General features: G+C 29.5%; 1 protein-coding gene across 1 annotated transcript; it reads left to right on the forward strand.

Annotated features, from left to right (window-relative positions):
- Positions 1-9,193: 9,193 nt before the first annotated feature.
- Positions 9,194-44,136, forward strand: LOC129984666 (FMRFamide receptor-like). The gene is made up of 2 exons (XM_056094593.1): positions 9,194-10,902; positions 44,016-44,136. Exon 1 carries the CDS (start codon positions 9,742-9,744, stop codon positions 10,840-10,842), a length of 1,101 nt encoding a protein of 366 aa, XP_055950568.1. The 5' UTR covers positions 9,194-9,741; the 3' UTR covers positions 10,843-10,902; positions 44,016-44,136.
- The last annotated feature ends 27,953 nt before the right edge of the window (positions 44,137-72,089 follow it).

The raw sequence follows: 72,089 nt of genomic DNA on the forward strand, positions 1-72,089 counted from the left end.
CTTTTCTTTCTTATTCCTCTTTCCCGACATTTTAGATACACAGCATGGGATGAAGAGCTATGTGTGTGCGCAATAGAACAAAAAATGCCACTTCCTGAGCGTAAAGTCTCCTTTCTTCACACTTTACTTGCGAATCATCGTTATCTCTCTGAGTAAAGTCTACAAGATAGAAAAAAGTGAGTAAATAAATTGACACAATTTGTTTCTCCGCGACCGTAACAGCCCAGATGGGAGAAGTGCCGTTTATGCGGATGAAGTATTTCTCGGTGCCCGTCTTCGGACGATGGCCCATCGTTAGAGGTGACAGGCCGATGCTAAAAGGAGAACAACATTTGATGGCATCATTCATAAGCGATCCTTTGTAGGGACGTTTCCCACTTTTATTTAGAGCCAATACGCCCATCTATAAAATTTCAACACGGGATCATTCCCAACCTTTTTTACTTATTTGAAAATACCTGGATGGAGCAAAGTTTCTGGAAATGAAATGTTTTTTGATATTCCGTTTTAATGGAGAGATTATTTACTTCCGCTTACTTTCTCAGAGCAAATTACTTTTATAACAGTTCTGAATGGAAGCCTGAATTCAAGTGCCCCATTATATTCCTTCAGTTTGTTTTATTTAACTATATGAATTATTTTTACGTATTCGTATGTTCACAATTTTTTTATCTATAATTATTCTTATAAAGCGTGTCTTGAAAGGAATAATAAATAATCATGCGATGCAATTTATCCAATCCATTTTGAAAACAAATTATTTATTTAACTATACTATGAACTAAAATGCACAACATGATATGAATTCAATAAGGAACTTATGATAAAACCTTAAATCTTAGATTAAACTAAATTAAAATTTAATGTTTGTAAATATTCCTTGCCTAAATTTTATTTCATGTTTCATAAATTTATGTATTTATGAACAATAATACCATTTAAGTCATTTTAAAAAATAATAATTTCTATCAATAATTAAACAATTATTCATTTTTTTTAATTTTTGTATTCCTACAGTAAACCACATGAAGGGATATCAAATGCATCTAGCCTCTCCGTATCCTCATATTTTGTGGCAAATTGGGGGCTTTTCGCGTTGATTTAAAAAACGTGATGTGGTTTGAAGCTTTTAATAAAATTCCGTTGATGAGATATTCTATTTTGATAATTATTCAATATTAAAAGTTTTTTTATGAAATAGAATGAATAAATATTTATTAAAGTAGTAGCATTATGTAGTACAAAGTAAACTAAAATTTATCTGCATATTTCATTCAGAATTCCTTGCCCTTTAAAATTTTTTTAATACATTAGATATACTATCTGACAATTTTAACGTTCAAATAAGTCTGGCATCTATCCTTTATAAAATTTTGAAGCAATTTGAGATGTGTATTATTTTTGAAATCATTACCATGAAAGTGCAAAGAAAACTTATTCATTTTTTTAGTTGCATCATTAGTTTTGTTAAAAGTGACAGATTATTATCAAATAGCAAAATAATTTAAAAGGTGCAATTCTTTATTATTCCTCCTTGGAGTTCTTTTCGCAAACTTCAATTCTATTCCGCAATAACAGATGTTTTCTCCTGTTTTCATTCTCAGAGCTTACAATGAGCCGCGAGGACAAACATTCATGGAAAAATAAAATTACTTTAATATTTATGACTGAGTATTCGAATCCTTGTTTGTTTCAATATCCATACATTTTTAAAATTTCAGAATAGATATCTTTAAAGGGTAGATCTATGAATGTAGCATAATCGTACTTCTTTCTGTCAAATCCAATTCCATTTCAAGCGGCACGGAAGTAAATGTCATTCACAACTTTTTTGTCTAATGTTTTATTTTTTCTTCACTATTTGATTCGAATCAATTTAAGCACAGTGAATGAGAAGGAAAAATCATGGATAAATATCTCTATCGATTGGTGAATCAAAATTTCATATTCTTCTCAAATAAATGATAAAACTTTCATGCCTTTGCGATGAAAAAAAACATGACAGTTTTAAATAAATTTAATTTAAAATGCATTTACATCCACGCACGAAACGTATCGCATCAGAACCTTCGATGCTTCGAATTCAAAGACAAAGATGTAATCAGGCCTCTGTATCTCGATTTTATAATTATGACTCATTCAGAAGAAAAAGAGACTTGATTCTTGAAATTCATATACGGTTTTTCATATTAATTCTTTTTTCGATGAATTTAATCACTATAACTTAAATGGAAATTGACTATATATAATTTTTATCTAAATTAGGAATAAAATTTTGGCAAAAAAGATAACAATAGTCCTCTAAATGGAAAACACGTACAATTAAGAAATATATGGAATGTTTCAATTAAATAATTTACAATCTTACTCGTAAATTTTAATTATATTTTAAATAGCATTTTCAAAAAATGCCAATTTTTAACATCATGAAAGTAACATTATTCTTTGCTACGGAAAACATTTCAATAAAAAATGTTGGTGTTGTCATTTGAAAATGTTACCACTGTAACTGTCATTGTTTAAAATTAACTTTTTTTTTCTTACGATTCTTGAGTGAATACTTCAAAATATTTTGAACCAAAATTTTACTCTTCTCCTGTGAATAATGTGATAGTTACGGTCTCATATATCGTGGTAGTTTTGTTTTTTTGTTTTTTTTATAATCACCCGGTATATATATGTGTAATGATATTTCTTAATCCATTTTAAAACCTAATTAATTTCCTATTTTTATCATTAATTAAGCCTATATTACTATTTTAAAATATTTTCGTATGCCTATATTCTGACATTTTCTATCATTTCCTGATCTAATTCCTACTTTTTTTTATTTATTTCCGACACCGGCTCTCAAAAGGGGATGACTAGTAAAACTCTGAAGATTCAAGAGCAGGTATAAAAATCCCAAACGCCCATAACGTTCCTTCCCAAGACACCTAAGATTATATTTCTCGAATCGACACATGTCAAAGAAATTTCTATAAGTAAAAGGCATTGAGAGAGAAATATCTAACACGATATATATATATATATATATATATATATATATATATATATATATATATATATATATATATATATATATATATATATATATATTAATTGCTTAAATCTAAATTAGCGAAACTTGGATTATCCCTGAAAGAAGATATTGTATCCATAACGACTGATGGAGCAACAGTTATGCAAATCAGCAATTGTGCTATATGAATGGAATTCAATTAGGAGTAATATATGTATTATACCAAAAAATAAAAACCAGAAGAATCCAAATACTGTGGATATAAAAACTGCGGATTCGAACTTTGAAGAGAGTAAGAGTGAGAATGATATTGACAATGAAGATAATGTCAATGTAATGGTTGAAGAAGATATTGCTAATGAGGATGAAATATTAATCCATCAAGAATTGTTTCCTATAAAGTTCGAAAAATTGCTAAGAAATTTAAACGTTCCCCTATAAAAAATGACATATTACTAAGACATATATGCTAACTGAAAATAAAACAGAATATATGCTAATATTAGATTCTAAAACACGTTGGAACAGTTTACTTCTGATGATGGGATGAATTTTGAAACTGAAAAATCCATTCCAAAAAGCAATAATCGACTTAAAGCTATAAATTAATTTTTTCGGATAGTGAATTCGACTTAATATCCAGAACTGTATCGGCTCTATTTCCAATAAAACTGACTATTGAGGCATTATGTCGGAGAGATTCTAATTTATTAACAGCTAATGCAACAATAAATTTCATATTTCAGTCACTGAAAGAACAGCACACATCACTATCTGAAGAATTATATATTACATTGAAAAATCGTACAGAAGAAAGACATACCGAAATAGAAAAAAGTTTTATGGTATTTACATGATTATAATGATTTTAAAAATGAAAATGAAAAAAAATAAAAATAAACAATTCAAATCTGATTAAGTTTATAGCAAATTTTTTTAAAATTATTTACCCACAAACCTATCCAGAAGAATTCGGTTCAGTTATCGAAGATTATGATAACACTAATGTCGATAGTGAAAAGGAATTGTTTCTTGAACAAAGATTAGAATGAGCGATAAATAAAAAAATTTCAACGAACCAAAATACAATACAGAAATCAGCTATATCCAAAACCATCCGACGAGAAATTCATTTATTTGAAGAAAATGAGGGAAACGTATATCGCACATTGCTAACAGTACAACCAACTAGCGTAGATGCCGAAAGAACGTTTTCGACAGCTGGTAATTTTTGCACAAAATTACTTTTCAGGCTTAATGACGGTACAATTGATGCATAATGTTTTTTAAGATCACATTTCAAAAATTTGTAATATTACCACAGACTGAATAGTGATATTTACACTTTTTTGTGATTTAAATAAATAAGATGTTCCTTTACTTTTTTTGATTCTTTATATACTGTTATAATTTATAAGTTACAAAATTATTTTTTGTGATATTTACTCTCTCTTATAAAACTGGCAAATAAAAAAATTAATACCCGTGTTTTCTTTCTTTTTCTAAATTTTCTAATACCGGTATTAAAACTTGTATCTCGGTATTAAGATCTAATTAATACCGAATACCGGTATTGAAATTTGGGTCCGGTATTGCAATCCCTACTTCAGACACATTTATGCTTTTCTTATGCAAATATTAATTACTAATATGATATATTTGTTATTTTAATTAATAATTATAACTTGAATTAGTAAGGTTTAAATTACTGTCGGAAAGAAGTTTTTATTGGTTTGATTTACTTAACAATAGACTTATCGAATATGCATGGATTTTTCTTTCACCCTGATCGAATAAGGACAGTGACTCTTTCATTAAGAGAGCTTTCCCTCTAAATGTGCATTCCCAACATATCAACTGAAAGATATTTGATTCCGATGGATATAAATTGAGAGACTCTTCCTCGTTTATGATTCATTAAATTTCACAATAAATTCAATATCTTACTAAAACTAAGCAGCTTAGTGATTCAGTTAACACTAAGATTATTGCAGATAAGCATAGTTTATGCTGTTTAAGCTATCATCTAAGACCAACGCACTGGAAACATAAAATCTTTATTTGGGATTCCGAAACTGCTGAAGACAGCAACTTCATGTTTAAAACTATTAAGCCACTTAAGCATAAAGAAATTTAAAAGGAGGTGGCACACCTGCATACGCAATCAAATTTTGGTGGAATCAAATTTTTAACTACTGATCCTTTATTGCTAAAACTGCTAATTTGAAATGAGTCAATACAACTTTTTTAAGAAAGTAGGATTTTGTCATTTAGATACTTGTGGAAATGATAGAAAATAAAAACATCAATTCTGATTTTCTTCAAATAAATCTATAACAGAAAACACATAAAATATATGCAATATATAAGATATACGAAAATCGATATCTCTTTGCATTTTGTATGAATATAATCAATTTTGAAAGAATTTTCGTTAAAGCTCTGTTTACAATGCCGGTCATTAAAATTGCAACACCAGGAAAGAATGATCTGACGGACGTCAAAATCACATGAAAGGAAGAAGAGTTTGGGATATGCAAATGATTAATATCTCAGCGCTTTTAGACTACGCAGGAGGAAGAAATGACATCCGAATCCCTGCATAAAAGAAAAATTGTGTAGTGGATTTCTCATTCGCAAAGAGCTTTGTAAAGTTGGAATTTGCTCAGAATATTCTGCTATGCTTCTAATAATAAGAAGAAATTCTTATCAGTAGGTGTCAGAATTCGACAGAGGTAGGATGGTTGCCTGTAGTTAGTGTGGCTTGTCGTGCCATGATATCGCCTATCGCACTGGTCGAAATCCAACCACTGTATACGAATATGGAATCAATGGATTACTGAGGATCGTATTGAACGGTATGCAGGATCTCAACGCCCTCCAATGAGTAACCCCCAAGAGGACAGACATATTGCGCGGTCAGCCCTGCAAAACCCTAAAATCACATCACGGTCATTAGTCAGGAAATGGGCATATTTGCAGCACGCTCAGTATCCGCTTGTACGGTGCGACGACGTTTGCAGCAACTTGGACTGTAAGTAAGGCGACCATTACTTCGGCTTTCCTTGAAAATGCAGCATAGAGGGAGACGGCGATTCGAATGCGCCGAGCGACAAAAGTGATTACATGAAAGCCAAAGTGTAGTCTTTTTAGACGATACCCGGTTCTGGATGCAATATTCTGAGGGCCGTATACGTGTCTGGAGGCTCCGAAGGACCGCACGTCGTCTGCTTGCTTCAATATCAGCATAGGGGTCCTGAGCCTGGTGTGAGATTTTTGGGCAAGAAATTGGGTACGCGACACACGCAAATCTATAGTTCGGATCAAAGGTCATTTGAACGCAGATTGGTACATTTCTGACATCTTACGTCCAATGGTTGTGCTTTATCATCTTGGTCGGCCAAACGCTATCTTCCAACAAGATAATGCAAGATCACATTTGCACGCCGTGTTCAGACCTTCCCCGATCCTTCGATTGCTGCATGGTATTCAGATCTGTCACCCAATGAAAATATATGGTCATGGGTTGCTGAAAGACTGGCCCGCAACCCTTTTCTATCGAATATGGTTAGAGAAATGTGATATAGACTTGAAGCAGCATGGAATGGGTTGCCGGTTTCTGTCATCCAAATCATCTAATCCAATCATTCTATACCTAACCGGGTAAAGGCCGTTTTAGCTGCCAGGAATGGTAGCGTTTTCTACTAATTTCACTCCCCTATAAACCGCCAAACTGCTTGCAAATTCTTCGTGCCATACTATTTACGTACAATAAATATCTTTATTATATTTGCTTTTCTTCATGCTGTTGCAATTTTGATGGCCAGCAGTGTATATTTTCTGCAAAAAAATCTTTTGTTACTGAATAAAATTTAGCATGGTAGAAAGAAAAACTAAATGAAACTAAGAATAATTTAACAAAATGAATACTTTAAAAAAATACTAAAAATACATTATTATAAGTTTTATCAACATTGTTTTTTAGTTCAATGTAATGTTTCTCTTCATAAGCGCAAGTAAAGTTACTTGTCTAATTTTCAAAATAGTGATTGTTGATAACATACATAATATGTTAATTTATTTTTTTATAAAATTGCGAAAACCTATGAAATTTTATTCCTTTAGAATTTATTCATAAAACATGGAGAAAGAAGGATTAATACGATTTAAAAGAAAAACCAACTCAGAAATTTTATCATAACTGAACTGGAAATTCAAAGTAATTTCAGTTGAAGCAAATTTAATTCCAATTAAAACAAAAATATATGCTATGCTTTTACTTTTAATTGTTTAAGAGGGTTTTATACAGATTTTCAAATGTTTCAAAGCATGTTTTTATTATATTGCAAGTGGTATTTGTAAAATTTTATTCAAAATTTGATTAGTTTTGAAAACAAACTCAGTAACTTTGAATATTTGTTTTTTCTTCAGTTTCAGATCCAGCTGACTAGAAAATGTAAATACTTAACAAAATTAGCAAAGGATAAGCATTTTAGCATGAGTAAGTGATTAAGGTTTCAATATAAATAAATGCATTAAATTAGGTGTAATTACTTTCGCATTTAGTCATTGTGAAATAAAGCGTGCATATTAAATATTTACTGTAAATTTAATAAAGAATCGTATTTCAACCAATAAGCATTCAAAAAAATTTGTAAAAAAAAGAATTTAACGTGGTGTTCTCTTTTTATTTAATGAAATAAAATTGTTCTGAATATAGTACCCATTACAAAGGTTGGCTCAGTTTAAAAAACCATTTCCAAATGAGAAATTATGTTGATTTTAAAATTCAATGTTAGGAATTGGAGCGCAGCCAGTTTCTCTTACTCTTGCTTTTTCGAATGTTTGAATTTGCACTTAATACAAAATTATAATTTCCTTAAAACAAAACCAAAATGTAACTTTTTTTTTATGCTTTAACATTTTAAACTCGCATGATAGCAGTGCATCAAACAAATTACCCGAATTAATTTTCTTTTCACTTTTTTTACACACTTGCCTTTACAGTCTTCAGTTCCTGTAATGATGGCTTCTCCGAAAAGTTTGTCCTCAGCAACGCCCTCTATGAGGAGGGTCGATTTTAGCCCCGCTTTTCGTGCGCTTTCACCCGCGAACAGACGAAGCGCCGACACTGAGCAAGCGACCTTCAATTCCTCATTTTCGGTTCCAGGCACTTGTGGAACGCATCCGAACTTTCACCATGGCAAATATTTAAAATCATCAAGCACTTTTAGCTAGAAATGATGAAAAAAATTCTCCACAGCTAAGCTGCTTTGCCTTTGGGTATACCTTTTTGTTTATCTGAAATTTGCGCAAAATGGAAGCGATTCAATTCTTGAAGATTATGCACGAATATAGATTCTCCTTTATGTGACCAAACCGCATCTTGGACTAGTCTGAGCTTCATCTAGTGGTAGGTTTTAATCTTTCGCAAAAGTATTCTCAGAAAAAAATATTAGGATAAGCTTGGCATTTCAAAATCTATTGAAGATACTAATCAATATTTAAACAGTGTTTCAACCAAATTATTACTAAAGCGAAATTTATTTTAAGACAGACACGTGTTCAAGTACATTTCACGCTTTATAATATTGCAATATTGAAAACTTTAGATATTTTTATAAATGGCATATCATTTAAATCATATTATGAAGTTTCAATAATTAAGAGACAGCCTTTTATTATAGTGCATTAACTTTTATTTGCTTATTTAATCTTAAATGTACAGCACAGGTTATATGAGAATTTCAATATTAAGCACAGCTGTTTTATGCATTTTCAATTAAATTTGTAGAATAGGCAATTGAATCTTATAACTGTATTTGCTAAATTAACACTGAGCTCCGTAAAGTACAAAGCACTGTTAGATTCACGATTCATGAATGTTTCTCAATCATGAGCGTGACATTCATGAATGAATGTGCATGAAATATCACAAGGAATTTAAGATGTCTCATGAACTGATGTTTACTTTACTTTCATTTTGAATTTCATTCTTTCAAGCCATATTGCAGATGTTGAATGTAAGTTATTCCGTGTCAGTTTTTCGATTGTACTGATGAAATAGCAGAGTATCTATAATTATTTGATTATACAAACATTTATTAAAAAATAAGTTTCAGTTTTCATAAATTCAAATTAAAGTTATATTTGTATATCATTTTAGAATTTGAACTAATAAAGTAAAAAAAAAAGTATTACTATTAGCTGAAAGCAAAAACTATGTACAATTGTTGCTATTATCTGCTCGCAAATAATGATTCTATGAACCTTTAATGAGACTTGAAACGTGTGATAATTGTGTATTGGCATGACAAAATAATTCTCAAAACAATTGCATTTCAATATTTTGACATATAGTGGCATCTTTCTTCAAATTCTGTGATTCAAACTGAATTATATTGGGAATTATTTCTTGTAAATAATTCACTTATTTATGAAAATAGATGGAACTTTGACTAAGTTTTATTCGTTTCGAACAAATAGAAAATGCTGAATATATTACTTTCTAAGAAAAATAGAGTTATTTTCTGTGGTTACATCTCCAATCAATCGTAATAAAATCTTCACAGTTGCTTCTTTCATTGAGCAAACTTTTATGAACTATTTTCACCTGGTGCTCGATTTTTTCCATGATATTATAAATGTATAGATGTGAAACGTAGCTTCCTTTGCTTTAAAATTTTTTGTATTGTTTTTATTTTATTTAACAAGCAGAAATGATGGAAGACAACAATTCTTACATTTTTGATAATATCACTGTTGCCATTCCGGACATTACAATGTTTGAATTCATAACAGAAGGCGCTGTACTAACATTACTAGGATGTATGGGCATCATTGGCAATGTGATATCCTTAATAATTTTGTCGAAACCAGAGATGAGATCGTCTGTCAACTGCGGACTCCAAGGACTCGCATTCTTCGATACCATCGTTCTCATATCTTCTGTCACAATGTTGGGTCTGCACAAGCTGGGCTACAAGTTAGCTATATTGTACCGCTACACGTTTGAAATATTTCCCTTTGTAGTCATGGTGGCTTATCCTATTGGCCTCATAGCTCAGACAGGGTCTGTGTGGACCACAGTTGGGGTTACAGTCGAGAGGTACGTTGCGGTATGTCATCCCCTCAAGGCAAGATTTCTTTGCACATACAGACGAGCAAGACTTTTCAACCTTCTGATCGTGATATTTGCTGTCTGTTACAACATTCCAAGATTCTGGGAAATCAATGTCACTGAGGTTCTAGACCCTGAAACCAACAGCAGCGTGTACATAGCAAAGCCTAGTGAATTCAGAATGAACAAACTTTACTACAAAGTGTATTACATATGGCTTTATCTCTTTGTTATGTATTTTATTCCCTTTCTCACTTTGGCGGTGCTGAATATTTCTATTTGGAAGGCAGTGCAGCATGCCAATAAGGACAGACAGAGATTGACCCGCAGGGAGGAGAAGGAGATCGGATTGGCCATGATGCTCATCTGTGTGGTGTCCATTTTCTTCGTCTGCAACATACTGGCACTTCTCATCAACATCCTAGAGTTGTTCGACCTATTCGTTCCGGCTTTGGTGCGAGTATCAAACCTCCTGGTGACTTTCAATTCTTCAGTCAATTTCGTTATCTACTGCATCTTCGGTCAAAAGTTCAAGAAGATGTTCTTGTACATGTTTTGTGGCTTTCGACGCACCAAGAACCAGAGTTTTACCAGCACTCTGCAAGTGACACACACAGAGACCTTGCGAAGCGTCAACTCACCTGGCATGAGAATCAGATCCTTGACACCCAACGGCACACCCCAATCCAGCAGTTTGTAGAAACGTTTTTATTTACTTGAAATCTGAGGTAATCCTGAACGCAGATGTTTTCATCTACAGGTAAATTGAAAACTTATATTTTATTATTGTTCTTCGAAAGAAGAATGTCTAAAAGAGTTCAGAATATTTTTACTTTCAATATGCTTTTTGTTGATTACTTATTCTTTAAATTAATTTACGGATTTTTATTTACATAAAATTTTAACTGTTTATTAAAAAAATATGGAAATTTTCGTAAATTTTCTTAAATTAAAAAATATCATTCATTAACAAATAAAAATAATCAAGTATATGTGCTTATAAATTTTTATTTAACATTTCGCAAATATTTTTCTTTTTAAATTTAAATAAAAGCACTTGAATACAAATTCGCTCTTCTTTCTAAAGATTATCTTTGAAAGTTTCACCAAAAAGAAATATAAATTTTCAATTCTCTCTTAAAATTACAAAATATAATTTAATTAGTGACATAAAATAGATAAAAATATGATACTTTTCTATATGTGCACTTTTATTTCCGTTCAATTCCTAAGCAAAAGACACATTTTTGATAAGAATTACCTAAGAATATCGATCATGCTTTACTATTTTTACTCGTCATTCTTTTGGTAATTCATATGTTGCTGCTGATTAATTAAAAATGCCACATTATTTTAAACATATTATAGTAATTAAACAGAATCATTTCTTAATTAATGCATTCATTATTTTTCATTTAATTTGTCAGTATATGTTAACTGCATATATACATACATATATATATACCGAATTAATAGCTTTCAGTAATTAAAGATTTATATTTTGTAAAAATTTCGAATAGTTCTGCTATTTTAATTATTTTGTATACACGAGTTTAAAAAAAACAATTTAATTTCTTAAAATTAAAATATTGAAAGAAATTTTATTTGTTTAAATATGTAAAGGAAAATAAGCACCTTTATTACTTATAGCGTTTAATCATCCGTTATTATTTAAATTCAGTTTCTGATATGTTATTTAAAAGAATTAAAAATTGCAAAATTAGTTTTTTGAACATTTAAACTCTACTATAATGTAATGGTGCAGACAGTTATAAAATTTAAGTGCATTTTTGTTTCAATAAAATAAATATGTCAACATAATTAAATTCATAACGCAAAGTTTTTTTAGATTTTCACAATTTTTTTTCAGATAAAAAAATAATATCTTTCATGAAATAATTGCGGAAATCAAAGAAATGAATGATTCAATTTTATAAAAGCATTTAGCGAATATTTTTACTTTGTGCATATCATTTTTTTATAACTTCTGTTATTTTAAAGGAAATAAATTAAGGACTAAATAATTTCACTTTCATGCATTTATATGAAACATCACATAAAAATAATTATAGAAAAAGCTAGTATAATTATTAAAGGAGAAAAACTATAGAATAATTCCAAGTTCTAGAATTCCAGTTTTCCCTTCTAGTTGATCCTTCAAATTAATACAAAACGCTTATTAATTACAGTATTTCTTACATTTATTTAAACAAACTACATGTATACTGTGGTATCCATTTAAGAGAAATATTCTTTATTTTATTATTCTTTATTATTCTACAAATAAAGAAATATTATTTATTTGTAGTTCTGTGGATTTTGGGATATTTAACTTTTAAAAGGAAGTTTTCAGAAATTTATTCTGAAACAATTGAGAATAAAGATGATAAATCTTCCTCATACTTAGAAACAAAAATTATTAAAGACGACTTGATCACTCATGCACATTTAGGAATATTGTGACTGTAAATGCATTTCTATGTAATAAATTTTCATTTTATCATAATTTTTTTTAAGTAGCGCATTTAAATATATTATATGACTTGATAAATGATTCTTATAATATATTTATAAAAGACAGAAATTAAAAAATATATTAATGAAATACACTAATCAGTAATCAGTAATTGGATACCTGTGATGAAAGAGATAAACACAATTTATTCATATTCAGTAGTGGGTAGAGCCTCCACCTGAGGTAATTACAGTCTTAACCCTCCGAGGCATGCTTTCCACTAGTGTCTGGGGGATGGACAGTTGTATTTTCTTAGACTCGGCTTGGAGAAGGCATGGAAGTTCTTTCACCGATTTTGGACGGTTGCTGTACCCTTTAATTCAGCAATTGAACTCATCCCAGAGATTTTCTGCAGGATTCAATTCTGGATTCTGGGCAGGCCAATTCATTCGATTCACCCCATTGTCATCATACGAACCATGGTGGGCCTCGCAACATGACAAGTGACATTATCATTGTGGAGTAATAATGATCTAACCCGTAGAATTTTCAGCGCAGGAAGCACGTCATTGTCTAGAATAGTGGAGGCGGTGTTGAGCTTACCATGAATTGGATCAAGAGTTCCAATCCAAACCACGAGAAACATCCCCGGACCATGATTCCACCTCCGCCAAACTACTGTAAGCATAAAACATTCTGACAAAAGGCGTTCTCTATGCATACGCCAAACCCAGACTCTGCCATCCGACTCGTAGAGATTGGATCTTAATTCATCCCTCCAGAGAACCTGTTTCTACACAAATATGGTCCAATTTGGACGTTTCTTCCAGCATGGTTGGATTTTGCTTGAAAAATGTTATGGGTGGCAGCATAATTATGGACACCAAGAAAATTTGCTTCCTTGAGCATGGTATTTATCGAAATAACAGTCCTGGATAATTGTTGGAACTCCTGAAGTATCTGACCTCAGATTGGTACGGTTTTTGCCTAATTTCTTTGGACAGCACTCGTCAGTGTCTATATCTTAGTTTCGTGGGTTCGACTCACTGAATCATTCTATTTTAGAGATTTGTTCCAATAGCACAGAATACCGATACGTTTAGCTTGCACAGATTGCAAACAAAAGAGAAAAGATTTTACAATTGAATTATCTAAAATATCTCCTTAATGAAAATTGTTCAAATCGTTTTCTCTGCTTTCAGAATTGAATTATGACAATTTTCAAACGTATTGTAATAAAATTTCAATAACTGGATGTATACTTGATAAGATTTAAATAGTGTTGTAAATAGTGTTAAATAGTGTCTAATAATAGTGTTGATATTCTCATAGAGGAATAGTGAATTTTGTTGGAGATACTCTTAATAAAATATTTCTGAGAAATCAAAGGGATAATGCAGAAATATTTGTTTTTTTCATTTAAAGGATTTCTGTCATTTGTGTCATTCTAAAATCACCGAAGAGATTTTGATAAGTAAAAATAATAATATGGATTTATTTAATTCAAATTTATAATCAATCTGAAAATGCTTCTAATATTTAAAATATTAGAGAAGATTAATTTATTGGAAAATAAAAAGTGCCAAATTATTCTTACAGAATTTAACATGATTTTCACGGAATCCTATCAACACATTCGTATCATAAATTTTATTTTTATTTTTCATTAGTATTCTATAGTAGATTATTTAATATTTACTTCTGTCTTTGATCCCAAAATGCATATGTTAATGATGGTTTAAAACATACAGCTGAAATAAAATTTCTCTGTTTGTTAACAGCTTAGAAAATAAGTTAAATTATTTGAAATCTGATACTAATGCGTCGTTTAAACCAAATTCCTTCAATAATTTGGTGAATAGTTTACTGTTAAAAATCTTTGCATAAAAACAATACGAAAAGTTAAAATATAGTTTCAAGAAATTAAAAGTAAAATATCAAAGTATCAATTCAGGTAACTTTATTTTGTTATTCTGAATAAAAATAGAAGACACTCATTTTTTAATATATGAGATGGCCCAGATTTCATAAGTCTGGGCCATTTTAACAGACGAGATATCTTTTTTTCTAAAAAAAAAGCTATTTTTTTAAATTATTTGACGATATCTCATAGTATTTTTGTGCATGTTTTCTGTATGCATATGAACATTATATTTGAAATTCGAGAAGAGGTAATGAAAGGTGAACTGAAAGGTCTTCCTATCAGAACAGCCACCAATGAAGTGACAATCAGAAAAGTATTTTTCCTGAATATTTTCCATATTTTACTTCACTAAAGTGTGAAACTGCAATAAATGAGATAGTTTATTTAGAACTGTGTGTTCTGCTAATCGTGTTTGCCATTCATTTATTCCATGCATTTTCACCACATTTTTATAAGCACATTTACATTCCAATTATTGAAAATAATAAATATTTCAATCAGTAAATATAAATAAATATTTTTAAAAAAAAATCAGATAAAAGCTACAGCATTGAGATGCAATCGAAATTGAATTCTATAATTATATTAAATCCAGATATCCAGAATTGATTTGTTATTAAATTTGTAACTATAGGTTTGCGTCACTGCAAACATTTGGTATAGAATAATCTCAAGTAGGAAAGAAGCACTCGATAATTTCATGAAATAATTGGATTAATCAATGATACATTTGATTTCATTTCTGACTTTAGCTGCCATTTACTTTCCGCCGCCGAAGCTAAAATATTTTTTCCGAGTACCGCCAGTTCTCAGTTTTCGAAAATATGATTATTCGATTAAAAAGTGGTATTTTTATGTACTGTCAAGATATAAAAGATTAAGATTGCTTCAAAATCCTTTTTTTCGTTGATCTGCTCTGAAATTGTATATAAAATAATTACGTAAAATTGAATTATCTTAAAAAATACGTCATCTAAATGCAATTACATAAGACAAATGGTACTTAAACTATTCAGATATAAATATCAGAATGATTCTTTAATGCCATCATGCTGCCTCAGTAAACGTGCGAGTCCATATTTACGAATAAATTATAAGACAGGATTTACATACTAATCCTTAGTGAGAAGCTTATAACACGTATCTGATAAAACATCAGAAATCTGTTCTTTAATTGATGAATGGGTAAACTATTTAATGCCATTATTAACATTAAAAATCCTAAATTGCCCACTTAGTTATATAAGTAGTTTGTAACAGCTGGTTCTTAACTAAACCAATATAAAGCGCGCATTTTACTCAGCAACCGAATTCCTAAAAGTGTTCTCTTTTCTTCTTTATCAGAAAGATTAGCAAAGCCAGATTTAAAAGAAAAAGTATAAATCCATTTGGTGGAACGAAAACTTCAAGTTTGATTTCTGAAGTAATGTTCCTGGAGCTGGATTAAAGATTTTTAAACTGAAGAAACATTAACTTTGGAAAAATTTCGGTCCAACTTTTCAAATTCTATGCAGTTTAAAAATAAATAGAAAGCTTTTTCAGAAAATTTCCTGATATTTCACTTCCAACTTATTCAGTCTGAAGTATTTGAATCACCAGATAATTCGAAATATCTTGAGATTTTTATCCATATTATAAAAAAACATTCTAAATGTAATATATAAGTCATTGTAGAATTATAAATTGTATAGGATGATTCAGAAAAGTTGTCATGATTTCAAATTCTAAAGAAAAAAAATTCCTTCACGCTTTGAAATGACCTACATCATCTAATTGGCAGTCGCTATTGGCGACACAATGATAAAGTATGTCTCAAACATTCGGCTTAGCCATATGAATTTCTATATTTTGATAGTTTGAAGTTGCTGTTAGGTGTCATTATTTGAAATGTTCCCACTGAAAGAAATTTAATGGGATGAAAAGTCATGAAAATGGGGGCCATCCACTATCATCTGGCAGTGAAACAAAAATTATCCGGAAATATTTCTTGAAGAACTAGTAGGGAACGCTGTGAAATATGCGTAGTGTCATTGTCTTAAGAAGGCGTGAATCTTTCAAATTATTTCCTTTGAGTGACTCTATGACTTGTGGATGGAGAAAGTCTTCAAACAGTTCATAGTGGCGATCAGACATAACAATTATTTTAACCTTTTTTGGGGAGGGGAGAGGAGAGCATCACTTCAAATAATTGGGGAGCGTTCATATAATATTTCAAGTGCAAGTCCTGGCTGGGCAGAGATCGTCATTTCAGAACTCTTACTATATACAGGATAATGGTGGAAAGTCGATGAAATGTGATGTCTGAAATGACGTGATATCACGCATTTCGAGTGTCCAACCCTCTGATCTGTCCAATTAAAGGACGAGAAACCCTTCCACCAAATTTAGCGTAATTATTCGATTGCAGTGTGTAGCAGTTTTTTTAAAGTTGCAAATACCAAGTAGAGATCATATAATAACTTTCAGTTCATTCTGCATTAGTGAAATTTCTGAAACTTTTAATGTTTATTCATTTTTGAAATGTGTAATAATTGTTTCAGATATTCAAAGACTTATATTAAGAACACATATTCACCATAACATTAAATAAAGTATTTCCAAAGTAAAATGATATATTAAAGTGAAAAACTATTTTAAATCTCAAAGGCTAAATTAGTATTCTTTTGTGAAGTGGATTCCAACTATTTGTTTTGGAAGTATTTTTTTCAAGTACCAAAATGCTTTCAAATGGTCTGGAGTTAAAATGCTGCTTGTCTTTTAATTTCACATTTCATATGATATATTGTAAGAGTATTTGGCTTCTCTCGTTAAGTACAATGCAATCGGAGAATCATAAAGCTTTTCTCTTATTAAAAATATTTAAGTCATATAATTATACATTCAATTATAGTTTCTTGTGACTAAACATATATACATTTTCTTTGTTTATGTTTGATTTATTATTTAAAATAATGATTTACCTTTATGTTTAAAATCAAAGAAAGCTTTGAAACTTCTGTTTCAATGATTTCAGCAAAGGGGTTTATTATATATATAAAAAAAATTAACCGATATTTTCCGTAGTGTCAAACGTATTCATTAATACTATACATCAAATTAAATGCATTTTCATTATTTAACAAAATATTGGGTTTTCATCTTAAATTATTGATAGTTAAAGGAAATAAAATTTTGCCTAATATTCTTAAAAATCAAGACAAAGGGTGAAAAAATTTATCAAATATGTATTTTCTCATTTAATCTTTTAAGTTATGAAAATTAATTAATTTAATACTCTGTATCGTTCTAATTTAGTAATAGACTTTAAAATAAAATATTATAAAAATAAATTATGAATGTAATAAAAACATCATAAAAATTTAAAACAAATTTCTATCATTTTTATTTCAATTTCCCTTTAATACGAAAATAAAATTTACATTTCCTTTACTGTTTCCAAAATACCAAGCTAAAATTTCTTGAATGCATTAAAATTTTCTTGAAAGGAAAACTTAGACGTAATAATGATTTCAATCTGGTTATTAAAACTTGATTGATCATTTACATCATCTAATTCATATGATTAAAAACATAGCGTGAGTACAATGAAAGAGACCTAGTTTATATGTGAACATGAGATGACTTTAGTACTTAAAAACGAAGGAATATTATACCCATTGTCGGGCCTTTTATTTCCAGCTTTAATATTGATAAAGGCTTTTCGGAAAGACATATTTTTGTTAAGAAAGGCATATAGAGAAATGAAATTTTGAAGATTTCAACCTTTAGAATTGATTTGTTAGAAATTTCAAATTTAATCAGTAAAATAGACAAGGATGCTTAAAAATTATATTTGAAACCTCTTTGAATGCCTTGCTCTCTGACAACTTTCCGCCCTTCTTTCGAAATTGAACTGTTTTTCAGTTCCACCAATTTAAAACACGTAAATTGTGAGGATCAATTTATTCCATTCGGCATATAATATTTAGAAATAATTCATTAAATAATCATCTAGGTAAAGGTATGAAAGGAAATACATAAATAAAAAATTAAACTTTAATTTTTTAGTTCACACTTTTTATTCAATTGCTCAACCGTGTTACTTTTTTAAAAAATGCTTTTACAATATTTCTTAATTATTCATCATTTTTCCCCCTGTTTCTGCGATAACGAATTTCAAAATCGAGATCTACAAAAACAGTCTGTTTACGGAAATTAGTTTATTATTTACGGAAAATTATAATCGATTTCTGCTTGAGCTTAGAGCTTTCGAACACCATAGAATGGTAGATTAAATCAGTTCATGCAGGAGGGAGGATCTTCACAATATGTGAACTTTGTGTCTGATGTAATTGATACTCTATACATTAAAATGTTCCCATTAATTTCTATTGTTGACATTTTGCTAACGCTTTATAGAGGCTCCTTTTAAGTGAATGAATGCAAAGTTATCGTTTCTCAAGCATGATTCTTTGCAGAATAAGAATCATAGAGACAAGGATCTTTAGAAACTTTTGGTATTCTGTGAATGAGAAACTCCCGCTGTGCTGAGCTTATTCAGTCATTGCAGGTGATTTTGTACATAATAAGCTTTTCACTTTTTTAAAAAAATATGACGGAATCAATGAAAATGACACATTTTTAGTCATGGTTCACTTTGAATTAATTCAGAGTTGATAAACACTTTCCTGCGACACTTTCTTGAATGTAAAAATGTTGCAATGTTTTAATCTTTGAAATATAAAATAATTCGATAATTATAAATTACGGTACCGCATCAATAATTTCTAAAAAACGTACTAGACATGGTATAATATTTAAGTACTTCCTATTAAAGTTGTTTAGTTTAACTGCATTCTATAGATATATTTACAACCAAGATAAAGAAAGGATAAAAAATCCGTTAGATTAATAGCCTCTGAAGACACAAGATTTAGGGGAAATATTGACTGAATAAAAGTTAATTCCATAGTTTATCACATAGGATATATCGTAAGTTTAAAATAAAGAAGTTCTGGCACTGTGACAATTTCAGCTATTTCTCATTTTGTAGTTAAAAAATTCCTACTTGGAGACCCTTTTGAATCAGCTTTTTAAAATTAGAAAATTCCTTATTTGCAGTTTTTTGTTTCACTGGTAGCAGTGGAAATTTGGTATTTATCTTGAAAGCCAAATATGTAGCATAGTATATAAATAATTCCAACTAGTTTTTAAACGATACCTTCCATTTTTTCAATTGTGTATTTAAAAGAAATTTGGAGTTGAAAAAATTAATTCAAAGATCTCTAGACTGTTGGTGTATTGTTATTAATAAAGAAAACTCTAGACGAATGATTTTGTTCGTAAATATATCACAAATTTTAGAATAAATATTAAAGATTCTTTAACAGTTTTGTACCGATTTATTTATAAAGTAAATTCGTAATATTCACTAAATTTCGACTAACAATATATTAATATTTCTTTTGAAGAAGTTAGTTCCAGTTCCTTCCAAAATCGATATTTAATGAAATGGACTTTACTCAACATGGTATTTTAGAGTTTTCTATATTTTAAAACTTCCTTTTATTTCAGTCATTTAGCTATATTCCTTACAGGAAGACCATCTTTTGGGAGGCATATAAAGACATGACTTTAGGAAAACTTCTATTCTTTATATAGAAATTTATATATAATAAATATAGAAACGGGAGAAAATTAAAAAGATAAACGAGGATATTAGTTAATTTCGTGACATTTTGCCAATAGAGAACTCAATTCAAAAATACTAAATTTTCAAAATTTAAGGAAAGAGTTTTAAAAATTAATATTATATTATTATATCATCTACTCGTCTGAAAGCTGAATTTACGTTAACACTATAATTTTTTGTGATAGAAAAAAAATAAAAAGTGATTGATTTCATCAAACAAAATGAAGTAAATATCTAAGATATAAATTTTTAGGACATATTCACAAGTCTTAAAAACTATACTTTTCTACTGCATTGATTTATTCTAAATTTATTTATAATAGCATGTTTCTTCATATGAAAAATACTTCACAAACGTGTTAATCAACTTATTAAAATTAACTTAAGTATAACGCCTCAATCTCCCCGTTACTCGCTGGAGAAATAGAGACCTTTCTGTTTGAAAAATGGACACCCATGCTGACTGACGATTAGGGAAAAAGAAGGTCTGCAAAGAATAGATAACCCAGTCAGCACTCCAGAAACTCATAGGCCCGACTCCACAAGGCAGACAAAACAGAACTCCACCTAGCAGCACAAGGCGGCCAAGGACACTTAGGGCACTATCAGGTGCCTGCTTCTTAATAGTTGGATACCGCGCAATCATCTGGAACCATCATTGGTTCTTTCTACTACTATTTCTAGTATTACTGCTGTTGAAATTCTCACATTTCCTGTCGAGGCAGCTGTGTCTGGTGCTGTAGTTCGTTTTTAAAGTGCTATTAAATCTTATGTAATTTATACACTTTAATTTCTGTAGTTGTTACCCTCGCCCCGAGCATCACTACATCTGTCGCATAGTGGTTTATCCTTATCCACATAGGCTTTGTCAGGATGCCCATACCCCATACAAAACCTTTTCATTGCTTACAAATTCCATGATTTTAAATGTCCCGAACTGGGAGTAAAGAATCGTCCCCCTTCTCCGTTATATCTCTGAATTGTTTAGATTTGATAGACGCCAGAAAACGAAATAAGTTGTGTTTCAGAGATAATAAGAGAGATTCAGAGATATAACGGAATGGAAAACTCTAACGTAAAAATGAGGTCATTGTTAGAATCGGCCAAAATTATATTTTTGGACAAGAGTCTCTTTTGCAGTTCTTATTTTTCAATTGATTTTTTTTTCAATATAATATTTTATGATTTGTTGTTTTCTTTTTCGGGAAATGAAGAACTCAAAATTCCTATCTGTATCGTTGTCATCCTTCAGGGCCTCAATAATTACGCTAAACTCATTTTCATTTGCAGAAATAATTTCTCTCCACTCCGTATAATTTTGGGATTCTTCATATTCTGATGCCGAGGTTCCTTACCCTCAGTGAGGAGACTGTTATCCCCCTATTACGAACGAAATTCTATCTTACAGGATTCTCAAACTTTACAGACAATACTACTACAATGTCCCTGAGGAGCACTGGAGGATCCTTCGGGGGCTTTCTGACCGCCTGAGCGAAAAATTTAACTCTTTAATATCCAAACACCTTTCAAGCGACACTCCCATTGATAACCAGACTCGATCGGCTTGCCGATGTAAGAAAGGATCCTTCCAAGCTGAGGGTCAGATGCTCTCCATCGTTCGAAGTAATCTCGTTTGTTTCGTTTTGTCGTTTCGCACATCGATTTTTGGAAATAATTTCCTTATCACAAAAAATTTAGAATTTATTTTATTAATATAACTTACAAAATATTTTTTGAAGAAAGGATTCATATTATGCTGCTAAAAATTTAAGTTTAAGTTTTAGACCGTTGAAATAAAAATATCCATTTTAAAAACTATCTTTATTTTTTATCTAATTTTCAACAAACTTTCAGAATATTAATAAAAATATTTCTTAAACTAAATGATGCGTCATATGTTACTACGCAAATGATTTTTATTTGTCAAAACAATTCAGTAATATACGCGATAATGATTTAAGTCCTCATTTAATATCGAAATAACAAAAGAGGGGAAAAAAAGAAAAGGCGCTTTTTTGAGACATATTTCGACATTTACCAACGAATTTTACTTTATCTCCAATTTTACAATTTTCAGTACAAACACATTACAAATTGTTTTAAGCTGAAGTTTTGATTATAAAGCCTTATTTGAAATTTTCTAAAGTAATAATAAGAGATTATTCAGAAGTTTAATTAAATTTGTAAAGAAGTTTTTCACATTATGTTTCCAAAACGTTACTCATTCTTATTTTGTATTGAATCTTTGAAAAAGAATTTGAGACAAATACACATTCCAAGAACAATCTTATCTTCCAATTTATTTTTACTAAACTTTTAAAACGTATCTTTTAAAAGTTTGTCAGATTTAAATGCATTATGTTTCCAAAACTGTATTTCTATCAAAGCAATCGATTGGTGAGATAACGTGTTTTAAAAGTGGCATTTAATGCTGATATGCTATAGTTTGTTAAATTAATTCGGAAAAAATGACTCATCGAAATATATTTCAAAAATGCATTCCTTTCATTTTCAAAATAAAAATTTCAGCTCGTCTTAAGTATTACGATTCTTTGTATAAAACGTTTTATTCATTGATTTTTCAAACTTAATTTCTGATTTAAAAAAGGCTATTTGGAGTTTTCTGTTGTATTATTAAGAGAAGATAAACTTTTGAACGAAAGTTGAATATTATATTTCCAAAGGTTTACGCTTAAGTAAAGCATTCGGAAATCTTTGGCAATAAGTAAATTCTGTTTTGATTATTGAAATAGAAATTCGGGCAAATACCAACAACAAAAATATCATATTTTTAAATTATACATTGCTAAAAGAGCATATATATAGTTGATTTTTAACTTTGAATCATTTATAAAATAAAACTCTTGCAATTCAGAAAATTGCTCTACCCACATTTGGCATTGGTTTCTCTGCGCTTTAATAAATTTGCAATTATTTCAAAGAAAACTATTTTTAAAGGGATTTCCTCTAAAATTGCTTTCGGAAGTAATTATAAGATTTTTTTGGAAAAATACAACTGTTAGTTATTTACTCTTGTGACATTCGATGTTGATAATCATTTACGCGTGGATGATTTCAAAATAAATAAAACGGATGCTGTTAATTTAATTAAAATGAACATCGACTGAGATAAAAGAATAATTAAAATTATCATTTCTTTCAAATTATCGCAAGTTATGCTTATATTAATCTAAATACGCTCATTTCTTTTGGAAATTTAAATTATTCTAATATTTTAATTGAATTTTAAAAAAACCTGATATATTCGCAGGCATTTAAAAATGTGTTTGGCTAGAATTTCTTTAAAGCATAGTGAAGTATTCAAAAAGCAATTAAACACCCTCCGTGCTTTTAACATTGCTATAACCTGTAATCTCAGCCAGTCAAGCGAAAACAAGCTGTAATTAAAAACTTCTGAACAGCATCGTTTCTCTGCATAATGTTTCCGCAAGCATCTTTCAATGGGGAATTTAATTACTGCCAGCTAATAATTCAGTTACAGTTGCAGTTCGAGTTTAGACTCACAAAATGGCTAGAAAACTTTTAATTCTTTCAAAGCGCAGCACTGAATGCCAGAAGTTATGGTCATGTGCATTGTATAACTGTTTAAACGGAAATGAAATAATAAGGCGCAGACTGGAAAAAGAAATACATTTGCTTGATTTAACAAGGATGTACATTGGGAAAAAGAACTTGAAAATATTTATCAATGCTGAAAATGTTCTTTGAATGCGAATAGTTAATGCTTTAAATAATCAATATGTTCTGTCATTTTAAATATATTCTTACGATAAGGACTTACTCAATGGGTAGATTGCTGTTGAAATTCAGGGGAAATTCTATATCATTTCTGTTGCGCTTATTGGGGAAAAGTATGAGGCGATATTTCCACGACATTGATCCATATTCTGAATATCGAGTATAGTCGTGAGATACCGTAAATGTTATTCGGCAATTTGTACTAACAGGAAGCTAAATGTTGTTATTTGGTAACAATTTCTCGTTGCCTAGTGCTTTTGCAGTTCCTAAAAATGTATTTTGATACTCAAGCTTCCAGATGTCATTATTGTTTACTGTTGCAAAAGGCATTTCTTGAGCTTGTTTCTCATTTTATTTAAAAAATGATGGTTTATTTAAAATTCTCAAATGACGCCAAATGATTCAATGACAATAGACCAGGAAACTGAAGGAATAGTTTTTCTTAAATTTAAGAATATAAAATATAGACCACAATCCTAATTCGTAAAAAGTAATGCCTTGTTTCTAAAAAATTATAAATGTAAGAGAAAAAAAAATGATAAGAAAATTATATATATCTAATAGAATATACTAACCGGGCTTTATATTTTTAATGATGAAGCACTATTTAGTATGTTTATTATATTTTAAGGTAAGTAGTTAATATTTTTTAATTTCCAATATTTATTCATGAAATGATAAAATAAAGCCCCTGAAGGCTAAATGACGAAAATAAATTTTTTTAATAGCAAACAATGAACTTTTAAACATAACTTTTTAAGAACTTATACATTTTAAAAGAAAGCAACAACAGCGTGAATAACATGAAACTGCTTTAAAACAACATGTCTGTTTTTAAGCCATAAAAAAAACTTTGATTTATTTATTAGAAGACTCGACAGTGCAATGATTTCCGGCCCTCGACTTAAATTGAATGACCTGGTCCGACCCGGCCGGATATTGTCAGGAAGTAGTTGTAAGTAAATAGAACACAAAAAAGACCTGTTTTATCCGTCCAATACTGGATGGATTTGCAAAGCTTACAAAACGCGAAAAAATTAACTCTGAAGTTTTTCCGACCTATTTTTTCTCATTATATTGTATAAATCCCTTTCAAACCAATTTGATATATTTCCTTCCGAACGACAATTTATTTCGTTGTGATATATTTTCGCTTAGCAATGTAAGCATTAAAAAATAAAGAAAGAAACAACTCGTTAACATTTTAAAAACTTAAATCATAATCAGTAATTCTTCGGCAGAATTTATCATTATAATTTTGAAATTGTAATTTTCTTTATTTTCATAATTTACTGCTTCAAATTCGTCGCGGTGGCCTAGAGGTGAGGCTTCGCTTCGTAGCCGAAGAGCTTCAGGTTAGATATCTAATTCTACAAAAGAACGGTCTTATATTTGTGACCTGATGTCCCCACGCTAAAACCGACGTCGTGAGTCAAATGCCATCCCATTGGTACCTTCTGGAAGTTTAGAAAGAGGTGCCGACTTCAAGCAACAATATTTAATTCAACAGTATTAATTCAACGAATTATTTAGAAATTATTTCTAAATTTGGAAGATTACAATTATAAACAGAAGTACAATATATATTTATTTTCAATCCATAAGAAAAAGAAATCCATCAGATGAAAGGCCAATTAAAAGCATTTTTTTATAAGAATTGATTATTCATAGTCGATAAAACTTTAAAAAATAAATTATGATATTTTAATCTTTCTATAATGATGTCTGGCGTAAGGTCTTATTTCAGAAAAAGAATTTCCTTCCAAATCGATGGTAGATTCCATAATGAAGATTGTCTTTTATTATACAAGTTTTTAAGAATTTTGAAAACAACACATTGCCTAATGAAACTGCTCATGAGAGAACAACAATGTTGCATTTAAAATTACAAATCATGTCCTATGATCATTACAACTTATAAGCCAGCTCATGGAAATGTTATTCTAAAGTTAAGAATAAATGATATCCTGTTAGACAAAATATAACCAATTTTCCTACTATTGAATGTTATTTTCTTACTATGTGTTATGAATTTTAGGGCCTTCAGATAATAGATTTTTTTAAAAAAAATTTCCAGCTATCATTTTCCTTATTTACTCAACTCTTTTTATATGATAGAAGTATGGGGATCAAGAAGGAGGTTTCCCTCAATAAACTGGGGAAGAATAAGGCTTCGTCAAAGAAATGTTTTAGCCTCATGCGGTTTCCTCTCTCTTTTCTCATAATGCGTATTAGTTGATAGTGCGCAGGAATTAAATCATTCCTTCGCGAATTTTTTTTTCTTTTTTATACGAATAGAAAAATATAGCTTGCGGAGAAAATAAAATGCATCACAATTTGCAAAATCATTGCTGCATCACAGACTGCACTTTTCTATGACTCTTATTAGAAGGATGCATTAAATATGATAAATCCCACAAAAATCATTGAGTCTATCAATATCAATGTGTTAACATATAATATGAAATTTATCTTGTAATCATGTCCCAAGAGGTACATATATATATTTTTTTAATTACACCTTGTAGGTTAACACCAAATAATAATAAATAATACTTTAAAACCTAAGAAAAATATATTAAATAAATTTTTAAAGGCATCAACATGTAAAAATATCAATAGCGAAAAGAAGAATTATTTGTAAAATGGTCAAAATAATAGCATTTCGTTATCTGAATTCACCACCTGAAGCAAACTTTTAAGAAGTTGAAAAATTTAAATGCCGAAAGGATAAAAAAAATATTTGCTTACAAACATTTCCATTATAAAAGCATCCAGAAATATAAAAGTGCATTCCATCATTCCCAAGTAGCTCGTAAACTACGCAATTTAATAAGATAACTATTGATCCAGCATGAAGCCATTGAGACGGAAAACTGATGTACGGCATAAATAAGTAATTTATTATTAATCAAGTGCAAATTGCTAATGTGGAAGGCAGTGTTGATTAATAAAATGCTCAATTCCAATCAACAAGCATTAACAATAAATATAGGCTTCGCTGAAAGCTTCAAAAATGTTTTGCTTCTCTGAAAATAATGGAAGTGGAAAAAGCATAAAAACTACAATGAACATAAAAAAAACGAATATATATACACAAATATCATACGGATAGTAAAGAATAATACTTTAAATAAAACGTTTGAATTTCTTATTTTGAAGAAAAGGAAGATATACTTTTTTTATAGTAAAATACTATTCATTAGCGGAGGTTCTTTCAATGGCAGAAAATAAAGAAACTTAAGTGAAACAAGTATTGGTAAAATTAATTTATTGTACTTATTAATTAATTGTATTGTATTAATTTATTTTCCTTCATTGGTTAAATCAATTTATTTACTTTTGCGTAAAAAGAAATATTTATTAAAATCAATCTTCGTAATGCATCAAGTATAGTGGGAGAACCGGATTATTATTATAACTGCTTCTTTCTTAATTGCGTCAGGTTTATGAAATATATATCAAACAAATCATTCAAACATATTCGAAATTTTAATGAAGTTATGGGCATCATTCCTCGACATAAATAAAATTTGATCATTGATAGAATTATTTAGCTTGGTAATTAAATCAACCATTATTCTTTAAGCATTATAACTTAAGCTAAAGCATTTATATACTTACAAGATAATTTATGGTCTTTGGAAAAACTTAACTCTCTCCCTACTAACCCGGCTCACCACAGCAGGACAACTTCGTTCCTGTATTGACGGCCGGTATCTACTCTAAACGTATCATTGTGAAAGGCGCGTTTTAAGGCGATATTCATATCTGTCAGTGATCAACTACTTTTATGTGAAGAATGTTTTCAAAAAATTAATTGAAGATAAAGTTTACGAATGTGAAACAAAATAAGTATTATTGTAACACAGGCTGTTATTTTTTATTGAATTTTTTATTAATTAAATTCTTTTCTAATTTGCATGTGAAAAATAATAAAATGAAAGAATACCGCACAGAAATTTTTTGAGTAATTCATTTACTAATTATTTAGTCGAAAATTTTATATTCAAGGCAAGTATTATTATACCGGTAATGGATATGCAATACTTCTTCTAAGCTATGTTAATTTCTATTTCAGAAAATAAAATAAAAATGTTTTATGCAGGAATTTATAAATTTTGGAATGAGTTTTATTGAAGAAATACAAATTTAAAATTAAAAAAATCGTATTATAAGGCATACCTACAGTCCGCCCCAGCCGAAGCCATTCGGATAAAACGATGGGCCGCCGCAAAGCAACCCCACTCAGCGCTATGGCGCAGGACTAACTCTTGGAACTTACATTATCTCTTTCCATCTGACCTTGGATTGCCTATTCTAAAATCGTATTATAAAAAATCGTATGATGTGTCGTTATGATATGTATTAAATTCTGTAGAAACATAGTAGAGTCGTGAAATTCATGCGTTTTTTTCATTCTCAACACAATTCGAAATGTTAGTATTTTCATAGCTTGATTAACAATTAACAAATTAACTGATCAGTATTAATCTTATATATACAAAGGAATTCTTAATTACAAATTTGATAAAAAAAATGATATCAGGATTCTATGATACGAAATTTCAAATAAAAATTAAACAGCAAGCAATAATTAAAATATTTTTTTTTTATTTTAACAAAATAACCACATTTAAATTTTTTTAATTAAATTTGCTCTCCCTTAAAATTAATAATACAATTTAGAAAAAAAAATACGTAAAATACAAGACATTAAATTTCAATTTCAAGAAATTATAAGCCATATTAATAAAGTTACTTTTGAATGAAAAATTGAGCTAATAAGTTGATCGATGAGTTGATATGACATTTTTTCAACAAAACAGTTTTGAAAATATAATTATAATATTTCATGAAACGCGGATTCAAATTTGAAATGCCATGTGCATGAAATATGTTTTTATCTGTTGTATTCGTTATATGATATACATCAATAGTTTTAAATTAATTTTTAAATGACTTATCATCTTTGAATGATTTTACACTCATTTCAAAATTGCGATGACAAAAGAATTATTAGTTATAAAAGCATTAGAGAATTATTTTGAAAAAATGACAAAGTACATTATAGTTTAGTTACATTAACGTCCCATTTTAAAGCAACAATAGGTCTACTTTCAGACGCGCCTCGTCATTTTGAACCGCGTTCAGAAGGTCCCGTCAGATTTGGCGCGCACCAGGCCCGCTTAACGACAATAATTCGGCGAAATCCGGTTTGAAACATGAGACTCTCCGGTTCCGAAGCCGAGACCTTACCATCAGGCCACTGTGGCCTCCAAGGTGTTCTATTGGCATGTTTGCTGACTTCAATCAAAAACATTTGGTTGTTATTTAAGTGGTTTTGAGAGAAATAATATTTTTTTTTTACCTACCACGTTTATTCCACAATATGAAAAATCAATATACATTTTAAAACTGCTAACCAAAGTGAAGTAACTGATGGTTAATATTAATCAGCATTGCACCTCGCCCTTCCTAAGATTAAGGTTATTATCAAATTTATTAAACAGGATCCATATAATGACTCGTTTTACCTTCGTAATGTCAATGAATCCTAAAATTGTTACAGAGTTTTTCAAAATATAAATTCTTATTTCAATATTTATTTAATCAAATTTTGAAAAATTAAATATTGAAAAACCAAATCAATCTTACTTTTTTGTGGTTTCTTATTGATAAAATTCATAAACGTACATTCATGATTTTGATGTTTAAGAGCTTTTTTTCTGTTTAAAGATTTTGCAATATTTCAACAACTCAGTATAGGCGAAGGTTAAAAATCTCTTTCCGTAAAATTCTTCTTAACAATTTTATAAAATTAATAAAGACACCATTTTCTGTTACTCTGTTTGTTTCAAATATAAACAAAAAGCTGACACTTTTTTCAAATTTTTAAATCATCCTTGTAATGCTTATTTCTGCATAAAGATTCACAAAGTGCAAACTACGTTTTAAGAATATTTATCTTCAAAGAATATTAATAAGTATTGAAATGATCTCTGAAAAAATACCGATAGGTTAATGCTTAGACATATTTTATGTTTGAAGCACAATAAATAGAAAAAAATGAAAGATTTATAGATATTTTTAAAAATCTCACGGGGCTTCCTTTATTTTTCCAAATCACATTCTAAAATACAAGTTTTAGGAAAAGTAAAATAACATCTTCTATGTCATAAACTGAAAACTGCAAATAATTAAATAATAAAGCTTTTCATATAACAACTTTTAGGTTGAATGCGTTTTCATTTTAAAGTTTAAAAAAATTTATGTTTAAAGTTTGGGGGGAAAATAAACGTGCATATTTAAACGCTAATAGAGATCCTGTTTATTAATTTCAGCATTTTTCTTTATTCAATTATATTCATAGGGCCACATGCAAAAAACTATACTGTTATGCAAATAAATAATTTTTTAAACATTCCTGAACAGAGCAATAGACCTAAGAATCCCTACCTCATATTTTACTTATTAAAGGATTACAATTATTAATCTTTTTCAAAAGAATAAATCATTATGATATTTATTGTAAAGAAAAAACAACTATCAAAAACGATTTTCGCTAGAATCGTTAAAAAAAACTAAGATCGTCACAAACTATAGTTTTCTTTACAAACTCAAATCATATCCTACCCAAAACTCCCCTTTCTATAGCAGCGTTTCTGGAACAAAAGTGTTTTAATCATTTAAATGGATGAGGTAGTTGTTCCTAAAAATGTGGTAACACCGTTTTCACAAAAGAAATAAGGTAAACTATTTGTTTGACAAATGATAGTTTGCTTACACACTAATTATCCAATAAATTATACTAGTTTAAAAAAAGTATCATTATTATTTATTCTTCATAATTATTTATTCATCATGGCATTATCGTACTGCACAGGCCATTATTAAAAATGTTCAGCAGACAAAAATGGGCACCCATTTAAATAATTTCTTGTCATTCGTTTTAATAGTCTTACAAACCCTGTATTGTCTTCTTAACGAAACCTTATCAGCGTGATAGATTTGTATTTATTAAATGTCATTTTTGCTTTGAAATCAAAGTATTATTTTCTGAGTTGCCATTTTTGTGTTCGAATTTTTAGATAATCATTTAAAGACGCACTCCACTACTTTAAAAATGAAACTGATCACTTTCCAAAACAAAAATTTATTTTTAAAATGAATGAACTTTTTTTTCCCTTTGAAGTAAAAAGGGAAGGAAAAGAGATGTATAATGATGTTTCCCCAACTTTATTGAAATTTTTTTATAATGTATTGGATATTATGCACATAGAAGAGATTATTCACTCACTCATTCACATTATTCATAGAGAGACACAAACATTATTCCCTCCCATTGAGATAGTACGCTACAATAATAAATGTATACAATAAATCTACAAATACGCATTAATGTGAGGAAAAGCCGCATTACTGCATAAATTTATGTAAAAAATTGCAGTAGTTTTGCACCAATTAAGCGATTTTCATTTGAATCACATTATTGGAATGGATATAACCGACAGGATTCTAAAATTCTAGCAAGTTACAAATTGTGATTAAATATATAAGTACAGCACTTATTCAAATGATTTAGAGTAAGTAATATACAATAAATCAAATTGTGCATGAAAACAAAATAAATGATTTTATAAAATTAGTTATTGTAAATAGTGACATATTAAGATTCTGCTCCAGCACGAACTCTTTATAACATGCACAAATATTCTAGAATAGATATAAAATTAAGTTTATTTCGTTAAATTTAATTAGTAATTAAATGGATTCAATTACTAAATAAATATTTGTACTTAATAATTTAAAATAATTACTTAAATTATTTTAGGTTACTCGAAGTTTATGAACAGTAATTAATGTTAAGAAGCAAGCCTTAGGTCTTAAAATTACCATTTAAATTGAAAAATAGGGCATTCTAGAAAAGAGAGTACCGAATTCAGCTGCCAACATCATTTATCTTCTTTTCAGAGTCGAACACATAGTAAAGAATCTCATTTTTATCATTTCATTCATTTATAACAAATAGCCAAGCTGTATTCTTTTCGGCAAATCATGACATTTTGAGAAAAGCTTAAGGAAAGGATACAAGAAATTTAACCCTATTACAGCATCCTTCTTTCAAGCGAGTGTAAATGATCATGTATTTTCGAAATGCGGTGACTTGTCCCAATCCTCTATTATCATTAAGGGCAGGGTAAGCAATTTAAGAAGTCTGGAGGACAAGAATCCGAACACCGCCTCCATAGTCGAGCTAAGGGCGTTAAACGACTCGAGTCCAATTTGAACTCCCAGTGGAGAACACCCTTTATGCGGCGAATCTCATTGAGATCATAGATTAATCCCGCATAGATAGAAATTTGAATTCTAATTCGTTTTACGTCATCAACATTCGCTATCAATAGCGTAGGTTTGCTTGTCTGGAAACCAATTACACAAAAGGGAGTACGAGCGTTTTCCGCCGTCGAGTGTTGGGACATAAGGGTCGTAAGGAAAAGACAAACGGCATTAATAGTTAGTTATTCAGTTCCTTTGATGGAAAATTCTATTAAATTCGTGAAATATGCTGTTTACTTGGTGAAATAGGCTGTAAAAATCGATATACACGTACTTAATCACGTTTATATTATATGACATACCAAACTCGAAAAACCAAAATAATAAGGATGCAAATAATACACTTTTGGCAATAATATGTTATATACTCAAAATAATTTTTCATGGTTTCTTTTTCTTGTTTTCTGCTATCCTACTCGGTTCTGTATGTTGTGTAATAATTCAAAGAAATAATGACAAAAGATAAAACTGGATTATTTCCTAAGATTTTTCAGAAATAAACACTCTTAAAAATTCAGCATCTGCTTCTTCAAATAATATTTTACATATCAAATATTACACTTAAAATATTATTACCAATTATCTTTTACAGATATAAAAAGTCTACATACAGTGGTGGCCAAAAGTGTGGACATTTTTGAAAGTTTCATGTTTTTCAACTTTGCTTGCTTGTAGAATATATTACTTTTCACTTAATACAAATGTTTATATATCAAATTGAAGGTAATTTAATGTAAAATTTAATAACAAAAATAGTATTACAATATCTGTATTACAAAAAAAGTTACGCTCATTTTAGTAAGATCTATCTTAAATTTGCATTTTTTAAAGTGATACTTACACAATCAATACTTAGAAGGATAACCCTTATTTTTTAAGACAGCTTCACAACGCCTTTTCATCGAGTGAACGAGTGTTTGGAGTTCATCTTTCGTAATCACATGGTGCCAAGAATCAATTATAGATTCAATAAGTTGTCTTTTATTGGATGGATGTTTTTTTCGTACAAGAATTTTCAAACGTCGCCACAAATTTTCAATTGGATTGAGATCAAGGCTGTTTCCTGGCCATGGTAATGCATCTATGCCTTTATTTTGAAACTATGCTTTGCATACTTTTTTGTGTGGCATGGAGCTGAATCCTGCTGAAAAATAAATGGTGCTTTGTTGGGGAAGAAATCCCTGATGGAAGGTATCAATTTTGGTTCCAGGACAGTTTCGATGTATTTTTTGGCACTCAGGATGCCATCAATCACTTGAATTCGGCCCACACCATCTGCAGACATACATGCCAAAATCATGGCATTTGTTGTTGTTTTCATAGTTGCTTCAATGCAATCAGGATGAAGCGCTTCACCTACTCTAGGTCTCACGTATTTTCTACCATCACTACCAAAGAGTGATATTTTAGTCTCATCGCTCCAGATTACTTGCTTCCATTCATTTTCTGACCATTTAATGTGTTCTTTTGCCCACTTAACTCGTTTTTCGCGTTGCTTTTGATTTAAATATGGTTTTTTCCTTGGAATTCTAGCTTGTAGTCCAAATCCTGATAACTTTCTTCTTATTGTTCTTTAACTTACTGCAATACCCGCTGCATTCATTTCACATCTAATGGCATCTGATGAAATTTTTCTATCTTGAAGGTATAGCTGTTTAATTTTTCTATTGGCAGTAGCACTTGTGCATTTTCTTCGGCCTGATTTGGCCTTATTTTCCACTGGTTTCGTTTTTTCATAACGTAAGCTGAACTTTCGTACACCAGAACAAGTCACTGAACCACCAACTTGTTTTGCAATTTCAGCATAAGAGAAGCCATTTTCTCTCAATATGACAATTCGGCTTCTTTTTGTAGATGTCACCAACAAGAAGAACTGATTGGACATTGTTTAAAATTAGTTTAATTAAAAAAAAGGACTTAAAATATTCAAAAACAGCAATACTCTATTTAATTGTACTAGTATGCATCATTCCGCAAAATATTTCCACAACAATAACTCTTTTATCATCCAAATAACCTAAACTATAGTTACAGACATTTGATGGGTCCTCAGTACAGTGTTTGTGATTGGCTAGTACGCTTTTATTACAAAACACGTAATTATTCAAAACGATTTGTGTTTGTTTGTTCTACTAAAATGAGCGTAACTTTTTTTGTAATACAGATATTGTAATACTGTTTTTGTTATTAAATTCTACATTAAATTACCTTCAATTTGATATATAAACATTTGTATTTAAGTAAAAATTAATATATTCTACAAGCACGCAAAGTTGAAAAACATGAAACTTTCAAAAAATGTCCACACTTTTGGCCACCACTGTATATATGTTTCGTATTATTTCCTTTAAAAATTTTCTTAATAGAATAAATATCATAAAAATTTGAGAATCATATAACAAATTTAAAATTATACTCAAAAAAATTCATATTTCCTACCAATAACACATGTTACTGGGATTCATTTCATGCCTTTCTCTATTATACAAAATCTTTACAGATGTTAAAACTGCATTTTAAATTAAAATCACTCATGAAATTTGGTACTTTTTTATTCTTTAGAATATATTCGTTTTTGGTTCAACAGTTTATCTACAAGTGCTATTGTTTTGGTTTTTTTTTATTTTACAAACTTATAAATAAGCTTTCAGATGCATTATAAAAGCAACTTCTCCAGCACAAAGACATAAAGAAGACCAGATTAACAGGTCAGTAATGTTTCATATATCGTTTCCGTTTGACCAATATCGTTAACATAATCGTTCATTTTAATATTTGCCTTTTTTAAGCCAATCAAAGTTAGCCATTTCCTTAAAATTAAGATACAATATCTTGCATTTCATAGTTCAAAATAAATAAATGTTGCTTTGGCTGCATTCTTCTGTAGAAATACTTAGAAATTTTATCGCATAGATTTTTTAATTCCTTTTAAGGTAAGCTCTACAATAAGTACGAAATAAAAATACTGTTTGATATCATTTTTATTAAATAAATAAGGAAAGAGAAATAAAAACTTTCCTTTTTTTAATAATTTCAACATAATTAGTAATTTATTCACCTTATTTTTTCTTGCTTACCGTTATTTTTATTTCTTTGTCAGTGATGGACAGCATTGGCGAATTGCCACAATCTGTGTTTCAAAAGTAAAGGGGGAAAATGAATACTTAAATCTGAAAATATATGGCAAAATTATCTCAGAATAACTTTTAATTAAAAAAAATCTAAACAGTTTAGAAAAATATTTGGAGAATAACTTAAAAGTGTACTTTCATATAAGAAACATAATAAAATAAATTTTTTCTTGATTTGTGATAAAATACCCTTGTCTTAAAAAATCAAATACATATTTTTTGCTGCACCACACTACAAAAGTGCTTTCTATCTGTTTGATTGCTAAAAAACTTTCTTAAAATTGATTGATAAATTCCGAAAATCACTATATTTGTAGTTTTCTTGATTTTCAAAACGTAATGCTTTAAATAATAATGGTTTGCCTTTCTAACCCATCACTTTTTCTTCTGCTCAAATTTGAATGAATTTCATAAACTTGCAGTTTATTAATAATGGGTTGTGCAAAGAGAGCGCATTGTAGCAGCAGATAAATGTTACGAAGTGGATAATCTGTTACTAAATGGTCGTAAACTTTACACTGTCATGTTAGCGTCTCATTGAAGACATGATGTACAGAATCCGTTTTTATTGCTTATTTGCTTACCCGCCTATTCGGCGTGTTAAAGATCGAGTGGAGTAAATTGGTGACAGTCGGGGTGTTCACGCATGTCTCGAATAAAACATTTTCGGAATTGGCAAGCATTTAGCAATTAAAGTTCGAATGAAGATGTGAGACTTTACATGATATTTAGGAAAGAGCTCAGATTTCAGCAACAAATATTTAGTAGTCTCGCATATACATTCGAACGAATGCACGGATAGGCGAAATAATGATAACTATATATAGATAAATCGCATTTGTATCAGAAATACAACTTATTGGCAGTTTAAAAATATTTACAAATTACAGACAACGTGTTACTTTGCACCGATCATCCATCAAACACTATACAATAACTTTCTTCGTTTCCTTAGAAGAGTAACTCTTTGTTTGATACTTTCTAATTCATTGTTCTGGCAAACAATATTCATATCCTGAATAACCAGTTGGAATCATCATTTAATCATGCAAAGTAAAATTAATAGTATTAATTTTATTTAAGGGTTGTTTCTTTTATGCATGTAATCAATATATTCTTGGTAAACGGCATTCGGAGTGCATCTAAATTTCTTTTCTAAAAAATAGAACTGTTCAGAAAACTTAATGACATTTTTAGAATCTGTACAAATAAATTTAAATGAGTCATTGTGAAAATGACTCAAGGAACAAAATGGTGTTTATTTGCAAAACACGCTCCACGATTTTAACATTAGAATTAATTTTTAACTTTAGAAAAATTGACTAAAAGTCGCTTATTGATTTCAATCTTTTCGATTCCCAGTTCAAGACCATTTGCTAATGTCTCATTTTAATTCTGGATTAAATAATATTTAAAACATGTCGTGGACTTTACTTACTTTTTGGAATTATTTTTGCGATAGATATAAATTTACATTTCATTTATGTATGTTTTCATATTAGAAATTTGAAACAGAAATATTTAGATTTGTAATAACAGAAATTCTAAATCTATCCGGATAAGTATCACCTCCATTTTATTCAATAAATGAGGCAATAATTATTTCAATAGTGAATGTATTGTCCGAAGCAAAGAAGAAAATTTTTTAAGTGAATCTTAAATATTAGCTACTAGAGGAATAAACGATTAGTTTTTGTTAATATACTCGTAGACAAATATTCCTTTATTAGCTTGTTAAGAAAATAATCTTTTTATTGCTTATTATAATTTATATTTTTATTGTTCGATTTAAAATTATATATTATAATTGTTCGATTTAAAACAAATTTAAAAATTATAATTTTTAAGAAATTAATTTTTAATTATGATTATTTGCCAGCTAGTAATAAATAGTAGAAAATTATTGGAAATAAGAAAAAATTCTTAAAAGGTAAATGTCTCGAATTGGGATGCTACAGTTAAGGATTTCTTTTTATATTTTTCAATACCCTAAAAATGACTGTAGAACAAAATAAATTAATTTTTTCGGAAGTACAACGGACAAACAAATGGTGAAGATCGTCCTGTTCTCCACGAATGAGTTAGATCTACTTGTAATGGCTGAAAGAAAAGAATGGAAGTGAAAATTGTCTTGAATAAAATATAGAACCTTGATATAAAATTTCATTCGATCTCGATACAAGATAAATGTCGATAAATTATTTCTATACCTGTTTCGATTAAGTAAAAATGTCTATGCCTTCAGATACACTTTCGACAAGGACTTTGTTATTGGAACATTAATATCAAGTTTTTAAATTTATGTTTGCATTTGTAAATCTATAGTTCAAAAAGTATAAATTAATTTCGATTATAATTTCCTGTAACAAAAATCTATCTATCTCTGTTTAAATCCTTAAGTAGTGAATTGACAGCAATCTTCCTAAAAAATATGGTATCATGAAGGCGTATTTAAAAAAATAATGCGATTGTTATCGCTTATAGAATATTTATTTCCTGACACAGAGAATAAGACTTCAGTTGCAAAAAAAAATTATTTTTTTATTTTTATACACAATGAAAATGCAAATTTTACACTTGGAAATCCCACTATGGATAGCGGGATTATATTTTTAAAAAAATGATTATGAAGATGAATAACAATCGCAACAATCTTCTTAGACGAAAAAAACAAAAATTTAACAGGTTTTTATGCGTACAAACTTCTCTATATGAACACTATCTAAATTAAATTAAAACCATCAAATGATCAGGAAATACTTTAGGCTCAGGAGCTCAAAATGCTAACTTTATAATCTATATTCTTAATAAAATTACATTTCCAACTGTTGTAATACGTTTACAACCTTACAAACTTTACTGTTTGAAACGAAGAATAATTTAATTGGTAAAAATGAAAGTGAGTTGATTATTTACATACTGAATTCAGGTCCAGATAGATTTATTTCTAATTACTTTTGTATGTTTCACTTTCGAATAATTTTTAACACAATGAAAAAAAAATCGATATTTAATTTTTATGATGTGTCCCATTTGTTAACTTTGACCACTTCTGACAAATCTCGTCACATCAGAAGTGAAAAAGGGTATATCCTGAAAATCAAACTGAATAATAAGCAAATTAATAAAATAATTTAATGACTAAATTATAATATGAATTTTCTTAGAAATGTATGGCTAATTTGTTATCAATCTTTCGCTGCAATAACTATCTCGTTACAACAACGAAAGCAATAAATTAGTTATATTTTTATAGTTGCTTATGCAATAGCTATGCAATGAAATCAGTTACATTTAATGGATTTGAAATTTAATACAACTGCCATTCTTCATTGCAAATCTGTTGCAGCATGCGCTAAGCACTTCATCCATCTGATCAAATGCATCTATAGCAGAGCTATCTTTAAGTCAGATTTGGTTGTTTTAAAAACATATATTTACTTTCGTAGAAAATATTTTAGTTAACTAGAATGGAAGAAATGAAAATATTAATTGGTAGAAGAAATTATGACGAAATGATCATTCCAGTTGCACATAAATGCTAATCTGTCACATCTGAAGCAAAATGCCTCAGATTAGTGATAACTTCTTTCGATTTTTTTTTTCTGCATCAAAAGGTAATTACCCTTCCCGATGTGCAAAGATTTCCCTTTTCCTTTTCATTTTGTATGGGAACTCATTACAGGAAAAAAAAATTTATTCCATAGAATACTGATAACTGGCGAATGTTTCAATTTGAGAAGATCGTAGTAGAAAATGCATTTCTTGCTCATATTATAATAACCTTTTGTGTCATTGGTAGCGTTATCTTTTTTAACGGTGAATGCAGAAAGCTTCAATCGTTTCTCAATTTTAAGTCAATTTAATTGTTTTCAACAATTTCAAATGCTAAAAAAACCCATTTTGAATGAATTTATGTGCTTAACTCATTTATTTCAGAAATTTGATTATTTAAAGAAAATCAAGGTTTCTATCAATAATATATAAACATTTGTTATAATAATTATAAAGGGAATTTCATTTTAAACTGCATTTTCTGTTCAAAATTATCTTCAAATATTGCTCGTAAACGGTTAAGATTAGATCTTTATTATAAACCACTGAACATTCTAAATAATAAAATGATCAGAATTCGCATTTTAATTTAGAAAATGACATTGAACACAATATTCCGACAGTAAAGATTTTTAAAAAATATGAATTACATATTTCACATTGGAGTGCAGCTGATGAACTCGCATTTGTAGATCTAATTAGAAAATAGAAACCATTTGAAGTAGTATTAATTAATTTACAACAATGTGCATCTTCAAGGCTGTTAGTAAAAAAATTTGGAAACATGTGTAAATGGTTATGAAAGCCTATTAATAATGACATGCAAAGTTTCGAACACGAAAATTATATTTTAATGGCAAATATCTCCGTCTACTTCACAAAACTCTGTGTGAATATGTAGTAAACATGAATGGTCTGCGATTTTGCCAAATGTTTCATATTATATCTCAGAGATAGCGGAAAAGGAGATCAAAAAAAGAAATTTGGTATTTTTAGAGAAGGAAAATGATTTAAATTAGCGAATAAAATAATCAGTTTATAAAAACTGAAACATGAATCGATGAATCGATTTATATCAGTGCGTTGATAATGTTAAATGATTTTTTTATATATTCTATTTTATAAATTGTTATGCAGTTTCTTAAGTTTGAATATAACTGTTTATAAATACCGCGTTGCAATTTTACAATAGATGTATTAGTAAATATTTAAAAATAGTTTTAAATTTGATACTTGCTCAGACAATCTTTCATTTACACAGAATTTCTTTTCGATTCATGCAAATGATCTATTGATCATAAGTACGTTCATGATTTAATTTGTTATAGGACATGGCCCATGGATAGCTTACTAAAACAATTTTCATCGTTTTAATTCCGTTCATTTTGTTGGATTTTCATCATAGGGCATTTAATTATAATAATGCTGGTGTCCTGGTATAGGGGTAGATGTTCTTCTCGTGATCGGGGCTTCCCAGGCTCGAGTCTCGTTTCAGGCATGGTCATTCTTCTTCTGTGCTCTATCTGTGAGGTGTGTGAATGTGCCCCCCACCCCCTCTATAAAAAGGGCTTGTGGAAGCGAATCCGGTGCATGAAGTCGTACTCTTGGCCCAAGCTGGCGCTACTGAAAAAAGCAAGAGACGCTTACTCAACTTAAATCGCTCGGCGGGCTTGTAAAGTATCGTAACAACAACAATTATAATAATTTAAATATTTTATATCTTCAATTTATAACTTTTATTACTGAAAAAAAAACTAGTTTCACTCTTTATGAATGCATTTTAAACAATTCAGAAACAGTTATATGCAAGGTGTGGTTTCGAGTGTCTATAAAGGCCGATACTTATAAAAGTGCAGCTTATCTACAAAACAAGAGGCCACTGTTCATTATTCGTTGTTGGGCGCCGCCCGCTTTCAGCTCAGTTTCATCTGAACTTTTAGCTACGTAAATATAGTTTTGTTTAAACAGAGCCTGTTGATTTTGATTTAAAAAAGTGTTACTTTGGTTGGTTCTTATTTGAATCGAAATCCAATCTTGCCTAATTTATACATTGCAAATGTTGGCACCGATTTTTATCTTTCTTAAATCAATTAATTTTAATTTTCAAAAAAAAATAAATGGTGGATTAAAAATGTCTAAAGAAATAAAATATCTTTATTATAGAACAGAGCATATTGTAAAATTATCAAAGAAAATGTGACTACACTTGAGATTTTGGTCACTCATTATAGGTTTTAATTTTTACAGCAAGGTTATTGGGCTGGTCTTCTTGTTTTTCTTATTATTACATTGTTCTATATTGTTTGTTCACTGATCCTTTTGTTGATTATATACGTTTAAATGTGTGCAACTTGACATAAGGCATTTAAATCTATTTTTAAAGAAATATAAAAGCACGAATAACTTTGAAAATTATTCTTCGAGTACTTTTTGAAATGTAAAGATAAAAGTAATTTCTGTAATTGTGCTTCAACTGCCAAGAAATTTTTTGACGTTTCCCTCCATTTACAATTGTAAGTTGAGAAGAAATTTTGTTTATAGTATCTATTGAAGATAATATCTTCAGTCGATAATTGAAATTCCTTCCTTCTTCTATATAATTAAAAAATCTGTTAATTGTTCTTCTTTGCTATTTTATGCAATTCGCGTTATTGCCGATCTCCTCTCTTGATTTCACCTTTTCGTATCGAAGAGGCAGTGAGGAATAAGCAAATGAGTTGCTCATTCATGCAGATGGATTCATTATGTGGAGAATTAAAAAAACACAGATAGTTTCGTATCCTAAATCAAATAAGTTAAAATGAATTAAATTGCAATAAGTAAGTTAGAATGATTTTCAGGATAAATATAACATTTAATTTCTTTTTCTAAAAGCACATCAAATATTTTCAATATACTTACAATAGACTGAAAAATTGACTGGAAAAGTGTATACAAAAGTCTCGTAAAGTTATCCTGCATTAAGTAGATTCAAATTCTCAACCATCGAGAATAAATTTATGAAATTCGTATTTCAGTCTTTGAGATGCAAGTGCAACTGACACGAAGGTTTAAAACCACTCGCCATTCAAGTATCCTAAGGGGAAAAAAAAAAAGAAGCGAGACAGAGGTGCAGAAATAACTCTCCATCCATATTCTTTTCATTTCACTTCAGCAAAGCCATTTCACAGTTCAAAGAATTCCATGGAAACGGAAAATGAAACAAAACAATTATTTGAAGCGTTTTATTCAGTAGGAAAAGTTTAAAAGCGTTTTGTTATTCTTGAGCATTCAGCGAAATATTTCCTGCAATTTGTAAATGTTGTAACCAAATTTCATTACCTCGATGGTTCATGTACTGCACATCAAAGCAGATCAAGAGTTTCACGTAAATAAGGTAGAGATGAAACATACTGTTCAAATAAATGTCATAAAAATTCAAAGAACACTTAAATTTTTTATCCCACAATTTTTTTATATATACATACATATATAAAGTAAAATTACTCAATTCTACCAATAATTTTATCATAAAAAATATGTAGATTAAGTAGAAAGTCAAATTTTACTTAGTAGTTAAAAACCTGTCCAGAAGCATGTGACCATGCGTCATAAGATTACCACAAGTACAAAGAAATGAATGGCTGTTGTCGCACACATTCAAACATACAAAAATAAAATGAAATGAAATAACAACTCTCTATGATGTCAAAGTGACATTTAATTACAAAATGTCTTGCTTTTGTCTTTTTTTACATTTTTATCTGAAATGATAAAAGCACTCTGCATTTCTTGTTTAGTATGACGCGTTTAGTTTCTATTTAAATTATTTGCATTTTCTAAACTAAATTTATATTTCAGCGGCTAAAGATTATGGGCTGGAAACGTAGTTCTGATAAAGATTTATCACGCGTCCTCTGTTTGATCTAGTTTGTAGGCGGGGCGCCTTCTCAGGTGTTTTCCATGTCAATTCACCACAGTCAAGAATTCAGTGTTGAAATGTAACTAAACTACTTCATTCATTGAGATGTTAATGTTACTAAACTACCTAACCAAACGAAATAAAATGAATGCTAAAATTAAATAAATACCTTTAAATACGATATGTTAGGGTAATGATTCATTTTTAATTAATTATCTTCTTCAAACATTTCAGAAAATGAGTAAACGAGAACTTCAGTAATTTGAAATTCTCATTCGAATTATTAAGTTATTTTTCTGTATTCACTGAAATTAAAAACGTGCCTAGATGCAAATTGTATAGTACCTGTATCACTGAAAGATCTTTGATCTACATATAGTTTATTGATTCGTGTAAAAAAAGGCAATATAACTTTTTTCCTTTCACTGTTTCTATCATATCAGGAAGATTAATTTAAATCAATATCTCATAAACTCATATGCAAGAATTATGATTTTAAATTTAGAACCCATCATGTTGAATAGTTCAAAAGAAGTTGTTTTCAAGATTAAAAAAAATATTTTTCTATCTTGAACGTTTTGATGTTAGCTGCACTCATAATTTAATAATAAGCGATTATAAAAAGAAATTAATTTCTTTCATATTCAAATGTTAAAAATTCACAAATTTCAATTGAAATTCAGATCTGATAAATTTTTAACATAATAAAGGATACAATTACTGTGAGCTACACCATTGAATTTTTTATGAATTTCTAATTTATATTTCATACTATAAATTCAAAAAATTTCAGATTATAATTAAAAGATACCTTGAAAATATTTCCCATGTCTTCCAATGTATTATACCACAAACATATATTACACTATTATCCCTCTAAAATTATCTTTGAATTCAAATGTCAAGTTAAAAAAATTTTCTATCAAACTTTTTATTCATCAGAGTGTCTAGTCCAACTGATGAATATACTGCAAAAGATATCATATATAAAGAAAAATGTGTAGAACACAGCGCGAAAAAAATTTTAAGGATCAACTAAGCGTTTAAGGGAAAATGTGCCTTCTCATATAATTATTGCATATTTACAATTACTGAGTTTTCTATAATGTATGCTTATTTTGTTTCTTTCCTTTGCAGTTCCCGATTTCAGAAAACGTCATGAATTGGATTTATGTTTCATTTCATATTTACTATTCAAAGTCACTAGCTGAAATCGGCAGTATCTCTTCACACGACTGTTACTTCAATAACAAGGCTGTTCTCGAATATTTTTGCACGGTGTCACGTGATGCGAACATTCCACCACTATTGATGTTGTGTAAATAAATGCTATCAAAATGGCCTCTCGTCCTCGATCTTTGCTCTCTTTCGGTTTCTTTGTTTCTCTTAAAATGCTGCTGGCTAAATGAGCGGTCAACACTCCAAAAAGTTTCAACGGATCAGATTTTTGGTCATTTAATGTCGAGGAAATTTGCTTGCTAAAGGATTAAGTAAGGATTAAGTAAGGAAACATCACCAAAAGTGATGTCTAAAAATAAGATATACCTTAATTTAACCGATCTATTTTGAAATATTAAAAATCACCTGATCAACACTTTACTTATTAATTAGTTTTTTATTGCAATAACAATTCAAAAGAAAAGAAAAATACTTAGTACTTTCCAGTTATACTGGAAACCTAATGCAGTATCTAGTTTAAGTTAGCTATAGCTTCATCGCAAAATTCTAATCTAAAGGAAAAGACAAATACTGAAATTTAGAGCGACGAATTCAATGATTCAGAATAATAAAATACAAAATGTATACCATGTCTTGAAATTAGCATAAATTCCATGTTTAACTATTTATATTTCTTTCGAAGTATAATCGGCAATGCTCTTCATAAAAATTATGTAATCAGGCATTAAAAACAAAACTGATATCAGGAAATTTTCAGATCAAAATTCGAATTCATTAAAAAAGTAAGAAAGAAAAAAAATCTGGGTTTCAAATTCCGAAAAATTTAGGCAAATCAGAAAAGAGTCAATATGATTTCAGATTTATTTAATTAATTGTTTATTATTTCTATTATAAACTAATTGGAAAAATGATTCCGTAAAAATAACATTCTGGAATCATCAACTAAATAATTCTGCATGTCTTTCCAAGAATGATCTAAAGCATTATAGAACAGAAATCAAATAAACCACAGTATACATTGTAAAACAGAGGACAAACAATTAAAGGAATCCAGCAGCAAAATTCAACAGTTTGAGAACAACTGTTGTTATCTGAAAGTGAGATACGAAAAGTATTTGAATTCCTTTGATCAATATCTTGGATTATTTTCTAGGCTTAAGAAGTAAAGGCCAAGACTTAAACCAATTCTTTGTTTAAGTCTTGGCCTGGAAGTTTTTAAGCAATTTAATTTTGAGCAGTGTCCTTTTTCTTCTAGAGTTAGGGCATGTACAGTTTACAATGCCCATATTTTCAAACATCAAGTTTTGATGAGAAATTGTTATTTATGCTTAGAATATTTCCTGCTAAGATATATCATATTTTGTTCATGCTGCAGTGAAATAAAATAATCCGTAACTACCTGAACTGAGAAGACACTGTTTACCAAATCAGTTTATACAAGACTCTATTATACTTAAATAATATATATATATATATATATATATATATATATATATATATATATATATATATATATATATATATATATATATATATATATATATATATATATTGTTCATAGTTCATATCAAGTTATTTAAAAAAAATCAGAGCAAGTGAATTGTCAAAAATTATTTTAATTATTAAAATCTCCTAACTTTATTTTTTTATATAAAATTGAAATTATTTCATCAAATATAATTACTTTCGTCTGCAAGTGCGGCGTGAATTATTGTCTGAAAGGCAATATGATACATTTATTTATTCCCATAAACTTAATAATATCTTCTGAAAACTGTAACAAGATATTATTTCAGTGGCAATTGTAATGTAAAATGGAATTGCCATTTTGAATTAGTAAATGAAGAATTATTAATTTAATATATTCATGTCAGAAACTGAAGCCGCATTTTCAACGAAAATCTACATATCAAGAGCTAAAATTATTTTTACAACTAAAATCAATTTATGTTTGAAATAAAATGTCAAGCAACTGAAAGAAATCTGAGACAACCTGAGTGAATGTTCAAAAGTAATCTACAGAGATTAGTATTTAGATATACTTCTCTATTGTCAAACCAAATACATTTCTTACTCCGATAGTTAGAAATTTTAATGATTCAGGATGTCAGATTTTTATAAACTGAAAGGTACAATTTTATTTTTCAAAAGTCTTCCCTATTTAAAAACCTTGCCGCTTTCTGCATCGTCTATTTGAGCTCCATTCGGTAATATCTCAAGCAGATCATTTGCAGAAATCTATCTTCAAGAAAGCACAGCGCTCCATTTTGTCATATGATGCGTTAGATTAGTTGCTTAGGATTCTGGAAGTTTCATAAAATTAAACAAATTTCTTTCACAATGTAAAATTTGTCTTATTTTGTGAAAATATCGATTGATAATGTGAAAGTAATGTGTCATCTTACGAACATCAGGATAATATTTAGGCAGTAGCATCTGCACATATTGTATATCATTCAATTTTCCAATTGCACATATCACTGTCAACAATAAATTATACAAAAGTTAAGAATATTATTAAATCGATATAAAGATATTAGAAAAGCTCTTTTGTTTTTATCAGACATGCTTCATGATTGCATATTTATGAAATTCCATATTTATTGTCAATTAATATATAATTTTTAAAAAATGTCTTGAGTTGAATTCCGTTACTCATAGATATGTCTAATCTTTTCAATTTCTTTCATAATAAAATAAAAGCCATAAAAATTTAATACTTTAAAATATACATACAAAAGAACCGGCAAGGACCAGCAGTTGCTCGAACACTGTCTCCAAGCCAACTCTTTTATCGTGATCAATGAATTTTTCACATCTGGCATTTTTTTATATCTAAAATAAATATTTCTCAGAAAAAGTGGGCTTAGTCATAATAATTTGGCAAATAAAACTTCATAGAATGTCCATTTCTAGTTAGAGATATTCTCTTCTGTATAAGATGGGCGTGTTTCCCGCATTCGTGTGACATAAATATCGAGCCAAAAACCGTAAACATTCTTTTCAATATCTAGCAATATTGAACAGTAGAAAAACTGTTCGCTAGTCTGACTTTCTTCTTGTATTTGTCAACTTTTGTTGTGGAAGAATTGCATTTTTCTCCGAATTTCAATGGAATGGGAATGAGGTCGGTATTAACGGAATTCTACAGCTACGCCTAAAATACGAGGGTCAAATTTTGAGATTTGTTTTTGGAATATCTGATATGCTTTTTTATTCTTAAATAAACTCCTTTTGAAACGCACTACAGAATGATATTTAAAAAAAATTCCAGAACCGTGTCTTTCTTTGGCGAAGTTCCAGCTTATTGATTGGAGTTGAATCAAAGTTGAAAACCGAATTTCCTCGAAGAAATGTATGTGTGTGCGTAAGATTATCGGTCAAATCTATTTCATATCTACCTTTCTTTTATTCACAGGATATGGAAGATCGGAAGGAAAGGTGCCGAATTATAATGTTTGCACCATAAGCCAACAGATCAAAATTACAATTTTTTTTTAAAAAAAACTTCAATAGCTTCAAAATGCAAGAATAAATAATATTATTTATAATATGTTACATAAATTGATAAGATTACAAATAATCCCATGTTACAAGTAAAATTGCCATAAGCAAATTAAATTTTCAAATTCAATTTGTTGCAATTGGTAAATTTTAAATTTTCAAATTCTGGATATATTATAGAAGATATAAGATTTTCTTGACTCCGTCCTTAGATGATATAGAAATGTTTTTATTCATTTATTCTTCTATGCAAATGACAGAAAACTTCCATTCTTCATGCCTGATTTTTATACCAATGTAAAAATGAATTATTTTTATTAATGAATTATTTTTATCAATGGTAGGAATAATTATTTTTATTAAAGACAATTTTATGAAGGGAAGCAGTATCTCAGCGCTTTAAGATTGACTGTTATAAGGCTGATTTATAATCAGGGTCTTGAAATTTAAATGTTAAGAAAGAGTTCTTAATTAGAAAAATAAAAATCTATTATTGTGGTAAAGCATCTGCGTAGATTACAACCGTAGCGAACATCGACAACCAAACATCTGTTGCCAACATTCGTTTTCACAAGTTAACATAAGCTAAGCGATTACAATTCTTTCATCGATACACAAAGTGTACCTTACATTCGGCCCCGCTCAATATAAAATTTAGACAGACAGAAGAAATTTTAAATTGAAGCGTAAAAATAAAAGAAACAAAGTTTTTGATGAAATCATAGTTCAAGTCTCTGGGGAACACAGACCAGTTAATATCTTTTTGATGATGGCTCAGTGACTCTCATTCTCTTCGTCTGTGCTGTTTTCCTTGATGGTTGGTGAATTTCGTTTAAAGTAAGGGCGAAGATGTTGTACGTGGACAACCTTGATAAATTTGTTCTGCTGTGTTGTAGACTTGATCTCGTAGCACACGGCCCGACTGGACGTATAATCACAAATGGTCCTTTGAAAATAGAAGAAAGTTTGTGATCTCCTTTTTTCGGCCAGTCGTACTATACGGGATCTCCTGCCTTGAAGGAATGGGATCTGCGATGGAGATCAAATCGTTTCTTGTTCTCCAAATGTGTTTCATACACACTATTTGCTGCTTCGGCCCTGGCAGCAAGTTAAAAGGTCTAGTTGGTTTTCACGTGGCGTGTCATCTGTGAAGCTACCAATGTGAAGTTCATGTGGAAGGCGTGGCTCATATCCATGAAGTAAATAAAATGGCGATTTCTTAGTAGAATTTTGTTTTGTGGTGTTAATTGCGAGTAAGGCGTTTGGAAGTAATTCGTCCCATTTATTCGGGTTTTTGTCAATCATTTTTTTTCAAAGAGGACACAATGATGCCGTTGGCTCGTTCAACGATACTATTAGCTTGTGGTGAATAAGGTGGTGTCGTTGATTGTGTGATTCCATATTTTTGAAGAAACCGCCGAGTGTGACGTGCGGTAAATGCTGTTCCTCCATCTGATAAATACATATTTGGCGGTCCATATCTAAGTATTATATTATGATACAGAGCATCAGTCACTGTATGATGCAGAAGGTGTTGCAATTACATAGCGTGCGGCGTGGTCAATTTGGACAAGCATATTTGTATTTCCATTTCTTGTTTCTGGCAAACAGATTATGTGGTCAGCAGATACAATTTCCCAAGGTGTGGATGGAATCGGCAATTGCTGCAAAAGACCATAGGCATTAGCAGTACGTCGGTTGACAATTTGGCATTTATGACAGCTTCGAACATATGCTTTACAGTCCTTGCGCATATTTGGCCACCAATAACGTAATTGCAAATTGTGAAGAGTTTTTTTTTTTGCGTCCATATGTCCAACATCATCGTGACAAGCGATCCGAGTTTTCTCTCTCATTGCCTTAAGAATCACTACTACAGATTTCGAATTATTATCTTTAACTCGCACAAGAGTGTTGTTATCTATATTGTAATTGCATATGATTGACATTGTCCTTTTGTTTGGATTTTTTTCTCTGAGTAAGCGGAAAATATACTGACAAAATTCATCTCTTTTCTGTTTCACACAAATGTCTGATTCATAACTTGCAGTTACTGTTAAACAAACAGGTGGTGTTGGGAAACGTGAAAGGTGATCAGCGATGACATTTTGCTTTCCGGGTCGGTGCTCAGTTGTGAAATCAAATTGAGCCAAATCCACTAAATATCATGCAAATTTTCGATTAATTGCAGATTTTCCAACTACATAAGCGGTTGTATAGTTGTCTGTGACGAGTTGAAATTTGTGACCTAGGAGATAGAGTCGATATTTTTCAGTTAGGGCCCAATGTACAGCAGTACATTCCAGTTCGTTACTGTGGTAGCGTGTTTCGGCATCTTTTAAGGTACGTGAAGCATATTCAATGACACGACGCTTTCCATTCTGTTCTTGAGATAAAACTGCTCCTAGTCCAGAATAACATGCATCAGTTTCTACAAAGGTTGGTAATCCTTGTTTGAAATACGAAAGAATTGGAGCAGTAGTAATTGCAGTTTTTAAAGATTCAAATGTACGCTGTTGGTCATCTGTTAAAACTATGGGAGCATTGTTGGTCTTCCTTTCTAAACCTTTTAAAACGCTTGTTAAAGGTTTAGCAATAGCAGCATAGTTACGAATATACTTTCGAAACTGATTAGCAAATCCAAGGAAACTGCGAACTTCATGAATTGATTTGAGGGTTAGGTAACGTTCAATTGCTGCTATGCGTTCCGGATCAGGACGAACACCATCTTGAGAAATAATTCAACCAAAAAGAGTGATTTCTGATACTGCAAATTGCGTTTTTTCTCATGTCAGCTTGAAGCCAGCTTTTTGAGTTGCTTCAAAGATTTTATATATCAATTTGAGATGATAATTGAAGTCATTATGAGAAGTTGATATATCATCAATGTATGTGTTGACATGGTGGTGTGCCAGATGATTGTAGGCTAATTTAATCGCTCTTGTCATTGTAGATGGACCATTTGTGACACCAAAAGGCATTCGAAGAAATTCATAATGTCCGTCAGGAGTGACAAATCCAGTTTTGTAGGTATCAATATCTCTTATGGGAATGCAGTGAAATGCAGATTTTACATCCATTTTAGAATTGTAGCTCTGGCCTGCCATGCGTTGAATAACGTCTTCCATTTGGTCGATTGGATGTGGATCAATATTTGTAATAGGATTAATAGTGCTAGAGAAATCTACCACAACTCGCCTAGGAGTACTTTCATGAAAGGGCTGCTCCACAATGAAAGCTGGTGCTGCGTACGGTGAGTTGGAATGACGGCAAATTCCTTGTTTTAACCATTTTTGAATTTGCGTTTTTAGAAACTGGCGATCAGGCTCTGAAAGTCTATAAGGTCTACATCTAATAGGCTTTTCATGTTGCAATTCGATTTTGAATTCCACATATGGACATAGTCCAATGTTATCATCATTCGAATAAAAAACATCAGTAAATGTGCCAATTACTGCATCAAGTTGAGCTTGTTGAGTTGTAGACAGTCCTGCGGATTTAGGGATAAGGTTTGTTTCGGATGAAATTATATTGGGTGTTGCTTCTGGCAAAGTAGCATCATCTAATGATGGTAATGGGGGTGGATGAAGAGCGACACAGTTGATGCTGGGTTTCGAAGCAAGAATACATTCGTACAAATGAAATGAAGTTGGAGTAGAAATACATAATGAGCCATTAGGGTCGTAAGTGCATCTAGCTTGAACTTGTTGTTGCCAATCGAATCCTAAAATAAGCTTAAATGGAAGCTGGGTGCACACTCCAATTTTAGGCATCATATGTTCCAAATTACCAACAATCATGTTTAAAGAAATCCAACCTATTGGCTTTATTTCATGGTCAACAACTTGGAACTGTCCATCAGTCCACGGGTTAATAACAATATCATTTGGAACACAAGATTGTTGAATGACTGTGATATCTGCACATGGGTCACAGAGGGCTTGAATTTCTGTATCATTGTTGATAATAACAGGTATTAAGGCACGTCTGTTAGTTTCAGTTCTAATACAATTTATGGAATTATTATTTGCACTATTTGCGGTTGTAGATCTTCCATATGTCGAGTTGCGATTGTTGTTGTTGCGGCGGAAATTTGAAGAGTTCCAACTCATAGTTTTGACTACTGTGTTATTATCAGAACTAGTTGAACTGCTAGAAGATGGGATTTGGGCATTAGTTTGACTATTGGTATATTGATTTTGTCGTGACGCATTTCTTGGTTGAGCTATGGTTGAACCACGTGGAGGAGGTGGTAAACTGCACATAAAAGATGCATGGCCTTTGTTTCCACATCTCCAACAAGTAATATCACTAACATCGTCAGTTACTGGATTGTATTTACGACGTTGTTCATCATGTGTATAAGAAGATCGAAGTTGATATTTCGGAGAATGTTTCTTATGCTCTTGTTTTGCACTGCGAATAGCATCAAGTGCATTTGCCCTGTCAATTAATTCTTCAACAGTATTCTTATTTTGAGTAGCTAATGCAATTTTCCATTTTTCCTCGGTAATATCACCTATGATCATAGAAATACGGTCAGGTTGGGGAATGGTGAAGAGCGTCTTTTGAATAAATATAATCTACTAAACTTTCATTATGCCTCAACTTCCGTTCATTTTGGTGAGCCAAAAATTCTTGCATTGTAATACGCCTTTTAAATCTTGAGGCGAGAGCATTTTTCCAAGTAATCCAATCATTAAAATTTTTTCCTGTTGTTAATTGCCAATTTTTGCGGATCCTGAGAGGCGAGAAATAGCATTAGTTAATTTTAATTCGTCGGACCAGTTAGCTAAAGCTGAAATTCTTTCAATTTCCTTTAACCATTCAAGTGCATTTTCAATTATATCACCTTTAAATATTTGGATTGAATTTGCAGTGTCATTTGTAGATGTGATTTGAATCTCATTTGGATTTACTTGTCTTTTTAAAAATTGTTTTTGCGTTTCCATTAATGTAGAAAGAATAGCTGCGATATTCGGATCTATTTGAGAGGGCGGAGGCATAGGAAGTGGCAATTGTGTAGAAGAATTACTTAAAAGTTCTAATTGTTTTCGCAGAGATTCAATCTCTGTCAATAAATGTGCATTATCAGAAATTGCCTCCTCAGCGTTATTAAGATTCTGCACTCGAAGAACATTTAATTCTTCCAAAGTTCCTTCACTATTTCTTTTATTATTATCCTCTACAATACGCAAAATTAGTTCATTCTTATTTCCAGTTAGCGAAAGATTTCTGAAACGTAATTCTTTTTTCAGTTGAAGTACCGTTAAAGTTTGTAGCGGTTGCGAGTCTAAAGAATTAAAAATGATATCATCTTTTGTTGACATTTTTTTTTTTTAATTTCTGTTCACTGTTCTTGACGAACGAAATAAATTACCGAAGATACACAAAGTGTACCTTACACTGTGTTCTGCAGTATCGTCAAGTGTAGAAAGCATGAAATATTAAAATTTTATTTTTGAAAGATATAAAAAAGTCTGGTGATTTTACAAACATTTTAATAATTTGGGGGCCATTACGTTCCCGAAATAATAAACACATCAGCTCAACTTATCTAAAATAAAAAAGTAATAACTTTCTCAACAGAAGTTACGTTTGTTGAAATGGTAATTTTCAGCAACTGAATAGAAATAGTGCTGTTAATAGACTAGGATACATTTAAAGAAAGATTGCAATTAAAACTATTTGAAGAATCTTTTTTCGAATCTTCACGAATAATTAGTTATATTGTCTACTATGTTGATTGATTTTGACCATATTCAGTAACGAACAATTGTAATCTTCAAGGGGGAATTATTCGAAAAAAAAATATCACTTACGAAAATCTACAATTATTTGTGTATTTAAGATTTTCATGAAAGAAGAGTATTTTTGTTGTTCAAGTAAGTTTGGAAAATACAAAAGGTTCTTTTATGCTTAATCATGACTATAATTTTACCATCAGCTCGTTGCTAAGAAGAAATCCGTTATTTCTTCAAACATCTGTATAGGAAAAATAGTCAGGAAGCGGGACATCAAAAAGAAAATATATACACAGAACAACATCCATTGGATGACGAAAGACATTATAATGACATTATAATAGAAAAATTATTAAATAATAAAAAAATTTAAAGAACGGAAACGTATTTAGCTGAATTCAACCCGAACTGATGCATTAAATGTTTTCAAATTGATCATTCAGAATAAATTTCTAAAAGTAAATATTCCCATTTTCTTTTCTCTAAACTTTTGTAATGAATTATGAATGCATTTTGTATCATTCTAAATATCCTTCTTCGCAGTTAGGTGAAGAAAAGAGTCCTTATGAAGATGATGCGCTCATGGAAGCGTCTGTTGCAACGTTTTAAATGATTATTTTGAATTTCTACTACTACTGAGCTTTGGGAGACATTCAGTAGAACGAAATTTCATTTTAAATATTTTGTAATCTTAAATCTTGATATCAATCGCGTATCAAATTCATTGTCAGTTAATTCTACTGGCATGGAATTAACCTTTAATTTACTTAATAATGAACTCCCAAGCAGCAAAAGATCGTTGGCCAAGCATCGCCCCACGGAACGAGCGAGATTGGGGCGAGATCGGAGGCGATCTCGCCCCGACATTGATCATGTCCCCCGGCGGTTTGCCGCGCGATGGTCGCCCCGACTTGTTTTCGACGAATTTGCCGATCCTTTGGCGACTTGTTATTATCACGGGCGACGTTATACCAAGCATTTCGCGACCTGTTTTATCAATGGGCGACCCAATACCAATCATTTCCCGATGTGTTTTAACAATCGGCGACCCAATACCAATCATTTCCCCATGTGTTTTAGCAATGGGCGACCCAATACCAATCATTTCCCCATGTATTTTAGCAATGGGCAACCAAATGCCAATCAATAGGCAATTTATTTCTGAACACTTGCTGGTGTCAAATTGAAATATTAGTTTAATGGTTATTCAATTTTCTCAAACTCTAGAAACTAGTGTCATAATATTTAAAACTATCATACTTTCAAAATTTTGTCAAAAGACTGAAAATACGAGATATTTTGAATAGTTTACTTTTCTTTTTTACATATTAATAACAGTGTTTGTTATTTATTTTGATAAATTTAAAATTCCATAAAATACTTGTTTTCGATAAAAATTCATGGAAAATGTCATTCTAACAATTCTTCCAACTTTTTTTAACTATTATTATAGCATAGATTTTACCACAATCTTACCCTATAAAATGTTTAAATGACATTTTTTTACTGCTCTTTAAAAAAAATAAACAAATGTTAAAATTATCTGAAATAATTTTAAATTTGATCCCCTGAACATCTATCTACATATAAGATTTATTTCCTTCATTGATATTTCCTATTTATTTTCATTGTTTAATGCATGGGAAGAAATGTTAACATAATCATAGTTTCAATTATATAATTAATCAGCATGATTTTAACTGATATTAGAAATTTAAAAGTAGATGTATTATATATATTGCCTATATCATTTGTTTTTAAAAGCTATTTTATAAAAATTCGAAACAGAAAAATATATAGTTCTTATTAAATTTTTTTTTTTTACTATACACACTTTTATATTGCTTAATGTGAGCAATAAACAAATAATTCCTAAAGAATAATGAATAAAACGCAAATTCCTATTTTAACACCCTAAAATTTAATGCATTGGTTAAAAATAGTTTCAAACACTAAATTATATAATTCCTATTATATGTTTCTTCAATAGAAAATATTTTACAAGCACAAATTAATAAGTTACTTCAAATTTCTAATATTTTCATAATTTATGTTTAGTGAGGTTTAGATTCGTAGCAAAATAACCAAATTTAATCTATGTTAAACCCCGAATATTTCATAAATATGTTTCATAAAAATTCCATATACAAAAATGTAACGCTTCTTTCAATTTTACTGATTCTATTTACTATTGATTTTACAAAATTACTTCATGAAGAAATTTTATACCTCATTATAAATTTTAGTGTTAGCTAATGTCCAATAGATAACATTTTACAAGCACAAAATAATAATTTACTTCAAATTTCTAATATTTTCTTGATCTATATTTAGTTGTTTGGTTTTGTAGCACAAGAACTAAATTTAATTAATGATTAACACTGAATATTTCACAAAAATTCCATACCCAAACATGGAACACTTCTTCCCATTATAGGAAATTTTATTTACTATTAATTTACAGAGTTACTTCATATTGCATTAATTTTAAACCTCATTATAAATGTTAGTGTTAGCTAATATTCAATAAACAACAATTTACAAGCACAAACTTACTTAATAACTTACTTAATAACTTATTTAATAACTTACTTCAAATTTCTAATATTTTCATAATTTATGTTTAGTGAGGTTTAGATTTGTGGCAAAATAACCAAATTTGATCTATGATTAACTCTGAATATTTGAAAAATATGTTTCACAAAAATTACATGCACAAAAATACAACACTTCTTTCACTTATACAAAATCTTATTTATTATTAACTTACAAAGTTACTTTATGGTGTAGAAATTTTATACCTCATTACAAATGTTGTGCTTGTAAAATGTTATCAATTGGACATTAGCTATTATTAACTATTATTATTAGCTACATATTAACAATTTACTTCAAATTTCTAATTTTTTTAAAAATCTATGATTAGTTTGATTTTGTTTCATGGCACAAGAACCAAATTTGATCTATGATTAACTCTGAATATTTCACAAAAACTCCATACCTAAAAATGTAAACACTACTTTCAATTATACAAAATTTCTTTAGACAAATATTTTTTTAATTATTATTTTCCCCTCTTTATTTTTAGGAGAAAAGAAAAACAACTATGCAAAACAATTTATTTACAAAGACCTTCATTAAATAATATTTTAGAAATACAAAGTAAAATAATAATTTACTTGAAATTTTTTACTGAATTTTCTGTAATGACTTATACACCCAAGCAAAATCCTGAAACTATGACTAATAATTTAGAAGAATAAATAATATTGACACAAAGTAATTTATAAAAAATTTATTTAAACTTTATTTATTATGTAATACTTGAAGAGTTTGAAATTTCTAAAAATCCACACACATTTATATAAATATTATATATATATGTATAACTGAATCTTCAGCTACATATAAAAAATTATACATTTATTTATACATTTCATTTTTCCTTTTTGCTGAACCTAGAAAACAATTATAATAGTAATTGAGATTTCGCTTCATTTAAAAGTACAAATAAAGCATTTGTTGACAATTGGAGATGAGTAATTAACAAGCAAAAGTCTTATAGAACTTCATAAGCATAATATTTTTGTTCTGATACTGGACTGTGTAAGCAAACTTTATAATAATGTTTAGGATAATAAAGAAAAAAAAAAAACTCAAACTAATGAGAGTAAAATTTATGTTACTGTTTTATGAAATGTGAAATAATTTGAAATTATTCATATAAGAGTACTCAAAAGTGCCTGCATAATCTCAAATTTTAAAGAAAGTTTAAAATAAATACATTCTGCTAAACTTTTTTTAGCCTCATGTCAAAATAAAAATAATTACACAAATGTTATTTCAATACCAAAATATAAAAATGTTATTTAATACTTTATTAAACTTCTTTCATAGAAAAATTGTAAATGAAAAGGAAAATTAACTAAGCTAAATAGAATTAAAATCACTTGAATTGTCAGTCTGAAAAAATAATGAGGTTGCCATTAAAAAAATTTATTCAAATTATATAGAAAAATAAAATTTGTACAAAACAAAATTTATGCCTTTCTAATTAAGGCAAATAAGTTTTCAGATAAAAAAATCAGAAATTAAAATTTACCTACTTGTCATTCAAGCCTATCACATTGCAACATTTTGAAGTTTTACTACATTTTTCACGAAAAGACATTACATATTTTGGCACTTAAACACATACATCTGATAAATCTTTGATTGCTTCCACTGCTCTGAGTAATTACAACTGACCAGAGAGAAATTTTGTGATTTGGAATATCTTCAATTCTAAACAAGTTCTTAGGATATTAAGTGAATTGGGACATATAATTGTCTCGCATATAATTGTTTTAAATTTCCTTCTGATGTTCCAAGTCGGTAGAAACCATACTCCGTCACATTAATTGTAACTTCCAATATTTTGCTCTTTTTTGAAGTCAGGAATAGAAACTTGCACAGTAGTTTCCAAACAAATAGTGAGAATTTTTTTTTGTTTATATTTATAGATCAATTTTAAAATTTATTTTATCTTTAATTGCATTTTCAGTTTTGAAACAAAGGTTGCACAAAATTTTTATTTCATTGAATCAGAGATGTATTTCATACTTTGCCAGGTTGTCATTTGGCATTCTATAGAATGCTTAGAAAATGTATGAAATACAAATTGTTTCATACATTACTGGCTTGTTTTAGGCATTATATACAATGCTTGGCCATTCTATAGAATACTGGATTTCATATTTTGCTGGTAATACATATAAAGAATTATACATATACTTTTCTTCAAGTTCACTCTTCTTTTTGCAGATTTGATGAACCTAAAAAACATATTCCTTAATTAGAATAATGATTGAGCTTTCACTTCTTTTAAAAGTACAAATAAAATATTTGTTGACAATTGGAGATATGTAATTAAGGAGTAAAATAGATATATAGAACTTCATAAGCTTGATAATGTTTTCAATCTGATAATGAACTATATAGGCAAATATTATAATAATGTTTAGGACAATAGAGAAAAATAATATAAACTAATGGGTGTAAAATTTATGTTACTATTTTATGAAAGGTGAAATAATTATAAACTATTCACATAAGAGTATTCAAATATAACTACATAATTGCAAGTTTTAAAGATTTTTTTTTTTTTTTTTTTGAAATTTACAATAAATATATTCTGCTAATCTATTTTTTTAGCCTTATGTCGAAATAAAAATAATAACACAAATGTTATTGCAAAACCAAAACATAAGAACGCAATTTAATATTTTTTAAAAAACTTTTTTCATTAGAAATTGTTGTTAACAAAAGGAAAGGCATTGTAAATGAAATGGAAAAATATCTGCAATAATTTAAGAACAGACACAAAAAAAAAAAAAAAAAGATAGGAAATAAAATCACTTGAAAAGAATACAAACAAGAAAAGAAATGATAATCGTCGCTTACGCCTAACGCTAATAATATCACGTGCAACTCCATGTTAAGCAACGAGTTCGAACGGCTTCAACAAAAATAATCTTTTTTATTCACTATTTAGAATAAATAATATATTATTTACAAATATATAATAATAAAAATTTACACTTACCAAGTTTCTTGAAATGACAGTATGCGTTGCTGGTTGAATTTCAAAATCCAATACACGCCAGGTGATTCATGGGAAATTTCTAAAATATGTTCGTATAGCGCCACCTAGGAAAAGCAACTTTCCCGACATCGAGGCGACTATGGGCCGATTGCTTTGAGCCGGTCTTTTTCACTAAGTCGCCGTAGGAGTTCGCCCCGATGAAAAAGCGATCTTCAGAGGCGACAGAAAAAAATATGGTCAAAATCCGATGTCGCGCCAATGCAAAGGTGACATTGGCAAAATACGGGCGGCGTATATCAGATGGCTGCGATGCTTGGCCAATCTTTTAGCGACTTCTCTTGCTGCTTGGGCTGATAACTAAGTTCTATAAATATTAAAAAAGCGTATTGCCACCGACATCACACTAAAGTACACAATATTACATAATCAATCATTAAAAAACTAGTGAAAAACCGATTACAAAATGTTCTCTCAACAATCATGAAACAAATCAATTTCAATAAACTTACAATAAAAAAATAAGTATCTCCTATACGCGCAACAAAATCTTAACTTGGATCTCTCTGAATTTCGACCTTCACATTCAACTAACAAAGAATAACTGCACCTGGTGGAGCGGATCTCGAACTATCTTAGCGCTCCACTCTCTAATAGCACACAAACATTGTACAATATTGTATAACTTTAAACAATATGTGCAATATTATATATTATTGTTGAATTATGATATCGTACAATATTGTGCTACAGGTTGCGCTATATATAATGCATTTACTCCTTCGTTTTTTACTGCATTTGCATTTCATCACACATACTTTATACAACTATAAGGGCAGATATCATTATCGTTTTTCCCTTCGATCAGCAATTATCCTAAGAAACCATTAGTTGCACAGGTAACTCCGAATCTTAATACAGATACATGCCTGCGTTAGTTTAACAAGTCTTGCGAAGTTCGCATTGCGCTTATATTCTTTTTTCTCTCCTTGATAGACAAAACAAGTTAATTCCAAATTTTACAAGAATATGACGAATATGAAATTTTACCGTCTAATAATAGATTTTTGTTCTTTTCACCTATTGTTTTTGAAAATGTGACATCATGCTCCTATCAGAAATGAAAAAAGTAAGAAAGATTGCGTACTGGTTGCGAAAGATTCGCTTTTATTCTCAAAAAAATTTGGAAAATTCTGATATACGGCATTGCTTGTTAGGCGATCAAACAAATAATATAAATAGAATACAACAAACCCAAGACAAGTATATGACAAATTAACTTTATCGCCACTGTTTAGTGACAGAAATGAATAAAGATACGTCTGTCAGTTTTCAAACAAAACAGTGCGATGTTCTAATCTGTAGACCAACCACGCTAATATAAATATTGCATTTCTTTGAACAAAGAATCTAATCGAAAAATAAGGGGGAAAAAACTATAAATAATGAAAATTTATAAGAATGACTCGTTAGAAATCAGTTCCTTAATTTATTCAAAACATAGAGAAATAATTACTAATTTTTAACAGAGCAGTTTAAATTCTTACTTCTAATATTGTTATTGATTGTTGTAGAATTTGACTTGAAATCATTCAGACTAATAAGAGATTAAAACCTGAAATGAGTGATTATGAGCATTAAGGCAGTCATTCACCTGAAGCGAGGGAATTAGACAAGATCTGACTGCTAAGTGTTATTTGCCATACATTTAAATGAAAGAAATAAAGATATCCGTGCAAGAAAAATTATTGCCCAATAATTGGACTTTCAAAAACTTTTTAATGAAATAGGGAAAAAAGCAGTTTGTCCACTAAAATCAAATTTTAGAAATTTCGTTTCCTTTCTTTTATTTTTTTCCCCTATAGGTGATGATTAGACAAAAACTCATTAAAAAACTTTGCGCCTCATGTCTATTCGAAAATTCCTTTTCCAACGAGTTTTAATTTAGTTTTAGGTTTTTTTGCATTGAGAAGAATAAAAAGCTCTTTAATGAGCTTACTCGTCGTCTTTACAACAAAAGAAAATTGACGCCTTTACTTTTTTAAAGAAATTAAAGCAAAGGAGAACTTTAAAATGACATCATTCTGAAGATTACTTTCAACTTTTATTTTATAAACTCTATGATTTGCGGGAAATAAAAATTTAAATAATAAGTACTAATTATAAGCTTTAATAATGGAGCCTTCACAAGTTAATTAATAAAAAGAAGCATGCTAACATTTACAACTTTTCAAAAAATCTTGAAGATTTCTAAAAAATTAATTTATGCGTACGAAAAGTTAATTAAAAAAAATAAACAATTCTGAATAATACTTGAGGAATTTGTTGTAAGAGAATAAATATTTGTCATTGAGGCTTCGTCAAAAAATAAACGTTTTAGTTTTCAAATGCCAGATAACTCCAAACTGATATTTTTCTTTTCAACTGACCAAGAGGATTTAAAATTTTGGTGTTTTCAAAACAATTGAATTTTATTTATTGATCTACTTGGCCATTTTATTTCCGAATACTTGGTATAATGTATCTCGGATGAAAATTTTGCATTTATTCATTCAACTATTTTGCGAACTTACATACAAAATAATAAACAATTAATTTTAATCTTTAGAGTTATATTCTTTGGAGGTATAAATAAACCTTTATATGTTAGAAATTAAAAATGGCATTGTCAAAATGACTCTAGGAAATTGCCAGCTTTGTCAAATTTGTTAATTCCTATTAAAATTATAATAATTTTTTTTAAATTGAGGAGACATTTTATATTAGAATTGATAATTCATTTAAAGTGTTATTTATTAATCAATAATTAATTCCAAGTATTATTTTAATTTTAATAATTTTTTAACTAAAAAGTTATTATTTTATTGTAGTATTAATCATTCATTTGAAAAAAGATATGCAAAAATATTTAAGACATAACAAGTGAATTGTTTAAAATTCGCAAAAATTAAAGCCCAAAAATTTTTTACAGTTTCTTTAGAAAAGGTAAATTATCCCCTTTTTCATTTTAAAATGAGTCAATTATTACGTAGTATCTTTTACATTCAATAAAACTTTACCGTGCACGCTTGGCAAGCAAAAATAGTTTTCGTTTTGTCATTCTTTCGAAGACACGATATCTTAAAATGCTCTTCTCCATACAACTGAGTGAGTTTATCATCAAAATTCTACCTGTTTTTGGTTTTTCAAGAACTTTATTTTAGCAAACGTTGCAAGTTTAAGTTTTGAAAAAGCAAATAAATAATCTCTCGGATCGTGTTGTTTTTCAGCATTTCATCGTGTTCGTCAGGTGTGTCATGAAAAGAAATGGCATAACCAGATTCCACTCAGCTGTTTTACTCCACCTCTCATTTTGTCTGCTGTTGAAACTCTAAGAGAGGGGCTGGTCTTTTCGCACCGATGAGAAAATTGCGGAACCTGCCTTCACAAAGAATCTAAGAAATCTTTTAGGAACATTATCAAGAGGCATTCCCCGGCCAACAGAAAATATGTAGATACGCGTTTTGTTCGCTGCGAATGTTAACTATCATCCTTCATGATTCTTCGATGATTCTTCATGATTTTTCTATTATAACTTTTCAATGCTTTTCTGCTCGCCATTTCATATTAAACATAGTACTCATATCAAAATGCAACTTAAAATCATCATGATTTTGCTACCTGATGCTAATGCGCATGTACACCTGGAATGTAAAATAAGCACAGAAAATATTTTCGATTTGAAGAAGGTTTAAAATAATTTTGGGAAAAGGCAAAATTTTATATTGGCAAAGTTGTCCCGTATTTACCTAATTTTTCTGGTATATTTTTTCCAAGTTATGTTATTAAACCGAAATGTATCTAAAAATTCAATGTAAAAGTGATATTGAAATCGAATGAATAGGGTTTTTGAAACATTTCATTTGATGACCAAAAATATTGATTCAACAAGGTAAAAAGCGTTGAATAGAACTTATAAACAAATGATAAGGTTTAAAATTTTCAAAAAAGGTTATCCTTAAGCTTTTTCTCCCTGCGATGGCACCTTTATCGCCTGGTTCAGGAATTAAGTAGGAAATTAGGAAATCAAAGATTATTTTTTTCAAAAACTAGCAGAACTACTTTAGGTAGCAGAAATTGTCCTACTTTAAGATATTTTAAAAAGAAAATCAATAAATGTTTCTGCTCTCCCTGATTTTTGTTTTAAATAATTATAAAAGGGAACTAAAATACCAAAAGAATTTTATAAAATATGAGTCACCATAGTGAAAGTTTTGTATCAACATTTTTCAAGCTCAAGAATCTTGGCTTTATAAGTTTCAATTTTCTAGTTAATTCAATAGAGGTAAAAAAAAATCTACAATATTTGAATCAAAAGACTTTCCAAAATTATAGCTTTTTTATATAGCCCTCTCGATTCCAGCGGGGCGGTTTGGGGCGGTTTGAGAATTTACCCTATAACATCCACGTGAGGCGGTTTGGGGCGGCTGCTAGCCGTTTTAGGGGAGATGGGTATTAAAAGAGGCTACTCTACTGAACACTCCAGGAGGTCCTCGTTATCTTCGACAATCGCGGCTTTTTCACAGTAGTTTCCCCTGTGCCTTAGGGCGGTAGGGGTTGAGGAGGGATTCAGTAAATAGGTTCTTGGCGTACATTTTGTATTTTGAAAGGGTTTTAGTTTCTATTTTCACGTGTTGTTAGCTCAAAATTGGAAAGATTTTATGGCCATTTATAAAAGAAATTTTCCACTGAAGTTCTCTGGTAACGATAAGGATACCGACACATTGTTTATTTTTCAGACAAGCATCAGACGCCCTTTTCAGTAGTAAGACTATTGTAATGATATAAAGACAAACCATTGCATTGTCAATGCGGCCTATTCGCATCGCAGTTTTCTCACAAAATGGGTAGCGACACTTGTTACTATGGAAGGAAGTCGTTTTACACTCCAAGCATCTTATTCTTTCATCAAAGGACTGTCGGAAATTCTGAGGCCGTGTACAAACTACCGCTTTTAAAATAGAATTAAAAGACAAAAAAAAAAAAAAAAAAAAGATTGGGAGTATTTTTTATCGCCCTCTTCAAAGAGTGAGATAAGTTATATAAATACTGAGTTCCTTTATAGAATGCCATTCTGAAAATTTCTCTTCAGTTGTGAATTTCTACTCTTTATTTTATGTACTGTGAATCGGGTGTTTGGATTATCAGAGTAATTTTTCTATTGAAACGCTTATTATTTCTTCATTATGAGTAAAAGAAATCGTGAACACACTGAAGAAAAAATTAAAGCAATTTTACTTGATTCTGATGAAAGTGACAGTGATCTATCAGCGAAGATGATGGTTGGTCAAAAAATCATACTTTAGCTGATCTCTCATTTATTCTAAGCAAAGAAGCAGGAGATGAACGAGAGAGATAGAGATGAGGAGTCAAAAAATTTTATATAATGTACATATTATCAAAAATTTGCAAATGATTCCCTCGTGTGGAAATTTAATATGAAGCTTTCGTTCAAAAATTTATCTTGTCTTAGCAATACTATAGAAAACTTCACATAACATTTTAAAATCAGAAATTCAGCTTGAAAAATTCAACATGACAGTTCATACTAAAAAAGTAATATTTATAATTAATGTAATTTTAAATGTGTTAAATCTTCATATTTAGTTTATGAAGAATGTAATGTTTTAGAAAAATGTTCAGGCTGAAAACTGAAGGAATGTATTTTCGAAATATATTTCGCTGAGTAATTTTTCCCCCGAATTTTATTTCATAAATTTTTGTATTTCATTATTAAATGAAGTTTTAAAAGTATGTTATCTCATCTATCGAAACAATTCGATAGATGAGATATATAACGTTTGACGTAATATATTCCCTTGGTTAGAAAAAAATTTTAATAGTTATATTTTAAAAGATTAGTAAAATTGAGTGACAAAATAAAGATATTTTTGGAATTTATATTTACCCTACATTCTTTTTCGATTATTTAATGTAAAAGTAAGAATGCGTAAGGTTTTGGGGGAAAAAATGTGAAAACTTCTTTAAAAATTTAATTAAAGTTCTAAAATTTTTCTCTTAGTATCACTATCGAAAATACAAAATAATATTTTATATTTAAAAATTCAATAAAGATAATCGTTTATACTAAAAGAAAATGCTAAAGACAATAAAAAAAAAATTAGGCTGAGTGTTGAAAGAACATATTATTTTCGAAACATCTTTCAAAAAAAGCAATAACATTTTTTTTATCCAACGATTGTTTTTATTTCGGTATTAAATGAAGATTTAAAACATTATCTTGTTTATCACTGAAAAGCATTGACATCTATACTATGTAAAAAAATGTACTAATTGCATTGATATATGTATAATGTATGTTTTACATTACTATGTAAAAATTTTTTACATGGTAATATATGACATATTATTTAATTTTGGCAACAAAAAAATGTAAAAGCCTATTGAGAATTAAATGAAACATAAAGATGTTTTTGAAATTGCTAGTAAAGCCAGTTTTTATTTAAATGGTTTGGAAGCCTAACATAAAACTTACAAAAAAAACCAAAAAAAAAAAAACCTATTTTCTAAATTATAGAATAAATTTCAAATTTTTTGTAAAAAAAAAAATACCCCACAAAGATGATGAGCGAAACACTTCACACTAAAAAATATAAATACATTAGAATAAAACTCTGCTGCTAAAAGCTGATGGAAAATGAATCTCGTTGTAGAAAACCGCAAGGCAATTATTCAAGGTAGAGCGTCGACAGTTTTATTACCTCAGAGTGCGGGGGGTAACTGCCCCTCAGCTAGGAAGAGTCCATGTCTTTCAGAGACACGCTGAAAAAGTCTGGATGTTAAAGGGAGTGCCACTTGAAAAGTGCTTGGATGTTAAAGAGATAGATTAATATACTTCAGGAATAAAATAAGTATCCATTTATCATAAATTTAGCCATAAACCGCATAATTTAGCCATAAACCGCATTCCCTATTTTCCAAATTGCGAAAAAGAAATTCTTACAAAAATGCGTCGATAATATTTTTCGAATTATTCTCTAATTTTCTTCACTATCTAAATGTAGATATATGTGTGCGTGTGTGTGTATGTGCGTTTACATTCACACATTGCTTACAGAATAAAAAAAAAAAAAAAGATTAATCATATGTTATTTAGCTATTATTAGATATGCTAACCTCATTATTTTCAAAAACCTGATTTCATTTCTTGAAAGATTAGGTATCTTGACTTGATGAAGCGCATCTTCAGAGCTTTAAATGGTTACGCTTTGTTGAGTTAAAAGTTTATTTTTTCTAATTTTGTTCCCCATTCACATAAAATGATTAAATAGAAATTTTTGTTTACATAATAACAAGTTATGTTACATAATTTGAAGTTATGTCCTACCTTAAAAATAGTTACAAAATTAAATTGAAAGGTATTTGTGATTTGTATTAGGTAAACATTAATTGATTATCGTAACTTATAGAATTGAATAAATTTTGAATTGATTATACCCACTATGATATCTCTAGATACCTACTGATTTCCTCAAAAATAAATGCCACTTTCTGAAGTTTCAATATTTTTTAAATACATCACTGCTTTATTTTTATCTTCATTTCACTACACAGGAGAACAAAATTGATTATATCCATACTGATATTTCGGAATTTTTTAAGTAATTATTTAAGATATTTTTTAAAACTATAGAAATTATTATATATCGAATTATATATATATATATATATATATATATATATATATATATATATATATATATATATATATATATATATATATATATATATATATATATATATATATATATATATATATATATATATATATATATAAGAAAAATGAAATGACATAATTTTCTTTTATAATATTATTGAATTGTTCAATTGGCAGGATTCCAAAATTTTCCATAATTTTTAAATCTCATCCTTTCCATAGTTTTATAACCTCAGTTAACAAAATATTTTTTGTTATCTGAGGTGATAGGCTTTATTTTTTTCTGTAATACAAACTATTTCAAAAGCTCAAAGGGCTGAGTAGGAAGAGATTTCTGTGACATCCTGAATTTTTTTTACGGCCTCTTTAATGTTTTGATTATCAACGTGCCTCAAGAAAATGCAAGTATTTTTGTGTTTTGATGCAAGTCCATTAGTTGTGAAAATTTTGAATTATTAGATTTTTTTTATATACCGTATGCGCAAATAGAAATAAGACAATTTCATAAAATCCAGTCTATTTAGACTTCTCTAAATCGAAGTAAAGGGAAGGAAATTTTAAAGTTTGCATTTCTATCAGGTGGTCTAACTAGTTACAAAGCAAAAACTAGTAATTATCTATGTTGAAAAGATGGTTTTCGAACCCATGATTAGAATCCGATCTCGAAACTTTGTACATGTGTGCAAAATATATATTTAGTTATTTAACTACCATAAAACAACATCGTTATTTTAACAATATATTTCTTATGACAAAAATACAGCAAAAAATAAATAATTAGTTTTTTTTTTTTTTTTTTTTTTTGCAAGAATAGAAAAATTGCATTTCTTAACGAATTGCATTCTAGAGACCATATTAGTTCTTAGTATAACGAGTGAAACAACAGAATGAAAGTTTCAAGCTCGAGAAAGTACGTTAAATATTTAAAGTACGAAGGAAAATTTCGAGTCTGAATATATTCCGGTTTTGAAGAAATTTCTTTCCTTAAAGAACTTGAATTTATTTCGAAACAGTCGAGAACAATTCATACTTCAGGGAACTTTGAGTAAGAAATTTATTTTCCTGGGGAGAGAGTTGTTTTATATCCAGAAGAGTTTAACTGGAAAAAAGAAGTAAATTTTTCTTTATGGGATAAATTTTAAAAAGTGAATTGAAGAGTTGAAACAAAAGTTTCTGCTATACGAATTCAAATTCACTTATTTTGACAAAATATTGCGCATGTTCTCAAAATAACAGTAGCAATAATTTTCTATCTGCAAGCACAGAAAGTTGTTTATAAGAAAGCTGCATGTGCAAGGATTTGTCATTCTCTCGAAGTCGATAATCTTAACGCGCCCTGAATCTCAAACTAAAAAATTCTTCATTACCACGACATTACAGCTCCATTCATTTTGTCAGATATAGTCTCAAATAACAATGATTTCATATAAGAGGAGAAGTTTCCAGATTGCCATCCCTTTTTTAATGATTACTTTTCAATACTATTATCGCCTTTGGTAGTGAATATTCCCGCAATTTTTATTTCCACAAGCGACTAAAGCAAAAAAAAAAAAAAAAAAAAAAAAAAAGATGACTAAGCAACATTTTCAAATTATTTATAAATACACAAAACAAGTAAGTTATGAAAAACGATTTGATCGATTATCATCATGTTATCAGGTGAAACGAAAAATATTGTGCGCTTTCCACGTTATTCATGGCAATCATATGATTATGTTACGCAATGCTTTCTGTTTTCTAGATTTCACAGTAAAGTAAGAACATTCGATCCAACAAGCCACGCACATAATGCAAACACGCGGTAGGGTGGGTATTTCCAGTCGATTAAGTCGGTTGCCAGTTTGCGTATGGAAAAAAAAAACTTAATTCTGTAATGGCTCCAAAGAAAAATCGAATCTATTTATTTTCGAAACGGTCTTTCCAAATAATTAGATCATTGAGTGATAATTTCAGTTCATTATTGGGCTGTATTCTTAAACGAAATGAAAGTAGATAATGTTATATTTCACTCAACTTATCTCCATCTGTCGATCAAATAAATGACAGTCTTATGAAGAATAGGATCATTCTCTTTTGGATCCACGTGCAAAATAAAGCAAAAACCGATGTAAAAGATATAATGATGTCTAAATAAGAAAGTGAATGATAAATTGTTTGGCTTAGTGACTTTGTTAATGAAATCAAACGAAAACTGAAAGCTACCTCAGCATTTTTAATCACACTTAAATGCTAATGACTTACGGGTTACTGAAACTTCTAAAATTTCGAAACATAATTACCTGTCTATCTGCTTATAATGAAAACGAATGTTTGTATATATGCCTATGTGTGGGCCAGATCATTTGAATGGATGCTAACACATTTTGCATATGTATACTTTGAAGGGTGAAAATATCCATCTCAACGCATCTAAAAAATTAATTAGGATTTTAAAGCATTAAAAATTAAACAAACTTTAAGTGTTTCTATACAATAACTTCCTAAAATTCTATAGCAAAAAGATGATAAGGAACATTTTCTTAAAATTCAAAAAATTATCTTTCTAACGATATTTATCATTTTGTCACATTTTTTTATACATTTTTATATTAAACAATTTTTTAAAAATATTTAAACATATTCCTCAACAATTCATTTCATATGAAATAAAATTTTCCCCGCAAGCGCATATTTCGTATACGTGAGTAAATTAGCTTTTATCAACGAATGGCCATCACATGGACAATAAATTTTTGCTTGGTCAAGCTCACTGTTATGTTGTTCAAAATTTGTTTCATTAAACATGCATAAAAAAAACTGCCATATTTTTGGCATAAATTATCCCTTATTTATTAGTTTTTTAACTTTATTATTTTTTTATCAAAAATTACCAAAAAATAGTTACTTTGGAATGGCATGAAGTGCTATTTTAAAAAGCATTCTTCCAATATGTTCAAAAATTTATTTGACAAAAGATTTTGCAAACTTATTTGGATTTATTCTTCTTGTATTTCATTTTTTTTTTTTTGTATAATTCTTCGTGTAAACTCCAGGAGCCAGGAAAAATGTCTAATCACAAAGATTAGTTATTCCGAGGGCAGAAGAGATCAGGCAACCGAAGCTATTATATGACAGTCGAAGAATGGCCGCTTTCAGGACATCTGAAACTATTGAGGAACGTTCTAATAATGATGCCGTCCCAGAGAACATCTTGCTTGGCATTGGCATAAAATAATTATGATACATTAATCTTTGAGGCGAACTTAGCATTGTGACTGAGTCTATTGTCATCCTTGATGAGTTGTCATGCAATTAACAGTACTATCCAAAAATCGAAGTTGGTCCTAACCGATTGAAACAAAAATGGGACGTTAAGCTACATTTAATGTTGCAATATCCCGAAAAAAATTGAAGTCATTATAAATAAAATTATAAACATTTCCATCATTTAGATGCGTTTTTATTTCTCTGGCTTAAAGTTTAGGCTCATTTTCATCTACTGTATATGTATTATCAGCATATGTTGAAATTTCTTGAAATTTCCTACGCCTGCTTTTGACAAAAATAATGTTTTTATAAATGTGTGGCATCCTTCTCACACGTATGTGATAATGTCTTTGATGAACGCGATAAACTTCAAGTTGTAAACTCATAAAATATTTGATGTTTTATAAATGAGCCAAAAATATTTTGATCACAGAAGATCTTTGCACTGAATTTACAGCATAAACAAAATAGCTGTGACTATTCATTTCTTAAATATTATATTTAAAATTTAAATAAAGTAATCTATAACTCATAAAAATAACGAGGAGGAAGTTTAAGAATATCTTATATTATCCATGCAAGTAGTCACAAAGTGATTTTAATGTTTTTACACGTGATTGGCAAAGTTAAAAATTGGTTTTGGGAACATTGCTAGTATACTATATAAAAAGAGATATAAAATGACACGTTGGTAAAACCTTTTGTAGAAATCATTTGCTAGCACTGGGTTTCTAGGTTCTATCATAAATTAATCTCCTGCTGATAATGATTCTTGATAACTACAATAATAGATTTTCAAAAAAGTGCAAATGAGTATTCTGTCAGAAAATTTATAATGTGACTTAAAAATACGCTAACAGATAGATGCAGACTGCGTAAGTATCGATTAAATACTATCGGTGAGAGACGGATTAAATTAGCGGATCTACTCCTATACTCGTAGAAATCGTAAAAAACAAATACTTAAAGTCATAGTCAAACATTTTATGAAATTAAATTAACAGCTTCATTTCTGACTTAGACGTTTTTATATTTTCATTAGAATGGGAAATCAAAATTTTGACTCGATCCCCCTCAAAATATCATTTTCTGCTTTATTGGTAGCTTATTAAAGAAAAGCATGAAAAACAAATTCTATGTAAACATTTATTTCTAAATTATCCCTTTCATGAGCATTATACACTTCAAATAACATATGGACACTCCAAATAGAATAAAAAAGATTCTTCAGAGGCCTTTTCCATTTCGAAAAGTATAGAAGCGGTTCATTTCATTCAATCATCCAAACACTGAAGATGTAAGAAAAGAATTCTTTCACAAATAATGCTTAAGCTTAAAAAAGCTCCAAAAGCAAACTCAAAATGAAGCGCAGTGCTTTTGCTAAAAGTGAACACTTCAGAAGACGTTTCCAGTTGAAGGTTCGCTTTATTTTTCAATGAAAGAGCATTCCGACCGCAGATGCAGCTGGGTGGCAGCTGTCTTTCCGATTCGTATTTATCGCAGCTCATGCGGAGGAAGCCTCATCAGCAATCTGGGAAGAGCAAGAGAACGCCCTCAGAAAAGCTGACACTATGTGAGAATGGAACTCCGAGATTCGGATGAAGGCATCTCATACTGACATTTAGCTCTAGGGTCTCAAAAACGTTAGTTTCGGCTTATTTCAGAAGGAGATAAATATTTTATTGCTGAAACTAAATTAATAAAGTCTGCATGTTGAAGTGCAGTCATCTTTATTTAGAAATAAACTGGAGAATTTCTATGGAAAAAAAGACTTTAGGTGAATTTTGAGCACTAACAAATGATTTATAAATTCCCACCCTCATATTTACACAAATAATTGCACCAGGTGGAAGGAGATAGTAAAAAAGTGAATAGAAACATTTTTTTTATAATGTATTAAATCGAATTTTCCTGAGATATCTTAATTCTTTAATTAATTATTAGCGACCTTGTAGGTACCTAATCAAAATTCAATTAAATTAGTTTCTTAACTCATAATAATTTAACTGATAATTAAACACTAAAATTATTTAAAAAGTATTTTTTCTTCAATAATACCCAAGTGTAAATGCTTTATACAACAGCAGCTGAATGAAAAATAAATTTAAAATTCTATCATTGCAAACACGAAAAATTTAAGTTAAGCAAAATTGTTAAAAATACAACCAATAATTTATCAATACATCTGTTTACTTTAGTCGTTTTAATGGAATAACAACAAAAAAAATAATAATAACAAA

The sequence above is a fragment of the Argiope bruennichi genome, chromosome 9 (genome assembly GCF_947563725.1).
Source record: "Argiope bruennichi chromosome 9, qqArgBrue1.1, whole genome shotgun sequence".
NCBI classification, from domain to species: domain Eukaryota; kingdom Metazoa; phylum Arthropoda; class Arachnida; order Araneae; family Araneidae; genus Argiope; species Argiope bruennichi.

Excerpts from the sequence above, each read along its gene's own strand:
- LOC129984666 (XM_056094593.1), top strand. The coding sequence starts at position 9,742 with ATGATGGAAGACAACAATTCTTACATTTTTGATAATATCACTGTTGCC.